This window comes from Dromiciops gliroides, chromosome 2 (genome assembly GCF_019393635.1).
Source record: "Dromiciops gliroides isolate mDroGli1 chromosome 2, mDroGli1.pri, whole genome shotgun sequence".
Classification (NCBI taxonomy): Eukaryota; Metazoa; Chordata; class Mammalia; order Microbiotheria; family Microbiotheriidae; genus Dromiciops; species Dromiciops gliroides.
The window spans coordinates 515,925,378-515,997,466 of record NC_057862.1 but is presented as its reverse complement, the minus strand read 5'-3'; positions in this window follow the sequence as shown (position 1 = coordinate 515,997,466).

Genomic DNA, 72,089 nt, shown 5'->3' with positions numbered 1-72,089 from the left:
GTCAAAGACATGATGTGATAAGGGGATAGATGGAGTACACAGAGAAAATCAGAATTAATAGAATGAAAACCCAAGCTCTGTATTGATATCCATGAAACATTAAAAAGATCCATGGAAAGAATCTTCCTTCTTTATGTGGCATTTATGGGGAATACATGGACATATATTGCGCAGTGTCAGAAAGTGTGGATGGTTGGTGAATTGTATCAGAGAAGGGAATATCTATTCTGATGAGATCACAGAACTATCAGATTTCAAAGGTGAAGGAATGTGTAGATAGCTACAAATGAAGGTGAGAAAGGGAATGAAGTAGGTGACAACTAAAGAAGTTTGGTGGGGGAGAGTAAGCAATTCAAACCTTGGCTCTCCATGAAGGACCAAGAAGCTTGGCCTCTTTAATGAGTGACATTTGGGAGGATAGATAGATAGACAGATAAATAGATAGAAAGAATAAGTGGGTGAATGACTGAGTGAGCAAGCATTTATTAAGTCTTTACCATTTGCTAGGCAGTTAGCTAAATGCTAGGGATGCAAATACAAGCAAGGAAAAGAGTACATGCTCTCGAGGACCTTACATTTGAATGAGGAAGTACAACACATAAAGATAAGTTAGAAATCTAGAGGTTGTGTGTATGTGTGGGGAAGAGTGGGAACATGTTTCTCTCATAGGAACAAGGCAATTGGTGGAGAGGCAGAGGTAAAAAACGTCTAGAGATTCATGTCATGTGTGAAATGTTCCATGGCTGGGGCCCCTTCTAAATAATAGTGTAGGCAGGCAGTTTACCAGTAAGGCAAGGCTTCAGGACAGGGGGTTTTTCAAGCTGTTAAGAGGCAGCATTGATAGAGTGAGCTCTGGGTCTGAAGTCAGGAAGACTCAAGTTCAAATTCTGCTTCAGATGCTTATTAGTTGTGTGATCCCCAGATGTCACTTAACCTCTGCCTGTTTCAGGTTCTTCAACTGAAAAATGGGGCTAGGATAATAATAACACCTACCTCACATGGTTGTTTTAAAGATCAAATGCGATAACATTTATAAAGAGCTTAACAAGGTGTTTGGTACAAAGCAGATGCTTTATAAATGCTCATTCCTGCTATAAGAAATGGTGAAGGGGATGGTTTTAGAAAAACCTGGGAAGTCTTATATGAACTGATGCAATGTAAGTTGAACAAAACCAGAACAATGCTCATATTAAGAGCAATATTGTAATAATCATCAATTGTAAAAGACAGCAACAATGACCATTACAGTAATCCATGACAATTCCAAAGGATTCATGATGAAAAGTGCTATCTACCTCCACAAAGAAACTGATAGACTCTAAGAGCAGATTGAAGTGTGTGTTTTTTTCCTTGTTGCCCACCTACCTTCCCCTGGTAACATGGCTAATGTGGAAATACATTTTGCATGACTTCATAGGAATAATGGCTATCATATTTTTTGCCTTCTCAATGGGTAGGGGAAGGGTGGAGGGAAATAGTTAATTTGGAACTGAAAATAAAATTAAAAAAATTTAAATGTAAAAAGAAGCAAAAATAAAAAATAAATTCATATTCCTTGTCTTCCCCCAAGGCAAGTCTGTGGGTTGGGAAAGTGGATGTGATATCAAATAAATGAAGCTTAATCAAATAGTTTAATCTCTTTAAAATAATGGAAGGGATGGGAGTTAATGAAAATAGGTGATAAATATTCCAAATGCAATTTTCATTTATCTTTCAGTATTTCTTGTTAATGAAAACTGACAAACTAGTAGTTAATGCATTCTCTCTCCTGCACTTTGAGCTTCCCTGTCCAAACTCTCATGACTTCCATTTAGCAAAGTTAAAAAAAATCATTCACGTATTCACTTCCTTTGAAAAGGCTGTATCAATAATATTTAAGTACCCAATTTCTTCATAATTTTGCTTTGAGGCATTAGAGAAGGACTTTAAGGAGCATATATACCTATGATGACTGTATACTGGCACTATTTATGACTCAGAGAAAAGTATTTTAATGATGAATTCCTTATCTAGCAATGTCAACTGTCTGAAACAGCTGAAAACCAGGAGGAATCATTCTATAGTTGAAAGAATGCTTAACTTAGAGGTCCGAAGGCATAGATTTGAATCCTGGCTCTGCCACTTACTAGCTCTGTGACTTTGGTTAAGTCATGCCTCTGAACCTCATTTCCCTCATTTATTAATGTGTGTGTGTGTGTGTGTGTGTGTGTGTGTGTGATGGGGTTAGAGTGGAGAGAATATTTTTCTAAATGGCATAATTTCAGAGTTGGAACCAACCACAGAAGCTATCTAGCCCAATATTACCTGAAAATATTCATTCCTTTCTGGACATCCAGCTTTTGCTAGGAGAACTCCAATGAAAAGGAACCCATTAGCTTCGGAGGCAACTTATTCCAATTTGGAGAGTTCTAATTATGGGAAGTTCCACCCCCCCACGCCCCCCCTTGTCAATTTGCTTCTACTCACTATTCTTCCATAAGACAGTCTTTTAAGTACTTAGAGACACTATCATCTCTCATGCCCTCAGCAGTAAGATTTCTAAGTCCACTTCAACCTCTATCATTCTGTGTTGATGACTCATGTGTAATACTCTTGGTAGGTCAGGTTAGTTAGTGCCATTGCTGAATTGAAAGAGGTCAACAGGTGGTTCCTAGTGGCACGTAAGTTCAGCAGCTGGCCTTTCTGCATCACATTCAGTTTGGTCTCAGAAGAGGAGGCAGTAGATTTTGTGAGTAATAACATATGATTGGGATTTACCAGGTCTCATTTAGAGGGCTGAGAACAGAAAAACAGGAAGCCCCATTGAAGGTGCTGAAAGTATACAAATAAATGGTTGGTTTTTTAATTTAATTTTATTTTACTGTAATTGTGTTAGATGTCAGAGTCAAGTAACAGTTGTAAAATGAAGTGGATTAGTCATTGAGAACAACAGGGAATACAGCCTAGACATTAAGAGAAGATTGTGGAGATATAAACTGTGGTAGATGGAAGGAAAAAACGTAGGAGAGAATAATGGTAACATCTAGCATTTACAGTGCTTTAGGGTTTACAAGGTGCTTTACAAATATTATCTCATTTTATCTTCACAATGATTCTGTAAGGTAAATGCTATTATTATCTACTTTCTACAGATGAGGAAAATGAGACACAGAGGTTAAGTGACTTGCTCAGTAGCACACAACTAGTATGTGGATGAGCTCAGATTTAAACTCATATCTCCTTTTTGGGGGGGGGGCAGGGCAATGAGGGTTAAGTGACTTTCGCAGGGTCACACAGCTAGTAAGTGTCAAGTTTCTGAGGTTGGATTTGAACTCAGGTCCTCCTGTATCCAGGGCTGGTGCTTTATCCACTGTGCCACCTAGCTGCCCCCAAACTCATATATTCTTTGATTCCAGTTTTCTAAACACTGTTCCATTGACCTGTCTATGTAATGATACAATCCGGGCTAGAGTGTAATGGAAAAGTATAATGTCAAGGGCATATTCATCCAAGTGGATGGTAGAAGGGACAAGTTGAAGCCTTCTTAAGGCTAAGAAATTATACAAGGTAGTTGTCCACACTGATGTGGACTCCTGCAGTAAGGGCAAGGAGCCAGGAGTGAGAAGCCAGGAAAATTCTAAGTAGTGATCAAATAATAGGTAAAACTGGGATTGAAGATTCCTAGGGTAGTGGTTTACATACTATTTGATCTTAGGACCCATTTACACTCTTAAAAATTATTGAGGACCCCAAAGAACCCTTATTTCTATGGCTTATTCCTGTCTATATCATATTAAAAATTAAAATATAAAATTTAATGATATTTAATTTATTTTAAAAGAACAATAGGAAATTGATCACATGCTAACAAAATACCTATGAGAACTAACTATATTTTCCAAAATAAAAAAGTAGTGAGAAAAGTGGTACTATTTTATAAATTTTTGTAAATTTCTTTATTATATTATAATATATGATAGCAGGGTTCTCATATCTACTCCTGAATTTAACCTGTTGTAATATATTTCCTTATTTGAAGTATTTGAAGAAAATGTGGCCTTGTGGAGATATTGTAGTTGAAACAAAAAGTAGTGCTGTAAAAGGCAAATAATGTCTTAGTATTTTTATTTTTATTTTTAAATTTTTTTTGCCAGGCAATGAGGGTTAAGTGACTTGGCCAAGGTCACACAGCTAGTAAGTGTCAAGTGTCTGAGGCCAGATTTGAACTCAGGTCTTCCTGAATCCAGGACTGGTGCTTTATCCACTATGCCACCTAGCTGCCCCCAGTATTTTTATTAAAATAGTTTTGACCTTGTGGACAAAAGCAGAGGCAATTAAGTGGTGTAGGCCCTGGAATCAGGAAGACCTGATTTCATATTCCTGAGTTCATATTTTGCCTCAGACACTTACTAGCTTTGTAGCCCTGGGCAAGTCCCTTAACCTGGCTTCCTCAGTTTCTTCACCTCTAAGATGGGGATAATAATAACACGTACATCCCAGGATTATTATGAAGATCAAATGAGATCTTTTGTAAATCTGTTAAACACTTAGCACAGTGTCTGGCACATAATAGGTAGTTGATAAATGCTTGCTCCCTCTCCCCTAAAGGGTCTTGGGGATCCCTTATGACCTTGGACCACACTTCAAGAACTTCTGCTTTGGGGAATTGGGCTCATGTTCAGTCATGGCATAGTTCTGAAGCTTAACCAGCCTGTTTACATTTTCACAGCAGACAAAATGAGGAACTGGAAGACTGATAGACAAAAACAAGAAATTCTGCCTGAAACAGCGGAATCTCCTTCCCCGTAGTGATTTGAAAATATTTACTTGTCTATTTCCTTGCTCCTTTTTCTAATTTGAGGGAAAAGATTAATATAAATATGTGCTTTGCATAATTTTCCACCTTTCACCAAAGATATATATATATACACACACACAGAAACACATGTGTGTACACACACACACACACACACACACACACACACACACACACACCCTCTCCAGTGAATTTTTTTTTCTGCCTTGAAAGAGCAATCACAACTTCTCCAGGTTTTAAGAACATCAATCAGTTTCACAGCTGGAGGCAGAGGACTTTCTTTAGGGAACACTTTTGGAATATAGTAGAATGTGTTTTGTCCTTGCCAGGCAGACAAAAAGTTTAATTAAATGAACACCTGGTTTCCTGCCTCTGGCTGGGGTAAGGAAGGGAGAAAAATTCAACAGCCATTCCTTTACCCTAGCCCAGCTACCTCTCTCTCCACTTCCTTCTTACCTGGCTACCTATTAGCTAGCTACCTGGGCTTTTGCAAAGATATTGGCTGGCAGTGACCTGAAGGTACTGACACAGGTTTGGCAAAGATGCAGAGTTTAGTCCATTCTGGAAGTGATTGAAGTTGGAGTTGCTTGCAGCAGCTGCCTGGCTGTTCTTCCCCTATTACTCCTGGCCTGAAATGACATTGTAGTGGTAAACATTATCCTCCAAATACTTTGTACCATTTCTTCTTTTCCCTACATAGTGTTTCACAAGCATCCTGGCACAGAGGAACTTTGGAACTTCAAACTTTCTTTTTCCTAAATGGGGAATTGAGTCAGGAAGCTGATAGTTACATCATCTTTCACTAGCCTCAATTTCTTGTTTTTATGGTGAAAAAAGGAGAGATGGAGATGAAATGGGCAGATCGATTCTTCTAGAATGATGACAACATCCCTGTGTAGAGAGAGAAGAATGAATATAGTGACCTCCGGAAGGTTGTCAGTACCATAATGCTTTGAACTCACATTTTTTCCCCCCAGTCTGTTTGTTTTGCTAGACTGATATGAATTACTTTATTTTTCTTAGTTTTATGTAAGTAATTTCAATTTCTACGAGTCTAATCTCTGGTTTTTCCTTTTCCGTCATCACTTCTCCAAAAACTATATTTCTCATTTATTACGACTGGCTCAATAAATATTTTGTGAAAACTCTGTAGACTTTTTTTTTTTTAAGTGAGGCAATTGGGGTTAAGTGACTTGCCCAGGGTCACACAGCTAGTATGTGTTAAGTGTCTGAAGCCGGATTTGGACTCAGGTACTCCTGACTCCAGGGCCGGTGCTCTATCCACTGCGCCACCTAGCTGCCCGGTAACTCTGTAGACTTTCGATGGACTTTGAAACTTTTCTGTGAACACAAACTCCATTCCATTAAGTAAGTCCAGCTTGGGTTGCTGCCACTGCTTCTTCCAATAAGTAGTGCTGTGGTCTCTTTCTTCATCATTCCCAGCATCTGAGAATTATTTTTCCCCACAATTCTGAATGAGAGGGAAAACAGTAATGGATGAACCCATGAATTAAGTGAAGTTGTTTACTTCAAATGTAGGCAATGAGAGATATTATGTGCAAAATTATACTATTTTATATTTATGCTTGAGAGGATGCTAGACTTTTTTTTTTGCTGCCAAAACATTATTATTAGATTTTTGTTGAATGTTGGAAATAATTTGGATATTAGGTGATGTTCTTTTCTTAACTACATTTAGTCATTTCCCTCACTTTTAGTGTCTTGTCAATAGAAATTTAAGGGTCTGTTCTATTTTGAAAGATCTAATGCCTCTGACAATACTATCTCAGTCACATTTTCTCAATCAAGGCATGGATCTTCCTTTCTTAGATAAAATGAAAGCTTAAGCCTTATTAACCACTAATCTTAGTCTTATTTATTACTAAGTCTTCAATATTAGCAAAATATTTAAATGAGTTGAATGAAGAGATTAAGGATATAAATCCAGTTTGAAGCTAGAGAGGCCTTTAGGAATTCTTATTTGTAGACATTCAAAGGTCTAAAAGTATTTTGAATAAGAACAAGACAGTGAAAGAAGGAATTCAGAAAAAAGCCAGTATCCTGTGAAATATATTGGAAATCAATATTTCATTGCCTTGTATTTTTATTGGAATAATAATTGATATTTATATAACTGTTCAAAATATGTGAAGAATTTGACACGTATAATCTCATTTAAAGTTCACAATAGTTTGAATTATTATCCCTATTTTATGGATGAGGAAACTGAGGCTTAGAGAGGTGAAATCTTAGAGCTAGTAGCAGAGGTTGGATCTGAACTTAGACTCCTTGCTCCAAATCTAACATTCTGTCCCATGTGCCAACACGTACTATTAACCATACTTACATATGAATGATATTATTTGATCCTAACAATAAACTTGGGGAGTTGGTTGGGTAGGTATTGGTATTACTATGCCCATCTTACAGAAAATGAAACTGAAACAACATGACATCATAGAAAGAGAAACAGGTTTGCCTGTCAAGACACCTGAGTTCTCATTCACTGTGATACAGTGAAATTAAGAAAACTTATTGTAAATAGTAGGAAGTAATTGGTTTAGTCTCATACCTCTGAGATTAAACAAGCATTTGTTAAGTGCCTATTATATGCCTAGAACTTTGCTAAGTGCTTGGGATGCAAGGATGGAGAATGAAAAAAAATAATTTTTTCCAAGCATCTGACATTTTAACAGAGGAGACGGTTAGGTACAGCGATACAGATTATCCCAAAAGACTCAGTGCACTTTTATAGTTTAATAACTCCAAAAGTATGAATGATACAAAGTTATAAAAATATTTGAAAGGTTATTTATTTACAATTTTAAAATATTGATATGGTTTTTATTAAAATTCAACATAACCATTGTTGTGCTTTATAACACTCTAATTGATTATTGAACTTTGTAAAAACTGTTCATCAGCTGATAGTCATTGAAAGAATTGCATTTGGAATGCTAGGCTTTAGACAATCCAAAGAATGTAGTTTTGAGGCATACATGACAATTTTGATTTGATGTCATAATGGAGATAGATTAGATGACTGACCAAGCAAGAGGAACTCCTCTACCAGTCCTCCAGTCTAAGAAAGTGTCATCCAGAAACTGTTGCAAACATGATGCATAATGATAGGGTGCCTTGCATTGTTAAAATTAAAATGTGATTATTCAAAATTCAGAAAACTAAATAAATATAAAAGGAATTTATATGATTAAACTTTCAAATGATTTTTATAAGACTATAGCATTTATACTTCTTAAGTGTTTAAATCTTAAAATTGCAGATTTTTAGGACATTCTATATAATTGTGTACAACTTAAATATAAAGTGAATAGATACTTATGCATGTGATGGAGCAAGCTCTTGTGACAGCTAATTATTAAATTTTCAGTGTGAACATTTATACCTTGGAAATTGACAAATACTACAAATTAAGGCTTAATTTATTATTCTGCTGATTGCCTAGACTTAAGAGAATGATAGAAAAAATGTTATTAATGCAGATCAAACTCAAAGTGTGTTGTTTATATACATATATATAAATATATATACACATACATATATATATATACATATATATACATATATATATATATACACACATATATATTTATTTTTCCTTTGCCAGTGGTTAACCATTTGTCAGCATACCACTTGCATATAATTCCTGGGGTGAGGGGTCCTTTTCACAGATCTCACTTTCATTGATGAACTCAGTTCTCCCCAGACCATCTATGAAATCTCTGTTTTGACCAGAAAGTTTCTACTTGAAAAAGGAAAATTGAGCTCTTTTGGAGAACAACCCCTGGGGCTTTGAGCTACTATACCTAGCTAAAGCAAGCCAACAAAAGCAGGCCAGAGTATCCCCAAAGAATATAGTAAGTCTATTCTTTTGACCTTCTGTATCTGCTGCTGATTTGCAGCCTATGATCTCAGAAAACTATCTGACTTATGGTTAGACAAATTCTTCATAACTCCCTTTCAACCCCTTATGGGGCATGTCTTTACCAAAAGACATTTCAGGGATCCTGCCAAAAATAAATTCACAGAAGCTATCGGGCAGCTGGGGCAACAAAGCCCACCTTGTTTCCATAATCTTTTTATGATTGGCATGCAAATGACTTTGAGCAAGAAAAAGAGCTAATGGAAGAAGGCAAGGGCATTCTTTTCTACCCTCCTGGACCACATTCCTGCCTTTTTTGTATACTTCTGCCAGCAACAGAATACAGTGAGTTAGAGAGCTAGTCTAGTAGCCAGGAAGACAATGTAATCAAATCCTGATTGAGGCATATTGACTATGTGACTTTGAGAGAGTTATTTAACCTGTTAGTTCCACCAAAACACACATACACACAGAGAAATAAAACAACAACACAACCCCCCCCAAAAAAAAAAAACAAAAAAAAATACAACTCTCTGAATTTATAAGTTGAGAAGATATGGTAGAAGAAGTTAGTCATTAAGAATTCTCTAACTCTGATGAAATCATGGGGCCAGGTCCTGAACTAGAAGAACAAACAACAAACTGTCAGCAACACAAAAGCATTGGCTTTTATCTTATATTCACATAAGTATGAAACCTTGTTCTGCTTCCTTAAAAACAAAAACAAAACACAAAAGTACATAATTTCAAGACGGAGAAAGATAACATAATATGACACTTTAAGGTTTGCAAGGCAATTTACATATATTATTTCATTTGATCCTCACAATGCTGTGAGGTAGGTACTATTTTCGAGTGACTTGCCCAGGGTCAAACAGCAGTGAGTGGCATGGAGCAGAGCTGTCTAACATACAGTCCATGCTCTGGAGGCTCACAACACTTTGAGGGCAGCCAGATCGGATTAAAATGTAATTGGGAAATATTTTTAAAAAATAAATGAAAATTTATTTAATTTTTCTAAGTTAATAAGGATCTACAGGGATCCTTATATATGGTTTAGTAGCCCCCACTTCTATTTGAATTTGATACCAATAGTGTAGAGGATACACTGGAAGGGGGAAAGAGACCAATTTGGAGAATATAGCCAGGTAAGTGGAGATAAGAGCTTGTGGTAGAGGATGAGTGCATGGAGAGAAAGGTACAGATTCAAGAGATGATGTGCAAGTAAAAGGTAACAAGGCTTAGAAACTTCCTGGATATGGGAACTAAAGCTCACTCAGTTTGGCTCCTATAATGTGATTCATTCTACCTGAGTCCCTTATGGTTGCCAGATTCCATCTCCTATTTTAAGAAAAGTTACTTTTTCAAGAGAGATTGTTCCCGAATCTATAGCTTTACTATTCAGTTCTTATCTATACTTTCCATCTGGTTTCCTTTGACAGGAGAATAAATTCCTGGACTTTGAACCCTATTTTTTCCCCTCTTTGGTTCTCTTTTAAAAGAGACGATGCTAGCAGCATTTTCATTATGTGCTTATTGGGGACAGTGGGGCTTTATATTGGATAGTGAGCCCACTTTGGTGTCAGGAAAACTTAGGTTCAAGTACTGCCTTTTACATATACACATACTTTATGACCCTGGGAAAGTCAATTAATCTCTCATTGGCCCTGGGGAATTCGCTTAAGTTTCAAAGTATTTATTGATTTCTGTTGCTAGAGAGAGCTCTTTAAAAGGAGTTGCCAATGAATCACAGGTCCAAAACCTCCTCTTCCCCAAATTCTAATAATTCCAAAGAGACTCTTTACATTATGATGCTCAAATACCTCCCTCTTCCTACCTGCTCCAACTGAGTTCATTACAGACAGATCATCTACATTGCTCCAGGCAAAACCCTCTGAACATGGAATCATAATTCTGATCAGTGGTCTCCCATGTCTGGAAGACTGTCCATTTTCACATTAACTTCTAGAATACCTAGCTCTCTCTGTATCTTAGTTTTGACTCTGTACCTCCATGAAAATACCCAGGTAACAATGACATATGTACCTAATGAACTCCAGTCTCTCCTGGAAGATCTCAGAGTGCCACACACAACACTGCTAATGGAATCAAGATGGAACACCAGACCTACAAATTAGCCACCATAACCTTTCTCCCCTAAGCCTACCTGTACTCTCTGACACATTACATTATTTTTTTCATTTGCATAAAAGATATAAGGGCAACATGGTATAGTGGAAAAAGTCTTGGCCCTGGAATCCCTGGGTCTAGAAACTCTTCATTTGTAAAATGAGGGGGTTGAATCAGATGGCCTTTGAAGTCCTTCCTAACTCCAAATCTATGATCCTGTAGTGTAAATTTTGCTTCAAAGATTTCTCTTCTCTAACACAGATATGGGTGAAGCCAGTGTACAGGCCTCACTGTATTCTTCCAGCCCCACTGCTAATGGTTCTCCCACACTTTGTCACTTAGGGAAAAACTGCTTAAACTGTAGGTAACTGAATTTGGGGGATGCGAAAAATTTGGCAACTGTAAAAGATTATGTATACTTATTTTATATGTCTATATACCTGGAGTATCAAAGATTTCTTGAGTGAAAAGGGGTTGAAAGTGGGAAAAGTTTAAGAAACTCTGTCCTAGGGGGCAGCTAGGCAGAGCAGTAGGTAAAGCACTGGCCCTGGATTCAGGAGGATCTGAATTAAAATCTGGCCTTAGACACTTGACATTTACTAGCTGTGTGACCCTGGGCAAGTCACTTAACCCTATTTGCCCCACCAAAAAAAAAAAAAAGCCCTGTCCTAGGGGACCCTGGCTTTCCTGCTCTGGTTGAATTGTTGAGGCACCTAGTCAATATGTAAGGTTCCTGGAGATGGTAAAGGCCTTCTTACCATATATATATATATATATATATATACACACACACACACTTTAAATTGTGGACCTTACACAGATTCTAGACAATAAATTGCATATGTCCATAATATGCATTGCTTAATACATGTCTGTTATTAAAAGTTAATGACATTTTGTAACAAGTCCACTGCACTGCTTAATAACATTTCTTTTCCTGAATCATCAGGAACATAGAGCTATCTATATCGATTTTTACAACTAGTGTCTCAGAACCAGCCATTCTTTCTTCATTATTTTGATCAATTAAATTATACTCAATTCAATTTTTGACATTGGGAATTTTGACATTTATTAAACAGTATAGTGTAGTGGATAAAGCGCTGAGTAGAAGTCAGAAAGATTTGTGTTCAAATTCCATCTCTGGTTCTTACTAGGTCTATGACCTGGGGTAAATCATTTAATGTCTGAGCTTTAGTGTCATAATGTTTAAAAAGAAAACAAAAGGAGGTAGTAATTCAGTTAATTCCTGTAGTACCTGCCTAAACCGGCCATTTTAAGGGTCACCTGAAATCATAGGATTTCTTCTAGATTTAGAAGTGGAAGTCATTAAGTCTAACCCCCTCATTTTACAGATAGAGAAACTGATAATGAGAAAGATTAAGTGACTTGCTCATGTAACTAAACTGCTCATGCAGTTAGTGTCTGATGCAGGATTTAAACGTAGTCTTCCTAATTCCAATTCTAGTTCAAGTGCCTCATAGACCTTAAAGTAATTTATAAATATCAGCTGCTATTATAATGTCTGACGGTCTTATGCCAGGCACTAATACAAAGATGAATAAGATTCACACCTTGCCCTCATGAATCTGATAGGAGGATATAACATATACACATATAATTAAAGAGGCAATGAAAAATAGTGGATAGAGTGCTAGATGTACAGTCAGGAAAACCTGGGTTAAAATCCCTCCTCAGAGACTTACTACATCTGTAATCTTTCAATATGCTCATCTCCATTCAGTTCCCTCAATGGTAAAGTTGTTGTTTGTCCTTAGTTCTTTATTTTTTGATCTTTTTTTTTGTCCTTAGTTCTTGAAGAGAACCATGAGATCAGGGCACTGAATTGGATTTAAGTGAGGGACAGCTGTGCAAGGTCACCAACTTCACTTTCTCCTCCAGAGCCATCTGGTCCAGTGGCAAGATTATATATATATATATATACACACACACACACACACACACATACATACACACATGTGTATACACACACACACACACACACACACACACACACACACATATATATGGCTCTAGATGTTTGAGGAAATTGGGATTAAGTGACTTGCCCAGGGCCACACAGTTAGCAAGTGTCTGAAGTGAGATTTGAACTCATATCCTCCCAACTTAGGGCTAGTGCTCTATCTACTGCACCACCTAACTGCTCCGTTTGTAAAGTGGGGATAATAGAATCTACCTCACAGGGCTTTTTGACAATCAAATGTGATAATATGTGTAAAACCCTTTTAAAATCTTAACTTACTCAACAAATGTGAGATCTTACTAATTATAATACCCAGTAGAGCATCATGAGTACATAAGACATCTACTAAAAAAATGCTGAAAGTCACAGGTGGAAAGATCATTTCTGACAGGGGGATAACGAAGGGCTTTATGGAGGACATTTAAGTTACATTTTGAAAGATAATCAAGATTTCAGCTGGTGAAAGCAGGGAAGAGTAGGAGGTCATTAGAGATAGGACAAGAACTGGAGCTATGATTACAATAGTATAGCGATCACCTAGGTGAGAAAACTCCCCTACAAATGTTGGTCAGTACCTTCTCTGCTACTTGCAGTCTTGGAGAATTGCACCTGGGCACTTGTTCAGGGTCCCACAGGCAACATGTGTTGGAGGCAAGTCTTTTTTTTTTTTTTTTAGTGAGGCAGTTGGGGTTAAGTGACTTGCCCAGGGTCACACAGCTAGTGTTAAGTGTCTGAAGCCAGATTTGAACTCAGGTCCTCCTGACTCCAGGGCCGGTGCTCTATCGGAGGCAAGTCTTGAATTCAATTATTTCAGACTTCAGTTCTCTATCAACTATATGTAAAAGGTTGTGAGAATCAGAGCACCACCACCATGTTGAGAAAGACATTGTGATAACCAGGCCAGCTCCACTGTGAGGAGAAAGCATATGACTAGCATCCAAACTGTTACATCTATCCATAGATGTAAGTCAAGTCAATCACTGATACCAGCCAATTAGCTTGGAGCTGTGTGTGTAGGGACCACGAGTAGGACCACAGGGAGCTTCCACTCCAGAGAAAAGGGGATCGCTCCTTTCCATTGGAGGTCGCAAGAGGAGCAGCTACACGTGCAGGGAGCTAGGGTCTTTTCTTTCTTTCTCTACATGTTCTCTTTACTAACCCCTAATATACTTTAATAAATACTTAATGCCCAAAGATTGGTGCTATATGTTTCTAATTTAAGGTGACCACACATTAGATTTTTAGACATCACAGATTTTTAAGCTTCACAAGGTATAACATCATGTCAATGTTGATTGTTGCCTTGCCTACCTATGTATAAGCCTTCCTTCTCCTTTTCCCTTGGTTCCCAGTAACCAGCTTCCTGGCATTCAGATATACTCCTGACGAATCCACCTCCCCTTTTTGTTCTTTTTCTTTTTTTAACTGGATGTGTGATTTCATAGATGCAGAGAGTTCTCAGGGAAGGGCTTTTTCTACTAATCAGCTCCTTTTCTGTAAGTTATCCTCTTAAGGAGTTTCCTGGGGGCACTGATAGTTTAAATAATTTCCTCAGGGTCACATAACCAGGATAGGTCATAGCAAGAACTTGAACAAGGACCTCCTGACTAGCTCTCTTTCCATACAAATGTCATTTTTGTAATAACATGGTTCATACATTATAAACAAACTCCACTGTCTCATTAAGCTGTTTGGCCATGATACATATTGGATGGCTCACTTTTGTAAAGTACTGTTACATTTCTCCCAGACATAACCTGTCATGAAGTTGAGTGATATGACTGGATACCCTCATGCCTAGTTTGGTAGAATCTTTTCATATTCTCCATGACTTTCTCATCCTCTCTAGGTTTGTGTGACAGAACAAAGTGGTAATTACTCCACAACCAAAGTTCTTGTTTGCTAATGCAATCTCTTCTTCCTTTCACTTTTTTTTTTTGATTCTGGGAGAATCTGGCCCTTCTTTAAAGATGGTAGAAACAGCTTCTGTTCTCTCTAGCCCTGTCCTTTGTATTGTCCTGTTCAGTCCTACTCAGCTGAGCCCAGCAATTTGGTTCTCTATTACAGGATCAGGTGTCTGTAAAGACCAATTTTGAAGCTTTTATAGGTACTGCAAATTTGATGGTCCAGGGAGGTATTTCCCATTTATCACATTTTCCCTCTATGGAACTAACTGCCCTCTACAATGTTGTTTCACCTAATATCCTGTTTCATCAGGGCCTATCAATGACATTAAGCCTGGTCTCTCTGTAATTTGGGCTTGGATTTTGTTTTGACCCCAGTGGAGAGGGGAGAATAGTCAGCCCCGTGGTCATTATAATTACCATTCTTATATTTCAGAGATTTAGAAAAATGATTTACAACATCATAACCATACTTTTCCCACTCAATTAACAAAGCCTTCCTCTGCCACTGTTCACAGGCACTTTACTGTTATCCCTCCCTATGCCCTGTTTTTATCTTCTGTGTGTAGAAAGACTACTCACTGCAAGAGAAATTCCTTTCATGGCAAAGATAATTGGGGTGTTAGAAAGAATTAGACTCTGGAAGGCTTCATCAAAGCTTATGGTTCCCTTCTCAGGTTATTACTGCTTGTGCCTTTGTTAAACCTTGGCTTTTGCTATACTTGAGGCAAACCACCTAAGATTCAGTGCTGTGGTAGGTCAGAGGTTAACTCTGCTGGGGGATTTAATTCTCAGCTAATGCTAACAGAAACCACTATGGGAACAAAGAAATAATATTTTTGTTTATTTTGATTAGAAGGAGCTCTTAGAAGGGCAGGTGACTCCCCCCTCCCCCATTTCTTTCCCCTTCCCATCCCTCCATTTGTCATTCTATGTGGTTTAACTTTGCTGTTTTAAATATTTATTATTTAATCCAAAAAAGTAATAATAGTAATGGACTCACTTTCCTAGGCTGTGTTCCCTCCCTCTCCAGGGTAATTACTTGTGATGAGTGCTAGAGGCTATAATGTTCCCAGGAAGAACTTCACTTGGGGAGAGGGGGAAAAAAGAGACTGAAAGAGAATGATCAAACTGGTTCTTAGTTTTTAGCTTTGCCATCTCAGAGCAATTGTGGAAATAGTATATTGTAGGCAGAGGCAAAATGACATTTTAAATCACAAATCCTTTCATTAGGAGATTAGCCTATATATAGCCACCAAACGGGCAGAAGACTGAGCCAGGTTGTCACCCTCTGTGGCTGCACAATACAGAGCTTATTCATTTAACTAGCTCAACTTAACCACATGCTGGACAAAATTTCCCATCAGCTGGAGTACTGGGCCTGATTCTCCCTGATCATAATTACACATGGTACCTCTGAGGCCAGGGGCTTCACATTTAAAGGACAGAAAGCACCAAGGAGCTCAATGTGTGCCAATCTATGCTTGCTCTTTGGGAAAGATAAGGATACTCTCAGAATTTTAAGAGGGAAGGATTAGACAATTAAGGAACAGGCTGGGATGGGTAAGATATATAAATCTCCATTTCTTTGGATCATTCCTTAAGGTATTTCACAAAATATTTGTGTGACGCTTTACCATTTTCAAAAGGCTTTTCCTGTATATCACTTTATTTCATGATCACAAAAGGCCTGTGAAGTAGACAAGGCCACCATTATTACCCTTTTTGATGGAATAGGAAATGGAGGTCTTGAGAAACTAAATGACTTATGCTCCACTGCTATTTAGTATTCTCTACTTCACCTGAAACATGTTTTTTTTGTTACCATAATGAAAACCAAACAAAAATGAAATAAAAACAAACCTCAGCAGTTTTGAACATTTTGAAATAATTACCTTAGTAGCTGAGAAAGACAAGGAAAAATGTGTTTTTTAATGGTGCATAATGGTTAACCAAGCCATGCTGGGTAAAATGAAAAAACCTAAACTTCAACTGTGTAACTCTGGGAGCATATTGCCACACCATAGAACTTATAATGACCATTGAAATGCCTTGGTACATAGCTGTTTGGAATTGGTGATGGGGGAGTGGGCAATCATGAGAAATGTATTTTATAATAAAGTCAAGCCAAGGAAGTTCATTCCACATCAAAATGTACCCATTTATAGTCTTAGGTTGGAACATCATAAAGCACCAACTGAGAGGGAATTTAAAAAAAGTGTTTTATTGAATTTTTCATATCACTGCCATTTCCCTCAAATCATTGCCCTTGCTCATTGATATAGCCCTTCTTCATAACAAAGACAGCTGTTACAATGAATTAACCATGCTTGACAGCATTCTTCTTATTCTGATCTTGCTGTCCCAGGTCCCAAGTTTGACTGCTAGCTCTGTTACTCACAACTTTTTGACCTTGGGAAATCACTGACTCTGGGCCTTAGGTTCTTTATCTTTAAAATGAAGGGGGTGAATCACATGACTTCGAAGTTCCCTTCCTGATCTAGAGCTATAATCCTAGTCTACTACCTTTATAGAACTAGCATAGATGCAGGAAAGCGTCTTAAAGGAAGATGAATGAAATATGTCTCATCATTAGTTTTCTGGTGTCATGGATGCTCATTGACTTGATCTGGGTTTACACACACACACACACACACACACACATATACATATATAAACAAATATATACACTGTACATATATATGTGTATATATATGGCACTTAATAAATACTTGATTGATTCATTGGCTGATAAATATGAGACCACAAAATGCTTAACACCCTTTGAAGTGAAAGTACACAATTTTATGGTTCCTTGATTTCACTAGATAGACGCTATGGCATCATGGATAGAGAATAGGTTTTGGAGCCAGGAAGATGTGGATTTATGTCCTGCTGTTTGTTATCAAATGTTGAATGTATCACCTTGGGTAGGTCACTTAACCTCTTTCTCCATTCAGCTCTTGAATACTGTAAGTTATAGAGAAAGTGCTGACTTCCCTTGGAAGAGGGATTTCCTCACCTGAGTATTCCTGATGGAAATGAAATCCCAGGTCCAGTTGCTATGTCTAGCAATTCTTTCACTAGCTTTTCTGATGCCAAGTCCAGGTCTCTATTGTACAATGATTCCTCTGATATAGTACTGAATGATGGTGTACTGAAAGTCCAACTCAAAGTAAAGGGAAAAATATAGAATACTTTATGAAAGGTCAGGAGAACACTAATTGAGTTGATTTGGAAGATGGTATAATCACAATAACAGCTATCACATATATGTATATATGCACAAATATATTAATTTAGAGTTTTGCAAAAGTTTACTTGTTATATCATTTGATTCTCACAATATCTCTGTAAGGTTGATGCTATTATTATCCTCATTTTACAGATGAGGAAATTGAGACTGAGAGAGAAAAATAACTTATCTAGGGTCACACAGGTAGTAAGTATATAAGGCAAGATTTGAATTCAGTTTTTCCTAACTCAAAGTCCAGATCTCTATTGACTATGTCACCTAGGTGCCTCATTAATGGATGAAATTAGCTTATTTATTTATTTATTTATTTACTTATTTATTTACTTATTCATTCATTCATCTATTTATTTATTTATTTATTTATCTATCTATCTATCTATCTATCTATCTATTTATTTATTTAATTATTTATTTATTTATTTATTACCAGAAGCCAGAAAGTAAAAGGAGTTAGTTTGTTCAGAAAGCAAAAGACTGAGGACTAAAAATGAGACAGTTTCAGATCTACGATCTTATAGGCCAGAAGCAAATGGAAAGGCTTGCCTTATACTAAAGTGGTAGGAGAACATGCCAGGAATAGGGCACAGTGTGTAAAATTGTTCAACATGAACCAAGTAAGTGAATTCTCCTTGTGATATAGTTTATCACCTGGCACTTTTTTCTTTCTCTTTCTCTCTCTCTCTCTCTCTCTCTCTCTCTCTCTCTCTCTCTCTCTCTCTCTCTCTCTCTCTCCCCTGTCCCTTCCTCCCTGCCCCAATCTTTTCCTTCCTTCCTTCCCTTCTTTCTTTCTTCTTTTTTTTTTTTTTTGGTAGGACAAAGAGTATTAAGTGACTTGCCCAGGGTCAGACAGCTATTGTCAAGTGTCTGAGGTCATATTTGAACTCAGGTCCTCCTGAATCCAGGGCCAGTGCTTTATCCACTACACCACCTAGCTGCCCCATCTGGCATTTCTTTACACTGTAAACCTGATATGTGTGCATGTGTATGAATAAAGTAGAGGAGAAAATGAAAACCAGTAGAAAAGAGAATGGTAATCAGAATAAGCAATGGGGTATCATGGGAAAAATCTCCCAATTTTCATCCTTGGATTAAACTTCAGATACCCTAAAACACCCAGAGGATGGGGCACCATGATTATAAGGGAACTCAAAACATGCCAACAGAGAATTGGTGGGAAGAATGAAGATGTTTCTCCTAGAATAGAGAAGACATCAAAAGGAGATAATTGTGGTGCTTAAGTATATAAAAGTCTGTCGTATGGAGAGAGATTAGATCTGTTCTACTTATTCTCTGTGGATGAACTAGAAGCAATGGGCAGAAGTTACATAGTTTCTTATTTTGGTTCACTATAAACAGAGTTTATTAGCAATTAGAGCTATTCAAAAGTGGAATGAGTTCTCTCAGACTTTTTCCCCTTTATTGTTTCAAAAGACTCCAGTGTTTTTCAACTTGCACAGATCATAGAATCATAGTTCATGAAATCTGAGATGGAAGGGACCTCAAGAGGTCAGTGGGTTAAGTGAATTCCCTTTCACTAACAGGTTTTGAAAGTGAGGCTGGATGACTACTTGTTGGGATATTGTATAAGACATCCTCATGCAAGTAAATGTTGGATGAGACCAACTTTTGGTCCAATTCTGAGACTTTGTTATTTGATGATTCTATCATCTACTAATAAAAAAGGAAATCTGGTTGGGCAAAGTGTTATGTTCTATTTTTCCCCCAACTCTTCAGATGGTAGGGCTGAAAGGGAGAAAGGACTTTGGAGGCATTGTGATTCTGATAATTCTCACTACATAAGAGGCTTCCTATTCTGTTCACTCAAGAGATCACCTCTAAATTTATTCTGATATATCCTTTTCTTTCAGCTCTGATTTCTTTCCATATCTAAAAAAAACTTTCTCTTTCTCTGGATAACATAACATAGTTTCCCCCAATACTCTGGCTTCAAATCTGGAGATCATTTTTGATTCATTCCTGAATTTCAACTTTAGTATATACACAGACATCAAGTCCTATTGATTCTTCATTTGCGAGGTCCTTTCCTTTCCATATCCACTGTGATAACCTAGTCTGAATCTTCATCACCTCTCTGAAGGACATTTATAATCTAGCACCCGTATAGATGAGAGAAGACAGGATAGAAAAGGTGATGAGAGATGATTCTGTGTTAGAATTGACTGAAAGGGGGACAGCTAGGAGGTGCAGTAGATAGAGCACTGGCACTGGAGTCAGGAGGAACTGAGTTCAAATCCTGCCTCAGACACTTGACACTTACTAGCTGTGTGACCCTGGGCAAGTCACTTAACCCTCATTGCCCTACCAAAAAAAAATGACTGAAAAATTGAGATGTTTAATTGGGGAAGAGGAGAAGGGATATAATATTTGTTTTGAAAGCCTGTAGCATTGAAGAATTTGATTTCTTCTCCTTGGACATAAAGAGAAGAACTAGGAACAATAAGTGGAAGTTTTAGAGGAATATATTTAGGTTTACTATAAGGAAAAACTTGCTAACAATTAGAAGTATCCCAAAGTGGAATGGGCTATCTCCAGAGGTAGCATATTCCCATCAATAGAAGTCTTCAAAACTGGAAACCATTAGTTTAGAGGGGATTTACGTTTAGGTAGGGCTTATATAGTCTCTTAGGTCTCTTGAAACTTCAAAGTTCTATAACCCCTGCTAAGTAACAAGGCCATGAGAAATGGGATATGTGAGGTATGAATTTGGATGGTGGAGGGTACATTGTGTGGAGGGATAATGTCCAGAGCAGGAGTCTCTGGCTCACAAAGCAATATGAGAAAAGTCTGGAAAGCAGGGACAGGGCTAACAGAAGGAAAGAGGAGAGAACAACAGCTGGGTCTTGTATCTTTGGGATTGATGCTAAATAGTGAATAAAAGGCTTCCTAAACAGATTTTGCCTACTTAGTTTTATGATTGATGATATCACCATTATAAAGACTAAAGTGATGAGGAATAGCATATGACTAATGTCAAAGCAAATATGAAATGGTCTTGTAAAATGTAATGTAAAAAAATACCAAATAACACACATGACAAAGAATATGACTTAGGAGCCAAGCACAATAGAACATTAGATATTTGAAAAAAATAAAACTTAGAAAATACCTGTTTAGAAGACTTAATCTCAGGCCATTGACTAGCACTTCCTAACCCTTTTTTTTTCATTCTTTAGCTTTTTGAGAGGAGGGATTGTTTCATTCTCTGTAATCATGTCTCCATTGCTTTATACAGTTCAGGGACATAGTAGGCCCTTAAAAAGTGTGTTGATTGAATGATTCAAAAAATTATAGCTTACAGGTTTAATCAATCAATAAACATTTACTGAGTGCCTGTTATATGTCAGGCTCTGTGCAAGGTATTGGGGATACAGGGACAAAGGTACCATAGTTATTTCCCTCAAAGAATTTATGTTGAATAAGAGGAATTAGAATATACATGTATAAGTATATGCAAAATAGGCACGAACCAAATTTTGTGGGAGAGTGCACTAGCAGCTGAGGGGTATTCCAGGGGAGTCAGGGAAGGCCTCACTCATATGGCATTTGAGTTTAGACTTGAAGTCAGTTTAGGATTCTAAGAAGTGGAGGCAAGGAAGGAAAACAATCTAAGTATGGCGGCCAGCCAGTGTAAAGGCATGGAGATGGAAAATAGGGTTCCTTGAATGATGATTAGTAAGAAAGCCATTTTGAAGAGACCATAAGGTATGTAAAAGGGAGTAATATGTAATTAGGCTGCAAATGTAAATTGAGGCCAAGCTGTAATTGGGCTTTAATGCCAAATAAAGTTAATATTTAATCTCAGAGGTAATAAGGATACACTGGAGATTTTTGAGGACGGTGGCATGGTGGAACCTCAACTTTAGGAAAATCATTAGAGCAACTTTGTAGAAGATGGATTGGGGGTGTGGCAAGACCTACATCAGGGATTTCAACTAGAAGACTATTGCAATAATCCTAGGGAGAAATGCTGAGTCTTACCTGGGCCACTGATTATGTGATTGGAGAGAAGGAGAGGTCAAGAGACATTGTGGCAAAATAAATGACAGGATTTGGCTACTAATTGGATATCTGAGGTGAGAGCTGTAAGGAATCAAGATAATGTTGGGATTCTGAAACTGGATGACAAGAAGAATGGTGGGGCCCTTGAAAGAAATAGGGGAATTCATATTATGGGTGGATTTTCATGGAAAGAGAATGAGTTTTGTGAAAGATATACTGAGTTTGAAATGCCTATAGGACATCTGTGCTAGAGCAGTAGTTTCCTAACATAGCTTTCCTACCCTGACATTTTCCTTTCCTCATACAAGCTGATTAGTCTCAGCTTCCCTGATGTAGTTTTCTAGTCAGGGGACATACAACAATCCAATCTATACAGTCACTGCTTTTTAGACTTGGGGTGGGGTGGGGGTGGAGTGCCCAAGACTATATAAATAGCTATACCCTGATGACTGACTGAGCAGATGTTTTTTCCAGATGGAGTGGGGGGTGGGGGGTGGGGGGAGAGGGTAGATATCAAGATAAGCAAAGTGTTACTATATCATTGTTGTGTAACTTTTCTGTGCTAGGACAAAATAAAGCTCTTCCTTTGGTGAAATTTCAGTGCCTTGAGAATGTCTCATTTTGTCCCAATATCAAACCTGAACTAAGTGGGTGTGACTTTAGAGCCATCTATACAATGATGCTGTTGAGTAGGTTCAGTCACGTTTGACTCTTCATGACCCTATTAAGGGTTTTCTTGGCAAAGATATTGGAGTGGTTTGCCATTTCCTTTTCCAGCTCATTTTGCACATATGAAAACTGAGTCAAACAGTGACTTGCCCAGGGCTGCACAGTTAGTAAGTGTCTGAGTCTGGATTTGAACTCAGTTTTCCTAGCTCCAAGCCTGGTGCTCTATCCCCTGTGCCACCTAGCTGTCATGTATAGCAATATCCATTTCAAAATGTGTAGTTGGAAGTTGATGATTGCAGTAGTATAGCTCCTGAGAGAGATTAGGGCTGCATACATAAATCTGAGAATCATTTGCACAGGTGTCAGTCAGCCAGCCAACTGGAATTTATTAAGCATCTACTCTGTCAGCCAGTGTTCTAAACATTAGATATAAAGAAAGGCAAAAACTACTCCTTACTCTCAAGGAACTTAAAGTCTAATTGGAGAAATATCATACAAATAACTATTTACAAATAAGCTACATGCAGGTTAAATCAGAGATAATCAATCGAGGGAAGTTATTTGTTGTTTGTCTTTTATTCTCAAAGAGGACCTTGACATCAGAGTGATGTCATGACTTGCATTGAATTGTATTTATGTAAGGGAAGGCTGTGAAAGTTCACCAATCTCACTCTTTCATCAAGAGCCATTTGGGTCCAGTGATAAAGTATACATCAGGACAACTGGAGATGGCCCTGGATGTTTTAAAACAGTTGGAGTTAAGTGACTTGCCCAGGGTCATACAGCTAGTAAGTATCTGAAGTGAGATTTGAACTTAGGTTGTCCCAACTTCAGGACCAGTCCTCTATCCACCTTACCACCTAGCTGCCTCTTGTATTACAGGGGATCAGGAAAGAATTATTGTAGAAGGTAGGACTTTAGCTGAGCCTTGAAAGAAGCCAGGGAAGGCCAGGGATAGTTCTGAGGAAGAAGAGAATTCCAGACATCAGGTACGATCAGTGAAAACCTGAGAGTCAGAAGATGGAGTATTGTAGTTGAGGGACAGCCCAGAGGCCAGTATCACTGAAATATAGAAAATGTGTGTGGGGGAGTGTAAGGTACAAAAAGACTGGAAAGATGGGGAAGGGCAAGGTTATGGTGGGCAAGCAGAGGATTTTATGCTTGATAATTGAGGCAATAGGGAGTAGCTAGAGTTGAATGAATAGGGGTGTGTATGGAGTGACATATTCAGTCTTGTACTCTAAGAAAATAAATTTCCCAGTTGAGTGGAGGATGGACTGAAACAGGGAGAGACTTGATACAGGGAGCCAACTAGCAGACTATTCAATAGTCTAGGAGTGAGGTGATAAGAGACTGCACAAGGATGGTAGCAATGTCAGAAATGTTATAAAGGTAGAAATGATACATCTTGATAAATTATTTTATATGAGGGAGTGAAATAGAGTGAGGATGACACCTAAGTTGGGAGCTTTGGTAACTGGGAATGTAATGGTGCCCTGGACATTAATAGGAAAGTTAGGATTAGAAGATTTTTTGGGAAAAGATAATGACTTCAGTTTTGGATCTATGACTGAAAACCAACTGAACAACAAATCAAGGAATTCAGGGTGATAGTATAAAAAGTAGAAGAGAAGTCAAGAGGGATGTGGTTCAAGAATAGGCCATTAGATTTGGCAATTAAGAGATCATTGGAAATGAAAGAGAGCAGTTTTATTTGAATGATGAGATCAGAAATCAGACTGCAGGGAGTTAAGAACAGAGTGAGAGGCAATGAGATAGAAGCATCAACTGTCAAGAGCCTTTTCAAGGAGTTTAGGCAGAAAAAGAGAGAATAGATATATGACAATAACTTGCAGGTAGGGATGGATCCAGTGAGGGTTTTTTGAAGATGGGGGAGGCAGCTGTGTTTGTAGGCTGAGATGATAATTATATCCAAGGGAGTTGATGAATTTATAAAGTGAGAGTGTAGACAGAGAAGAGAAGGGTCCAAATATTTGGGAAACACCACAGTGAGAATATGTGATAGGTAGGATGAATAAACTGACAAGAGAGACTAAGAAAGATCAAATACATAGGAAGAGAACAGCGAGGGGAGAAAAATTCAGGAGCTTGGCAGTGGCACATATTAGAAAGTAGTCAAGAAGTGTAAGGATTGAGAAAGACCATCCAATTTGGAGATCAAGAAATCATTGGTAATGTTGGACAGAGCAGTATCCCTTTGGTCTATGTTCCTTTACTCTGCTCTGTCAGGGCTATCACATTCCTGTAGTCTTATCACCTCGTACCTGGACTTTTATAATAGCCTGCTGGTTGATCTTTTTGCATCAGAGCTCCCCCTGCTCCAGTCCCTTCTCCACTCTGAGGGCAAATAGATCTTCCTAAAGAACATTACTGAATATGTCACTCCCTCCAGCCTGCCCATGCCACCATTCAGTCAACTCCACTCACTCTATTTCCTCCATTATCAAGTATAAAATATACTGTCTACCATAACCTGCCCCCTTCCTAACTTTCCAGTCTTCCTTCATCTTACATCCTCCTGAGGGATGAGCTTGGAAACTAGATTTCAAAAGTTTAAGAAGTGTCAAGAGAGAACGTAGAAACAAAGAATATAGACAGAATGTTTTTTTCTAGGAGTTTGACTGAGGAAGGCAGAAAAGGTATAGGACAATAGCTCAGAGGAATGGTAAGGGTCTAGTGAAGGTTACAAGGGACCTTACAAGGTTATTGAAGCCTTTGGGAAGACAAGTTTCTACTATCCTCATTTCTAAGCATACTTAGGAAATTAAATATGTCAGACCACATTGGATATGAGGTGAGTACGGAGGAGAGAGATCAGGGGAAAAATCCCCAAACTTAAACATTATCTTATCTTATCTTATCTTATCTTATCTTATCTTATCTTATCTTATCTTATCTATCTATCTATCTATCTATTCATTTATTTATTTGTTTATTTGTTCATTCATTTATCTATTCATATATCTATCTATTTATCTATCAATTTATCTTTGCTGAGCAATGAGGGTTAAGTGACTTGCCCGAGGTCACACAGTTAGTTGTGTCAAGTGTCTGAGGCCACATTTGAACTCAGGTGCTCCTGAATCCAGGGCCAGTGCTTTATCCATTGTGTCACCTAGCTGACTCCTTATTTTTTTAAAGTCCACATTTCCTCCTCTTTAAAACATGGGGTACTAACCAGGCTTGAACTTCCAGTTCTCTACCTACTCTGAAAGTCTACAAACAACTAGGTCACATGCAGTATGGCTCTCAGGCTGAAAGATGTTTGGCTTCATAACGAGTCACCCTGAGTTTCACACTATGCTATTTGCTTCAAGTGTTAGAAGCTCTGGCATCTGTTGTGTGTCAGCAAGGTCCCATGGCCAGCCTGCAGTTATTCCACGATCAGTTTCTGGAGGTATACCGAAGGTGGGGCAGTGATAGGCTGACTGTCCTCCAGCACTTCACTACTTCATTGTGGCTGAATTTGACCTGCCACTGGATAAAATGGTCCCCAAATGGAATTAGAGAGTAAAATCTAGTCCAAATCTTGTATATGACCAGGATCTGTGCTTGATCTGGAGATTGATGATGAGTTGGCCGCGATGTTATTTTTATCTTCTTGAAAGATGTTATTTTTCTTGAGGAAAAGTAATAGATAATATGGCCCTAAAGTCAGGGGGACCTGAGTTCAAATTCTGCCTCAGACAATAGCTAGCTGTGTGATCCTGGGCAAGTCACTTAAACCTGATTGCCTCAAAAAAGTTGCAGACACCTAATTGAAAACAGAGTACAATCTACTCTCTGCTGCTGGTGAATGTAACTTCACAGATGAGATTTGATCATGTGAATTGTTATGATATGGCAAGTTACTGACTACTCATTGAAATTGTCTGGTTACTTTCCAAATAACCAGTGGGAAGAGATTAATTAAATTGAAGGTGAACTTTATATCCACTTTAAAGATAATTTCTACCAAGAAGTTTAGTAAAAACTTACTAATCCTTTCCAATTTAAAAATGAAAGAACATTCTTTACTTAACTTCCTAAATTGAAATCCCCTAGTCAGATTAATCCAAGTAGAGAAGTTACAACAAAAGACTGTATTTATGAAAACTTGGAAGAGCTGGATGGTCATTTAACACAAACTTTGTACAAAGAGAAATGGTAATGATGAATGCTGACCATTTGAACTGTAGAAGTATCTGGAAGATGAGGTCTTTGCATTCCCTTTTTTTTTTTTTTTTTGGCGGGACAATGAGGGTTAATATGAATGTATGGATCACCTGGATTTGATGGAGGTGTCTTATTATCCAAAAGCATTTTGTTTGTTTTTTTGTTTTTGTTTTTGTGGGGCAATGAGGGTTAAGTGACTTGCTCAGGGTCACACAGCTAGTGTGTGTCAAATGTCTGAGGCTGGATTTGAACTCAGGACCTTCTGAATCCAGGGCTGGTGCTTTATCCACCATGCCACCTAGCTGCTCCCTGCATTCACTTATTACAAGCTTTGCTTGACAAGGGCTCAGAGCATGAGGCTATGTCACCTACAGAGACTTAATCATCTTTTAAAATTTTTTTAAAGATGATTTTCTATAATGAAGAATCTATTCCTTTTCTAGGTAAAATAATAAACCTTCAGTTACCATTGCAAAATAAGCAAGTTCAGCAACTAATTCTGTGCTACAAATATTGACTAGCATCAGAGGCTTTGGGTTCAAAGTCTGATGCTACCTTGTACTTAACCTACCTGAGGCTTCAGTTTCTTTATCTGTAAAATGAAGAGGGTGGGCTTAATGGACTCTTGGGTCCCATAGAGCTCTACAGAGATGATTTTAATCCTTATCTTCCTTCAAGAGTGTTAATATGAATGTATGGATCACCTGGATTTGATGGAGGTGCCTTATTATCCAAAAGCATTTTGTTTGTTTTTTTGTTTTTGTTTTTGTGGGGCAATGAGGGTTAAGTGACTTGCCCAGGGTCACACAGCTGGTAAGTGTCAAGTATCTTAGGCCAGATTTGAACTCAGGTCCTCATGAATCCAGGACTGGCGCTGTATCCACTGCACCACCTAACTGTCCCCAAAAGTATTGTTTATGAAACCCTGGGTTAATAGGAGCAAAAAGTCCTTCAACTGAACTCAGAAAGCTAGCAGATAAAAGTCCCCACCTGGTGACTTCTTTCCTCAGGGTAGTAGGTCCCTATCTTATGGGGACATCTGGGCATCCTCATATTTGCCAAATTCCTTTTTGGAATCCTGTAATCTTATCATGGTGCTTCTACACTTCCTCCATGATTTTTATAACTGAAATTGTTAAAACTGCTTTGCATTACATCCATTCTTGTTATAGTATTTGCTTTTGGGTTGATTTGTATCAAACTAATGAAACTGACAATACCCTGTAACCAGTGAACAACAACAACAACAAAAACATATACTCTCAGAAAGAGGGAATCCCTCTTTTGGAAGGGGTCTCCACATGATCATGTTTCTTTCTTTTGGGGACAAATAAACTGGAACTATGTTTTTTGGTAGGAGGACAGGTATGTCAACAAATTGTAGGAGATATTAAAAATTACTTTCTCTGAATTGTTTATTATTTTTTGTAGGAGACAGGCAAATAAAAACTATGTTTAATTTTTGACAAGAGTCAACTAAGTTATCCCTTCCTAAAGGATATTTTTCCTGATCCACTTGGTAATTAGTGTTCTTCCTCCTTGATTTATCTTGTATTTATTTATTTTTGACATGTTCTGTCATATCCCAGTAGAATGTAACTTCCTTGAAATCAGGATTTTTTCTTTCTATCCCTAGAATCCAGCACAGTGCCTGCCATGCAGTATGTAATTAATAAGTGAATGAAAAAATGAAGCATTTGCTATATGTAAAACAGTGTGTTAGCACAGGAGATAAAAATGGCAGGGGGTGATAACCAAGAGAGTCCTTATACTTAAGGATCTTACATCCTAATAAGGGAAGAAAACATAAATAGGGTGTATAGCCTCAAGTCAGAGGGTAAGGCTCAATGACCCTTAGCAGCAAACCAGATATTAATACATCTGTAGTGTTATTTCTATTGATACAATCCATGTCCAGTTCTTCTGTTGTAGGGTTTGACGTTGTCAAATTTTTGTTGAATTGAATTGATTTAATTTCCTCTGTCATTGTCCAGTAGCTAATGTTTCAAGAGGAAGAGTTATTCAAGGAATCACAAAATCAATGAATCTGAGCTTGTAGGAATGTGAGAAGCCATTTAGTTCAAGCCTGACCTGGAATCCTCTTTTCAATAGCTCCGACAAATAGTCATCCAACTTGAAGACTTCCAAAGAACAGGGTGGAGACCTGCTATAATCTAAGGTATTTCATTGCAATTTTGAACATTGGTAATTGTTGGGAATTTTCTGTTTAAATAGAGCAACTAATCTATCTCCCTATAGCTTTTGCCCATTTGTCCTAGCTCTGGCCTATGAAGACAAGCATAAGTCTAATATCCTTTTTCTCATGTACACGACAACCCTCCAAAGAATTAAAGATATCTGTCCTATCCTTCCTAAATCATGTCTTCTTTAGGAGGGAAAATTGACTATTCCTTTAACTAAACCATAAGCCATGGTTTCCAGTCCCCTCAATTATTTTGGTCATCCTCTTCTTGACATATTTCAGCTTGTCAATATTTTCCCTAAAATATGACACCTAGAAGTATACATAACACTCCAGGTGTAGTCTGAACAGGGCAGCTATGGTAGAATTATCTCCTCCTTAGTTGTGGACAAATGTCTCTCTTTACATTGGTTCTTTTGGTGTCCATGTCACACTGTCCAGTCAATAACTTCCCTTAACCCCTGTATTTTCGACACTGTTGTCCCCTAGTAGGGGACAGATATTTCAAAAACCAAGAAATGATTGCATCAAATTGCACTCAATTTGCAGAGGTTAGGTTTTTAAGTTAAAGAACCTTTACTGCTAAAGGCAATAGGGAAGTGAAAACTAGTTCCAATGACTATTTCTTCATATATATATATATATATATATATATATATATATATATATATATATATATGTACAGTCTTATACTCAGATGTATCATATATCACTTATGGAGATGACAAAGGAAGGAAATAAGCATTTATATAACACTATTTTCTAGGCACTGTGCTAAGTGATCCTTTACAAATGATATCTCATTTGATCCTCACAACAATCCTGTCAGGTAGGTGCTATTATTATCCTGATTTCATCGTTGATGAAACTGAAGCAAACAGAAGTTAAGTGCCTCCCTCACACAGCTAGTGTCTCAGGTTTGATTTGAACTCAGGTCTTCTTGAATTCAGGCTTGGTGCTCTGTCCACTATGCTACCAGCTGTCTTTCTCTTAAGAACGGAGATAAGATAAAACCTTAGCCAGAGTCTCAAATTCTTTGGTTGAATAGATAGTTCTTAATCTAGGTTGTAAATAAGATATCTCTAATGATGCAGCTAGATCATCTTGCCAGGCAGTCAATTAACATTTATTAAGTACCATCATTTTTTGCCAGGCAAAGTGCTAAATAAAGGCAAAAATTAAACAATCCCTAGGAGTTTTAAAATCGATGGCCATACACTTCTATCCTATTTCTTAAATTATCATTGCTTTGTGAAAAGGGTCTATATATACTCTATTGTAAAGGTTTTTTAGTCCATGTATCCTTATGTAAGTACGTATCTCGAAGTCTCCTTTTTATTGATCTGGTTGTGTTATGTTTATTTCTCAATGTCTCTCAGCTTTGCTTTGGGACTCTCCAGCTTACCTTGGGATATTGGTACAGGCATTCCTCAGAGGCATTATGGGTTTGGTTCCAGACTATTGCAATAAAGTGAATATCTCAATAAAGCAAGTCACACAAATTTTTGCGTTTCCCAGTGCATATAAAATTATATTTATACTATACTGTAGTCTATTAAGTGTGCAATATCAGGTATATATACATAATACATATATACACTTACATACATATATATATATATATTAATTAAAATAATTTATTGCTAAAATGCTAACCATTATCTAAGCCTTCAATGAGTTGTAATCCTTTTGCTGGTGGAGGGTCTTGCTTCGATGTTAATTGTGGCTGACTGATCAAAGTGGTGGTTGCTGAAGGTTGGAGTAGCTGTGGTACTTTCTTAATATAAGACAACAATGAAGTTTGCTGCATAGATTGAATCTTCCTTTCTTTTTAAAAATCTTAATAGTATTTTTTCTCGTTACATGTCAAGATAGTTTTCAACATTTGTTTTTTTAAAGATTTTGATTTCCAAATGTTTCTCCTTCCCTTTCTTCCCTTCCCCTTTCACAATGTGGCAACCAATCTGATATAGGTTATATATGTACAATCATGTTAAACATATTTCCATATTAGTTATGTTGTGAAAGAAGAATCAGAAAGAAAGGTAAAAACCTCAAGAAAAAAAAAACCCAAAGTGAAAATAGTGTGGTTTAATCTGCATTCAGATTCCACAGTTCTTTTTCTGGCTGTGGAGAGCATTTTCCATCATGAGTCCTTTGGAATTGATTAACTCTTCCTGTCACTTGGACACTTGGAGGCCATTGTAGGGTTACTAATTGGCCTAATTTCAATATTGTTGTGTCTCAAGGAATAGGCAGGCTCAAGAAGAGGCAGAAAGATGGAGGAAGGCCTATCTGTGAAGCAGTCGGAACACATACAACATTTAACAATTGTTTGCCATCTTATATGGGCATGGTTTGTGGTACCCCAAAATAATTACAATAGTAACACCAAAGATGATTTATCATAGATCATCATAATGGATGTGATAACAATGAAAAAGTTTGAAATATTGGAAGGAATACCAAAATGTGCCATAGAGACACAATGTGAGCTTATGCTGTTGAAAAAATGGTGCTGAAAGACTTGCTCAACACAGGATTGCCACAAACCTTCAGTTTGTAAAATACAAAATATCTGCAAAGTACAATTAAGTGAAGCACAACATGCCTGTACATTTTGAGTTCTCAGCTCTATTTTCGTGTAAAACATCAGCCAGTGGTCTTAGCCACGCACAGTAAAAATAATATCCCTCATTTCAATGTCGCTTTAGGGTTAATTTACCCTACACCACCCGTATGAAGTAGATAGTGCAAATATTTGCCTTATTTTATCAGTAAGAAAACTGATGTTCAGAAGTTGTCACTTGTCCAAGGTCATACACACACACACACACACACACACACACACACACATACACATCTGAAAGGAGAGACTAAAATCCAAGTCTTTTGACTTTAAATCAAATGCACTTGTCTTTAAGACACAGGTTTCTGTAACATACAGAAAATGTCCCACAATTTTCTCTAATATAGATGAAATCTTTGGTGTAGATCTTATTTCTTATCCTTTAATCCAAATGGTACTCTATGCCATTACTCACATAGGAGGGTACAGTGATTCAGATATTTTACTAAACCAGCGATAGGAATGTCTCAGACCTCTAAGGAGTCACAGGCCATTTGTAAGTCCTAAAGCCTGTCATCTGCCAGCTTTGAATATGATATTGAACAGGAGAAAGGCACAGGCTACTTATGATAATTGTCGGTGGTGGAACAATAGAAGTCCATGTAAGGAGTTGATTTGAATGCATGTTAGTAATGCATTAAGATTTGTAATCCTTTATTGAAGGATATATTATTATCTGTTAAGTGGTTAAAATAAAATATTTAAAAAAAATTCAAACTAGATCAAAACATTATACATGGGGGACTCTTCTTGAAGAATTCTAGGAGAAAGAGACATGGTAAAACACTGCAATTGATAGATACTGTGAGCTACAGTTTGCTCTCACCTCAAGGGCACAGTGCGGTTTTTTTCTGGTGAATAGTGCAGAGCCTTCCCACCACCTGCCTCATTTACTCTCATTCCCAGTCTTTTTTTTTTTTTTGCGGGGCAATGGGGGTTAAGTGACTTGCCCAGGGTCACACAGCTAGTAAGTGTCAAGTGTCTGAGGCCGGATTTGAACTCAGGAACTCCTGAATCCAGGGCCAATGCTTTATCCACTGCGCCACCTAGCTGCCCCTCATTCCCAGTCTTTTAGAGCAAGAAGAGTTCCTTGTCATTTCCATGAAGCCTGGAGATCAAGGGTAAATTTTGATGTGGGAGTCTGTAAAGAGGTAGAGAAAGAATATGATTGGATGTTGTCATTATAGTTCCTTCTTATGAGAATCATAAGATTTTGAACTAGAAAAAAAATTAGAGATTATCTGGGCAAACCCACTCATTTAACAGATTTGGGGTCCAAAGATATTTTGACTTGCCCAGTGTCAGATAGTAGTAGGTAAAAGAGCTGAGATTTGAACCTGGATCTTTTTATCCTAAAGCATGTTCTTTTTACAAATGTTAAAGCACAATTTATACATATATTTATAATTACTAGCAGAGCTAGCAAGAATATACACACATATACACATGTATATAATATATAATGCATGTATATAAATATGTATATATAACTATGAATGTGCATTATAAATATGTATACATACATTATATATATATGTATATATATATATATATATAATGCTCTTGCCCAAAGGGGACTTGGGGTGGGGGTGGGGGTTCTTGAAGAATAGCCTCATTACACTGAACTTCCTGATTGGCAAAGAGATTTCTCTGCAAGCTTGCAAGGCTGAATTTTAGGAAACACTGATCAGGGTGTTACATATATACAAACATATGAGATACACATAAATGTGCATATATACTTCCATATATGCATATGGTCAATTTATATACTTATATACACATACATATATAATATATACATATATTATATTATTTTCTGTGTATCTTGCTTCTCTAGTAGAATGTCAGCTTCTTGAAGGAGGATTTGCTTTATTTTTTGTCTTCATATCCCTATAAATATCTATATGCATATCCCAATATTCCTGGAATATCATAAAACCTTAATAAATGTTTATTGAATTAAATTATTAATATTATCTCATGCTTCCTCAAACAGATCATGGGAATTTAAAAAGGAGAAGAGACTACAGAGAAAGAGGCAAAGTTGTTTAGTTATAGTGCTAGATTTGGAGTTAGCAAGATTTTGGATCCAATCTCATTTCAGTTTCGATACTTACTACTTATGTGAACCTGGACAAGTCATTGAATCTCTCAGCTCCAGTTTTCTAATCTGTAAAGTGGAGATGATAATACCTACCTCACAGGGTTTTTCTACAGTTCAAATGAGGTAGCATATATGTAACTGCTTTGCAAACTTGAAAGTGCTATCTAGTGGTAGTTATTATTTGGGCTTCCTTCTGTAAACACAGTCAAACCCCAGAAAGAAGATACTCCAGCCTCCAACAACACTTTCTGTCCTGACTAGAAATACCAACTTGATGTTTGTTAGCCTGTCATCCATAGATAAACCAAGTTACATTCCTTAATCAACCACATGATTGTGATTGGTTAATTGGGGACAACTGGCAAAAGAGAGACTGTGTTATGTTTGAGGATGGGAAATGAGGGAGTGATGGGGGAGATGAATATGTAGCAGAAAGTTACTCTCCATTTAGCTTCAGAAGATATAAAGCAGATTTTCCTTAAGAGGCAGGCAAAAGATAGAGTAGAAGAAGTTTAATTGATAAAAGGCAGGAAACCAGTATGTTAATCCTCTTTTACCATTTGGAGGTTCCTTGCAAAAGAAAACTATGGACTCTATCATAGGTTGTCATAGTTAAAAAGTGCCATATGCTACCTTAGGCAAGATCAATCAGTACCAGTATTATGTGAATTCTCCAAGGAAAAACAAAACCCAATCCTTGCTGAAGGTCTTCTCTTGGTGGTAGCGGGATGGCATAACCCAGAATCCAAGGTCATTTGAAAAATAGATCCATGAGATTGTGATAAATGGGTGGGGAATTCGGGACATTAGGGAGTCCACATGTAAGGGGATTTGTAGATGGCAAGGTGTAGTGAAAAAAGCACTCAGATCTCTTCCCAAGAACCTGGGTTTTAATCTTCTCTGAACCCTGGGCCTAGTCACTTCTCTTTGGGATTTATTTTCCTCATCTGTAAAATGAGATAATGGACTAGATAGTTTCTGTGTTCCCTTCCAGGGCTAGACTCTTTATGCTCTATTTTCTCCCTGCAAACTTAGGCCTTTTTATCGAAGATGCTTGACCATTTTTAAAAATTGAAATTGACCTAGTCAATACCTTTGACCAAGGACAGGCGCTATTCTTCTTCAGCTACCCCTATGGTGAATTTCATTCCCACAGAAGAAAACTTAAGACTGGCCTGGTCTAACATCATTCCTCACACTCTCTATATTTCACTTTCTGTTCCCCATGCATGGCATTTCATCTCCATGACTTTGAGCAAGTTGCTCCTATTTCTGGAATGCAATCCTTCCTCACCACTTCCTCATAGAAAACGCACCTTCCTTCAAGCACAGTTCTAGTGCCATACATTGATAGCAATGGAGTACATGGTTGAGGACTCAGTGGCTATATCATATAAAGAATATTAATAGGCAGATATCCTTGCTATTTTAATCTAATCTAGTTGATGACTGATCCTAAATCAGGAAAGGAAATGTTACATTAAATCTTCTTTTTTTTTGAGAGGGAGATCTAAATCACTTCATTCCCTTACAAACTGTATGCTACATTTTCTTTTTTTCAGTTCTCTAAGAACAAACACAATTTATTTAGAATGGTAAAGTAACTACAGTACTAATATTGAGTGTCATTTAGTTGACATATCACTGCCTGAGTAAGAAATTTTGCATTAGGGACTGGAATTTAAGAGTACATTAAAGAACCAATTAGAGCCAACTCTTTATTATACATGGTAATTGTTGAAAGCAGTGGTGTGGATAATCCAAAATGACACATAGTCCTCAAATCATTAATATTTGGCTTTCCTGATTCTTCTGAAAAAGTCCATATTTAAATAAGGGTGTGGCTGGCATTCTGGAAAACCTTCCACTTCAAAGGAAATCATAAATCTACATTGTAAAAACCTGGCTTAAAAGGAAAAGTAAAATTTTATTTTTGTTCATCACCTCGTCCTTTAACTGAAAAATAATTTCTCTGCTTTTCAACTGATGCTTAAGATAAATCACATAAGCCTGAAGACTGATATCATGTAGCACCTGAAAAAATCCTCCTTTTAGCTAGATTTCCCTGTATTTGGGAAATAATTATATGTTTTTACTTGAAAGATCACTTGTTGGAGAGCAAGCTACAGGAAGTGACGAAAAATAAATTGATAAAAAGATGGTAGAGAGTAGCAACAAAAAGACCTCCCTACTTTATTTCCATAAGAACTTGAAAGCACAATTTCCATAGGTAGACTATTATGTAATGACATCATCTTTGTCTCTTTCCTCTTCTTGATACCCCCTCCCAACCCACCCAAAAGTAAAAAGTGATCATGTTGGCTAATTCTACATCCACGATATCTCTCAATCTCTTTCTTTATCTCTACTTATAAAACTTCAGTCCTAATTCATACTCTCATTACCTCTTGCCTATACTGCTGTTATAGCCTTGTAATTGGTCTTCCTGCTTCTAGCCTCTCCCCTCCCCAGTCCATAATTATGCTAAATCTTCCTGAGGTTCGGGTCTGAATATGCCACTCCAATGTTCTGTGAGAAAATAATGGGATTTGGCAGATACTCAAAGGCTCACCTGGAGATTAATCTAAACTGATTGAATTAAGTGAGAGTGATTGACTTTGCTGATTAGCCTACTTCAAGTTAATTAGATTGTAACCACACCTGGCTGGCCCCTAAGGAGGTATTGTTCTCAGAAGCTAAGGACTTTCAACTTAACTAGAGACTACCTTCAAGTCCAGTGAACCAATGGATTTGGATGACCCCTACCAATTAGCTTGAAGCAGTGTGTAAGGACAGCCTTTGCTCCAGACCTATAAAAAGCTTTCACACTCAGTTTGAGGGGAGTTTGTGGTTGAAGCAGGCTTGTGGCGGAGGACTTGAGGAAGAACCAGACCAGGCTGGAACTCTAGGCTAGATAGGCCTTTTCTTAACTCCACGTGTTTTTTTTCTAATACCTAGTATACTTTAATAAATGCTTAATGCCTGAAGACTGGTGCTAAAGCGTTTAATTTAAGGTGACCACTCATTAGATTTTAGACATCATAGCTAGAATTTTAGGCCCTTACAGTTCAAAAGTCTTGAGAAGATCCTCATTTTTCTCTATGTTAAAATATAAACTCCTTTTTGTAGGAATTTATTAAACTCTCCCACAATCTGTCTCTATTCTTCTTTCTCAGCTTCATACGACATTGTTGTTGTTCAGTTGTTTCAGTTTCATCCAACTGTTTGTGATCACATTTAGGATTTTCTGGGCAAACATACTGGAATGGTCTGCCATTTCCTACTCCAGCTCATTTTACAGATGAGGAAACTGATTCAAACCAGTTTAAGGGACTTGCTCAGGGACACATAGCTAATAAGTGTCTGAGGCTGGATTTGAACTCAGGTCCTCCTGAATCCAGGGCATGTGCTTCATCCACTGTGCCACCTAGCTGCCCCCAGATTAGTCCTCTTGATTTGAGGCCCAGCATGCTATCCACTGCACCACCTATCTGCATATCTAATATTATTCCCCTTCATATATTCTATATTTAAGTCAAATGTCACTACTATCTATTTCTAAAACATGACATTTCATCTTCTACTTCCATATATAAATAAATGTAAGAAACATTTGTTAAGTATTTAGTATGTGCAAAGCACTGCACTAAGCAGGGAGGATGCAAATAAAAACAGAGATCACATTTAAGAGGATAGACAACTCATATAATGAGTTTTTGCTGCATGTCAAATGGAAATTCCTATAGTCCAGTCTGGCACACAGTAAATAATTAATAAATGTTTATCAATCACTGGCCCTAGAGTCAGGAGGACTCGAATTAAAATCCGGCCTCAGGCTTAGTGGCTGTGTGACCCTGGGCAAATTACTTAACCCCAATACCCCCCCACCCCATATGTTGGGAATAATCTTTAGGGTATAATACCAAAGCAAAGCATAATGTATCTTCTTTAGTGTTTTCCCATCCATTATGATGCCAAGAAATTTTGTTTTGGCAGCTTTTTTTGCTGGGTCTTTATTCAGAAATTGTGGCTACTAAGGCAGTGGCACTTGACCACTTGCAGAGACAGTTGCTAGTCACATTTCCAAAAGCTAACCCTCTTCCCTGGAATTTTGTTCAGTCATTCAGTTGTGCCCAACACTTCATTACCTCATGAATTTGTCCCCATGAAAACATGGAGTTCCCTTGGCAAAGGTACCAAAATCGTTTACCATTTCCTTCTCCATTTTGTCCCTATTCTACAGATCAGGAACTAAAGCAAATAGGAGTTAAGTGATTTGTCTAGGGTCACATAGCTAGTAAGTGCCTAAAGCTCAATTTGAACTCTGGTCTTTCTGATTTAAGTCATAATACTCTAAGCACAGCAACACCTTCTCCTTATTTTCATTAAAAAAACAAAAACCAATATCTTCCCTCTTATTTGTGTACATGATGAATCCCCTCAGAATGGAAGACATTGTTGGTAAGTTCCACCTGTTATTAGATCTATTTCATGACTAAAATAATAACATATAGCATGTTATATAAGTATTATATGTTATTAATAACATACATAACAACAATAATAATCATCTGAAAGCCAGTTCAGTAACTGCACCTGTCCAAACTTTGCTAAATTGCTCCTTAGTGAGTTTATTTGTTAGTTGTTGAGCTCATACTTGAAGCCTTTTTAGGTTGGTAGAACCTGAGAGAATTTGCTCTCTATTTTAAGTCTAGGACTATATAACAATGATGAGGGAATCATAGGAGCATTTCTGTCTGGTAGGGGGAGTATATAATTGTGCAAAATAATGAAAAAAGATTCTGTCTGGTGTAATTCATGAAGAACTGGCTTCAGTGTTAGGTGCTCAGTTTAAGTCCTACTTCTACATGTGCATGTATATAAATACAAATATTAATTCTGGGTATGAAATGCTATTCTTGCTATACATTTTACTCGCATGACTCATTTGAGATTTCATTGGCATTCTCTGAAAAAAAAGAGGGATCAGATGATGAATAAAGTCTTTGCTCTCACTCTGTCCACAAGTCAACAAGTTGAAAAGCATGTAAGTGCTTACTACATGACAGGTACTGCGCTAAACCCTGGGGATATGAAGGAAAGCCAAAAATAAAAATAAAAACAAACTCCAAAATAGTCCTGCTCTCAAGGATCTCATAGTGTAATGGGGAAGACAACAAACCAATAACTATGTACAAATTATATATGGGTATATATCTTATATATGCATGCGTGCATACATGTATGTATGTACACATATATACACATACCCACACATATGTATGTGTGCATATATATGTGTGTGTGTATGTGTGGGGGGGTAGTAGTATGTATGCACCTGCCAAATTCCATTATTTTGCCACAACATGTATACATACACATATGTGCACATATATACACATCATGCATGTATATATACAAATACACATGTGTGTATATATACATATACATGCATACATATAGATACACACATATATAAACACTGGAGATAGGTGTCAAAGTGGATAATGTTCTAGGCCTTAGGAAGATATGAGTTCGGGACAGCTAGATGGCGCAGTGGATAGAGCACTGGCCCTGGAGTCAGGAGTACCTGAGTTCAAATCTGGCCTCAGACACTTAACATTTACTAGCTGTGTGACCCTGGGCAAGTCACTTGACCCCAACTGCCTCGCAAAAAAAAAAAGAAAAAAGGAAGATATGAGTTCAAATCTAGATTCAGACACTTACTAGGTGTGTGATCTTGGGAAAGTTATTTAACCTCTGTTTCCCTCAGTTTCTTCAACTATAAAATGGGGATAATAATAAAATTGTTGTGAAGATCAAATGAGATAATATTTGTAAAGCATTCAGCATAGTACCTGACACAGTAGGTACTATATAGGACAGCTAGGAGGTACAGTGGATAGAGTGCAGGCCTGGAATCAAGAAGACTCTTTGTGAGTTCAACTCAGAAATACATGAATGCAAGCATGCATGCATGCATGCATGCATCTATACATCCATACATAGATACACACATATGAGATGATTGATGGTAATGGTGGTGGTGATGCTGTTTATGATTACTGATGTTCCAGAGGAAAGGCACTCATTTCAAAGAGGACTGGGAAAGGCTTCTGGTAGAAGGTATGACTAATAACTGAGACTTGAAGGAAGCTTGAGAAACCAGGAAGTGAAGATGAGGAGAGAGAGAGAGGCATGGTGGACAGCCAGTGAATAATACCTAGAGGTCAGAGATGGAGTGGTTTGTGTGAAGAATTGTAAAGAAGCCATTGTCACCATATCACAGAGCATGTGGTGATTAGGGGATAGATGGCATAAAGCCTAAAAGGCTGGAAAAATAGGAAATGGAAAGGTTTTGAAGGGCTTTAAAAACTAAACAGAGTATTTTATATTTGATCTTGGAGGTAATAGGGAGCCATTGGGGTTGATTGGCTTGGGGTGACATGGTTAGGCCTGAATTTTTAGGAATATTAATTTGATAGCTGAATGAAGGATGAACTGGAGAGGGGAGACATTTAAATGGGAGGGAGGTAGGGAGACCAAGAAGTGTGTCAGTAGACATGACAAGATATGGTAACTAATTAGATATATGAGGTGAGAGAGTGAGGAGTAAAGCTTGGCACTGAGATTATGAAACTGAGTGACTGGAAGAATAAAGGTACTCTTGATAGCAATAGGAGAATTTATAATATGGGTAGCTTTGGGGAGAAATCTGAGGTCAGTGGTAGACACGTCAAGTTTGAAAGGCCTATAGTACATCCATTTCAAAATATCTAATATTGAATTAGAGATGTACTGTTGAGAGAGAGAGAGAGAGAGAGAGAGAGAGAGAGAGAGAGAGAATAGGGCTAAATATATAGATCTGGGAGTCATCTACTAACATTTATTAAGTACCTGTTACTTTCAAGTCAGTGGTCTAAATATTGGGGTACAAAAAGGCAAAAAATCCCTATTCTCAATGATCTCACAGTTTAATGCTATAGACAACATGCAAAGAACTATTCACAGATAAGCTAAATACAGGAAAATTTGGAGACAATCAACAGAGGAACATCACTAGCAATAAAGAGGACCAGAAAAAACTTTTTGTAGAAGGCAAAACTTTACCTGAGTCTTAAACCAATCCAGGGTAAGTATGAGGAGGGAGAGAATTCCAGGCATGGAGGACAGCTGGTGCAAACCTTCAGAGTGAGATGGAGTGCTGTGTGAGAGGAACAGCAAAGAGGCCAGTGTCACTGACTAACAGAGAACATAGAGAGAGGGCATAAGATCTAAGAAGGCTGAAAAAGTAAAGAAGGGCCAGGTTATGGTGGACTTCATAAGGATAGAGGGTTTTATATTTAATAATGGAGGCAATAGGAAGTTGCCGGTGTTGATCAAATAATAGGAGAGTGGGGAGTGACATAGTCAGTTTCAGTTTAGAATGATAAATTTTCTAACTGAGTGAAGGATGGGGAAGCTAGAGAGACTTGAGGCAAGAACAACCAGCAAGTTATTGCAATGATCCATGTGTAAGGTGATGAGTATCTGCACCAGAGTGGTGACAATATCAGAGGAGAGAAAGGGCATATGCATGAGATGTTGTGAAGGTAATATCAACAGAACCTGATGAGAGTTTAGATAGAAGGGGTGAGAGAGTAAGGAGTGACACCTAATCTAGCAGTTTGGGTCACTGGGACGATGGTGGTTCCATGGACAGTAATAGAGATGTTAGGAAGAGGGGAGTGTTTGGAATTCTAGATAATTTCCATTTAATAGTTACTGTTTCAGGTTTTTAAAAGCACTGTGTTGAATTAGCATACTAACCATCCATATTTCCTCTAGAAGTCACATATGACTGAAGACATAATTGATTCACCACATTTTATAAAACATTTGATAGGTTACATCAGTCCACATTTTTATCAAATGTAAGTTCTGAGGTATGCTTGATAGTACTTCATTTAGGTTCCATGTCTTCTTTTATCAACAGTCAAGCAATATATCAGTTTATCAATAAACTGTCATCCTAAGATCTGGGGATGCAAATATATCTCAACACTGATGTAACCTAGTAGATAGCTTTAAGAGTTAGCATGGCTGAAGAATTAATTGCCCTAAAACCAATCTGGTGAAGACCCTTTGAACTTAGCTAGGCTACTCCTACAAAAGACATAGTCCATCTCTTGGCCCCTTATTTGAATTTTAACAGGAAAGAAATTTAGACAGTATTGTAAACATTTTTAAGGTTTTATAAATGTTCTAAATATTTATTTCTGCATTGTTTCCTAACCTTGAAATTGTACACAATTTTATTTGAAATCGTTCTCAAGTACCTATAACTTTTTTGCATCTACTGTAAAAAGAGTGGTGGGTAGTGCTAGAGTTAAACCATATGGCTTCTAAAGGCCCTTCTACCTTCAGGATTAGATGTTTCTATGGTAGGATGAGTACCTTTACTTTTATTTATAGGTCAATGGATTCTTGTTCTCATCAGTTTAGAGATGCTATGTAGCACAGATCAGAGCCCATCCACTCCTCATGCTAGGTGATTCTTGTCTATATCTTTCCATAAATGTTCCATAGAGGAGCTCCCCAAAATGATGCATACCTTCCTATGTCTTAATGTTTTGTGCACTGTAGTGTAACATTCAGATTGTCCCTCTCTTCCTTGTTCTTGCCACACAATCAACCCAATGTCTTGAATTAAATTCATCATTTTGTAATAGGTTATAGCCATTATCTTATTTCTATTTCTTTTTATTGAGCCTTGTTTCAAACTTTTCCTTTTCCCTTTAATCAAGATGTTTTATTTTTTGTTTTTTGTTTTTTTTTGCATACAGTGAGTTATTTTACTTTGGTCCTATCTGAATCCACAGTTATTTTCCAAAAGTTAAACCCTTCTTTAAACGGCTGTATTCTTTGAAGGTGATTAAATTTTGATTTTTTCTTCAAATAGAGTAGTTGTTAACATTGGTTGCATTTTGGAGTGAATGTAAAGAATGGTAGTGATAAGATCTCCATCAGGATAAATATAGTTCACCATTGTTCTAGGAGTCAAAGAAAATAAATAGGAATATTTTTTAAATTCTTAGACCCTACCCTCCAAAAAACCCAAACCAAATCAAACCAAAAATCAGATGTTGTTTGATGGCTAGTATTTGATAGGATAAATACTAGACATAAGTTCCTTGAAAACTGGGACCATATCTTCCTTTAACACCTTGCATATGGTAGACTGTTTCATGGTCTTTGATTTACCTACATTTTGTCATTTTTTGCCTACTGATACCCACCAGTTCTTCAAGACTCAGCTTAAAAATTACTCTCATAATGAAACCCCCTAGATGAAAATTATTTTTTACTCATCTGATTGGTTGAAGAAATTGGAAATTAGAATGGAGATTAGAAGATACAGGGTGGTGGGTTGGGGGGGGGGCATGCTAGGTGTCTTCAAATATTTGAATGGTAGTCATGAAGATGGATTATATTTCTTTTGTTTAGCCCCAGATAACAGAACCAGGAGCAATGGGTGGAAGTTAGAAAGTGAAGTGGCCAATTTAAGCTTGAGATCAAGAAAAAATTTCCTAAAATTTACAGCTGTTCAAAAGTTGAATGGGCTGCTTTGGAAGGTGGGATACTCTCTCTTACACGTCTTCAGATAGAGTCTCAGTGGCCACTTGTCAGATATATTAATTGTGACATTCTTTTTATGTGTAGGTTGGACTCAGTGACTGTCCAGAATCCCAGCCTCACAACTCTCAGGTAGATTGATATGAAAGATTTCTGAGGTCTTTTAAATTCTTCTGTTTTGCAGGGTTAAAAAATGACCACTAGATGACACTGTGCTAACTGCACTGAGCTGGAATTAGGCTCTACAGCTATGCCAACAGCTGTCAACATGCTACTTTCTGGATGACCTTTAATAGAAACAGTATTTGCCAAAGTAGCTTGACAGCAAATTTTATTAGTAACAGAAAATCCATCATAAGACTCACTATTGGATGGGGTGACACTGATTAGTTTCTCTTATCTGAGATGGTCACAGTAAAGCAGCCAAAGAAAAGAATCAAAAACTTGCCCCCCCTGACTGAGCTCATATGAATCTCTTGGAAAGGGTAATTTAAACTGGTTTCAAGGCTCACAGTCCATGAGTGTTTCAGGGGCTTACTTAACTGCAGGTTAATAAAGCTTTTCTTTTAGAAATGGGAAGGAGATGGATCCTAATATTCCAGTTTGTAGGTTGTGCACAGGAAATCTGAAGGCTTCCTCTGGAGTATTAAATTCTAATTCACCTCTGGGCCTCCATGGGCCACTAGAACAATTACATCATCCCCTCCTGTGTAACTAGCATATTTAATAAGCCTTAAATATGCATTCTCATGCCAACAAAATTCTTATGCCTTCAACAAAAGCAATCTGCACATTTAAAAAATCAAAAGCAATTTGGCTGAATGACCTGTAGCATAACATGGCGCATGCCTGTGGAAATCACTATTGTCTAGACTGTGGATACATTACAAAGGCAGAGCTAAATCTTTTCCAAGCAGGTTTTTAATTTTTTTTTTTATAGAAGTGACTTTAGTAGGCAGAAGATTTTGTGTGTGACTTATCTACTGAATATTTTGATCTGCTTATTCCAAAGAACTGGCACAACTTTAGTCCCTGCCAGATGGGCTGCTTTATAGGAAGCTTCATGTTCCTTGTTTGACATACCTCCCAGAAGTAGCATGCTCTAGGTTTGTTAATAATCAGTACATACATTTGTTATCTTTGGTGGGGAGATTATAGAAGAAAATGAGTCCATCTGAGACTAGCCAGCATGTAGAGTTTTGGCAAAGGAATGGAGGCTATATTATTTCTCCCAGTTTCCATTCTTAAAGGGCACAGTCACACTGCAGCTACTGATTGCTCCTATAATTGCCTTTGAGGCCACTAATTTTCTTTGTTGCCACCAATGAACTCTGCTGCCATTAGCTCTGCAGATTAGAAACTCTGTTCTTCACTACTGGATAACTTTGTGGCCACAGCTCTGTGGATCCTAATATTACTGTCAGTAAGTAAATAAACATTGTTGGGTGCCTTAATTAGCACATTATTAAGTACCATACTATGGTATTTAAAGCATCTACTATGTACCAGGTACTGTGCTAAGCTCTAGGGTTACCAAGAAAGGCAAGAGATAGTCTGGCATTCAAGGAGCTCAGTGTACCTGGAAAGATAACACATAAAAAGCTGCAAAGGGGTGAGAGAGGTTGGAGGAGATAAAGGGTCCATGGTATAGGGGCATGATGAAGTCCTACAGCTATGTGGTAAATTATGAAGTGTCTGCCCATGGCCTTCTTCTTAAAGAAAATATCCGGGCAGAGCTCTTTGATGTCTACCTGCCACCCTTTTTAAACAGAGGGAAGGAGGGGTCAAAGGGATAAAGGGTGCTGAGAAGGCCTGAATTTCAGAGGTGATTTGATTTTGCAGGAAAATGAGTTTCTGAAAGCAATGCTGAAGTCCACTGTCATTCACTTTGTGGCTGTAGCTTACTATGTATGAAGTCACTAACTTTGCTGATAGCAGCTCTGTGGAGACTGATTAGCTCTAGTACTAACCAGCTCTGCTGCTAACTCTGTTTCTACTGTTTCTGTTCATGAATGAAGCTACTAATTGCTGATACCTAACAGCTGTAGCTATGCTAATACCTCCATTATTAACTATCTAGGTAGTTAACTCACTCTGCTGCTACCCGTTTCTGAGTAATTCTGATGCTGACAAACTCAGCAGCTAACTTAGCTAACTAATTTTGCTCTGGTTCTATAGAGTCATAATTACAAGAGAGATGGACACTGACCTAAATCTTTCATTAGGGAGCTTCCATGGAGGTTATTTTATGACTTGATAAAGACTCACCAGTCTCACCTGAGAGACTGGTGAATTATGAGGCAAGGTGATTGGTAGGTTTTGGAGGGTAGCTGTCAGATATAGAGGTACAAACAGACACTAAGAGAGCTAGAGAGAGAGAGAGAGAGAGAGAGAGAGAGAGAGAGAGAGAGAGAGAGAGAGATACATACACATATACAAATTGACACTCAAGAAGTGAGAGAAAGATGAATACCCTGACCAAAGGACTTTACATCTGCCATCCTTTTTTACTGCAGTTAGAAGCCATAGGTCTAGGCAGAACTTGTGGAGAGTTCTTCATACTAATGACTATAAGTGATCCTGGGTATTTATATACATCTTCAGGACTAATGGCCTGTTAATTCCATGCTTTACATTTAGTCTCTTTTAAATAAAACTAGCTTTTATAATATTATCAACTCTCTTGTTGGAAATGGGGAGTTTTTGGTTGTCAGGATACAGAAAATGTTAGTGCCAGTTGGTTCCCCTACTCTTGCTCCAAAATATTGGTAACAATCCCTTGGGTTCATGGGGTAGTAAGGCAACCTCACATAAAGCATCACCTATTTAGAGTCCAAGTCCCTCTTTTTTTTCAGAAGGGGAAACTGAGGCCAAGGAAGTTAAAGACTTGTCCAAGGTTATATAGCTAATAAGTTTCTTAGGTGGAATTTGAACCCAGATCTTCCCGATTCTAAGTTCTGCGCTGTATTCACATCACATTGTTTTTACCATTCCTATAGCTAAGCTTATTCTCCTGTAGTTGCCTTGCCTGGAATGTTCTTTCCCAATGTATTTTTTTATCCTTTAGGACTCATCTAGAATCTAACCTCCTTCATGAAGCAATTGTTATTCTAGCCCATATTTGTAGCAGTAGAGGAATTGGATTCTTCAAGACCATCTAGTCCTAATTTTATTCTTTGAACAGAAGAGAAATACCTGGAGTGGTTAGGCATCTTGCCTAAGGTAAACATAGGTAGGAAGGAATAGAGCTTGCGATTCCACATGGGTCCATTCTTTTTCCTGTTCCTCTTAGCTACATTGATCCTCAGAGTATGAATGTTCTGTGCTATTCATTTTACTGTTCCATTCCATATCATTATGCAATTATTTGGCATCTTCATGTGTTTATACCCTTGCTTTGCAAATTTCCTATTAGCTTCTTGTAAGCAGAGATTGTGACTGCCTAGTATGTGCAATGTATAAAATCAATAATAAGTAAGACGAGTAGCAACATCGTATAGTGGAAAGAGTTTTGAGCTTGGAGTCCATAAGTCCTGGGCTTCAGACATTTACTAACCTTGTGACTATAATCAAGGTGCTTAAACTCTCTGTACTTCAATTTCCTCATCTGTTAAAAGTGGGGGGGTAATAATACCCATGGAACCTACTTCACAGGGTTGTTGAGGGGCGCCAATGACATAGTACACATAAATTGCTTTGCAAACTCTAAATCACTGTTGTTGTTCAATCATTTAAGTCATATCTGACTTTTTGTGAACCTATTTGGGATTTTCTTGGCAAAGGTACTGGAGTCGTTTGCCATTTCCTTCTCCAGCTCATTTTATAGATGAGGAACTGAGGCAAACTAGGTTTAAGTGACTTGCCCAGGATCACACAGCTAGTAGTATCTAAGGCCAGATTTGAACTCAGAAAAATGAATCTTCCTGACTTGAGGCTCAACATTTTCTATTGTGTCACCTAGCTCCCCAAATAATTATATACATATCACTTATTATTAATAATGCTCATTCAACTTGTGATGTTTACAATCTAAATGTTATGACTAAAATCTAATATGTAGTCACCTTAAATTAGAAGCTTATAGTACTACTGTTTGGGTATTAAGCATTTATTAAAGCATATTAGAAGTTAGTAAAAGAGAGAGGAAGAACACATGGAGTTCAAAAAGAAAAAGCCTAGCTACCCTAGAGAAGAGATGAATTCAGCCTGGCCTCCTTCTTCTCCCAAGTTTTTCTGCCATTGCCAGCAGTTCCAGCAATCAAAAAAGCCATATCCCCAGTCTTCCCAAGCAGAAGCTCCCTGCGGGACAGGAAGAAGGGCAGTCCCCACACACAGCTCCAAGCTAATTGGCTGGTAGCACTGATTGACATGACTTACAGGCAGTTCTATGAATAATGATGACTTCCAGACACCAAGATAAACAACATGTTTGCTAGGGGGTGGGGCCTTGGTTCTCACACTCCCCCCTGTGCTTCATGAAGAAACATCATTTCCTTATATGAAGCAATAACATTACAGATACTTATGACTAACAAAGTAAAGGGAATGAAAAGAGAGAAAAGAAATTGAGTGATACATTAACAAAGGCTAAAGAGGGCACTCCCCTTTTAGCAAGTGGACATTACAAACTGAGAAAAACTAAAGGGGGCACTCCCCTTTAGTAAGTGGACATTATAAACAGTGTATACAATGGGGAAAAGGAAAACAGGAAAATGTCCATTTAAGGTTTTGGAAGTCTTTCCTCAGATGATTCTTGGGATGTCCTCTGGGTGTAGTTGTGGAATGAAAGTCTTTCAGGTGTGGATGCTGATGTTCAAGACTAGAAAGTCTCAGCTGTAAAGTTTCAGCTGTGATTTAAAGTCTCTCAGGTGTATCAGATACTGCTAATCAGCTGGAAATTTTCCTATAAAATTGAGCTTAACACAACTTTAAATAGCTTTTCCAATAACCAAATCACACAATGAGAGTTATCAAAAACGTGCCTAAGGAAATTAATAATCTTTTAGAGATTTTACAATTATTGTCCAGTTGTTATGCATGAAACATATAATAAAAACAAAGATTGAAACATTCTCTAAAACTTAATATTGCTACAAACTGAATATAATTTTTCTTTGCCAATGAATTCTCATTCAAAATTTTAGGTTCAATTCTCAAAAAGGATAGGGACACTGACTTAACCTGCAATTTCCTTGGAATAGGGAATTCCCAGGTAATGAAATGGCCCTGACCATCCATGTCAGCATCTTCTCTATGACTTATTTGTTCTTAAGAGTTTCCTAGAGTATGGAGAGATTATGTGACTTGCCCAGGGTGACACAGCCCTTATGTCAGAGGCGGGTATTAAAATCAGAGACTTCCAGACTGGCTTTCTATCCACTATCCACAGTGGCATTCAAAATCAGAATGTGTGTGTGTGTGTGTGTGTGTGTGTGTGTGTGTGTGTGTGTGTATGTGTGTGTGTGTATGTGTATAGGAACAGGAAATGTGATTTCATTAATGTAAGAAGCTCCAAGTGAAGGATGTCTTTTACCAGTTCAGATTAGGAACTCTGAAGTCGCCATGATAGTGAAAGTTCAAGTGATTCTGCCAGGATCACTTCCCAGGGGTGGGTAGGACTTGAATCCATGTCTGCCCTGACTTGCAGTCCAGCTCTCTATGAACTACATGGCTTCTTTCATGATCAAAATATTATTTGTTAAATATCCAAATGTCCGTGGCTTTGGACAAAATGTAAACTAAGGATCTTGTCCACCATCTGGAAACAATTAGATTACAAGCTCTTTGAGGACAAGGATTGCCTTTTGTCTCCTTTTGTATCACTATCATAACACAGTACCTGGAACATAGTAGGAACTTAGTAAATACTGACTGATTGGTTGAGACAACATAGATCTATAAACCAATGTCAAAAAAATTTTTTTTGGGAGGGGAGGCTGACCTGTGATTTCATTGGTATGAGGAAATTCCTTAAGAGTTAGTCAATCTGGGCAGCTAGGTTGCTCAGTGGATAAAGCACTGGCCCTGGATTCAGGAGAACCCAAGATCAAAGCCGGCCTCAGACACTTAATACTTACTAGCTGTGTGACCCTGGGCAAGTCACTTAACCCCCATTGCCTCTCAAAAAAAAAAAAGAGTTAGTCATTCATTCAACAAACATTTTGTAAGTACTTACTATTTGCCAATCAATTATACAGACCCTGTCTTCAAAGGAGCTCACATTCCAATGGATAGCCTAACAATAGGCTTTTAAGGGTTGCAAAGCTCTTTACATAGTTATCACTTCTTGAAGAAGAAACTCTCTACTCTAATACAGATCAGTAGCTCTTCTGGGAGGGTAAGCAAACAGTCATATAAGCACTATGTGTCAGAGGCAGGAAATTAACTCAGGCCTTCTTGCATCTCAGCCTCATTCTCTAACCATTATGGCCCACTACCACGCATAGCAAAGGAGAGTATGGCTGGTATAGCACTTTAACATTTGCAACATGATTTTCTTTCATTGCTTCACAGTAGCTTTGTGAAGTTGATACAGCAGGTATTGTTAGTCCCTTTTGCAGATGAGACATTTGAAGATCAGAGAGGCTAAATGACTTGGCCATGGCTACATAGTCATGAGGTATCAGAAGCAGGATTTGAACCCACATCATCCTGATTTCATGTCTAATGCTCTTACAGGATACTTATATCCTATGGCACATTTCGTCTTCATTTCCCTACATATGACAAGACTCCTCACCATTGGTGGCTTTTAACTGATCAGTTCTTTGGTCATAAAAATCCATGAAATAATGAAAAATTGATAAATTTCTAATACTATCTCTGTCTCTGTCTCTCTCTATGTTCCCCCATTTATACACACACACACATATATACATATATACACACATATACATATATATATACACATATATAAATATATACATATACACACACGTATCTTAAAGTTTATATTTTGTCCAATTGCCTCATGGTCATGTATGTGTTGCTTTTCCTGTGCATTTGAATATGTTCATGTGCTTATGGTCTTCATTGAAGGATCAGGCACTTGTCATTTGTGTCTGGTGAGACATGATTCTCACAAAGGAATAGGGCGACGGAGATGAGAATTTGGAGGACACATCAACATTTTAACAAGGGACAATAAAGTGGAATGAAGTCAAGGACAAAAAGAAGGGGACTATGATGGACACTAATCTGTAACCCATCCCCAGATTTTGTTAAAAGTAATATATAAAACCTACACTATATTCAATATGATGATCTGCAGTGAGGAAGGTAGAAAGTTGTGCAATTCATCATTTCATGATTAAATCATCTGCTGATTTGCTTAGAATTTGAAATGAAGAGCAGCTTAATCATAGTTTGACAATTTTTCCCTTTTTTAGAATCACATTCCCTTTGTATGGTGTCCATTGGTATACACAAAACAGGACTAATGCAGGCATCTGCTCCCTTGTTAACCTGTGTGCCTAACATTCGACAGCACATTTATCAACAGAGTAGCTCCAAGGGTGAGGACAAATCAGATTCATCACCAGATCTCTGTGAGTCTGCATGTGTGTGAAGCCAGTGGGAAGCTCTCTAGATACAAATGTATTTTCCAAGTCTTTTGACCCTCACATTTTCAGAGTGTAATGTGAAATAACTGAAGCTTGCCACCAACTTTTCTCATCTCTCTGTGACACTGCTGGAAAAACACAGTAGATAATGACTCATTTCTCTGCCTAAGCCCAGATAATAACTCTCACTTCTTAATAACTTCCCTCTGGCCATCAATATCTCAAATTCAATCAAATGTTGTAAGTGTGAAGATTATGTTTTAGTTAGATGTGAAGTACAAGTTCCAATATTTTGCCAAATCAATGTATGGATGACGTTGGGCAGGTTGCAAGTATGTAAACAGATGCCAAAGTGTAGCATATATGTGAGTCCAAGTTAATTAAACTAAATGGAAAGATACTGTAGGCTGTAGGAGGCAGGGTGTCAGTGACTGAATCAAATTCACATAGCATTTATTAATCAGCTACTATCTTCAAGGCATGGTGCTAGGCACTAGGGATGAAAGAAAACAATACTTGCCCTCAAAGAGCTTACATTCTAGTGTGGAGAAGAGAAAGGGATAAATAATTGCAAAGTACATACAAAGTAATATCACAAAGGAAATAGTGTTGGTCTATGGGGAGGGGGATCAGAAAAATTTTCTTGTTAATGTGTGGCTCCAAAGCTCTGTTTTGAAGGAAGCTAAAGATTTTTTGAGGAAGATATGAGGAGAGAGTACATTTTAGGTTTGGGGGATGGAGAATAGAGATGGAATGTCCAAAAAGCAGAATGGCTAGCAGGCAGATTTGGAGAGTGTGTGAAAGGGAGTAACATGTAATACTACCTACCTCAGCCTACTTTCTGCTGGGATCTCAGTGGGTACTGGAAAGCAAAACAGGAACACATGTGGCAGGCAGCCCTTCCCTTCTTCCACCCCAGTTTTTACAAGGCCAAGGATATCTTTTTCTTGGTTAGATGCTTCCCTGTATTCCCCTCCAGAAAACACTGCTGGGAAGGGAATCCAGAACCCTTGCTCTGTTCTTAGAATAGGGCCCACCCATTTTCCCCTTCCTATTAGTCATAGTCTGGGCCCCTATAGTCTTACCTTTGGTGAATATAGCTACTTACACTACTAGGGTACAGTCATTAACTACAATCCTTCTGATAGGATGGTAAACTACTGGGATTTGCCATCTGTCCTGCAATGAATCCCTAAGGTCCATTAGGCTTTACCATCTTCCCTCCACATCTTTAAGATTCCAAGGCATTGCCATTTGTGACTTGATGATGCACTCTAAGGACTACAGGGCTTCGCTATCTTCCCTGCTGCTGCCCCCAGTTGTTTCTCCCCCCCCCCCAATTAGAATTCCTTTAGAGCAGGGATTATCTTGCCTTTCCTATTTGTGTCCCTATTATGAGCACAATACTTGTCACATAGTAAATTCTTAAGAAATGCTTTTTAATTCATCCAATAAGACTAAAAAGGTGGTGATAAGAACTTGAAATATCAAGTGGATGAGTTTATATTTTATATCAGAAGCAACAAGGTTCATCAATGAATTTTGAAATCTGTGGATTTCCAGGTTAGACTTGGTCAGAGCATATGTTGAGTTGCTGTAATATTTAAAAAAGACACAGATTCAATTCAGTTCAGTGAGAATTTATTGAACATCTACTAAGTACAATGTATATCGTAGGTACTAAATATGTCATAGGTCTTGACCTCAAGAAGCTCATAGTGTTTGTAGGAAAGAGAATCTGACAATGGAATTCCAAGAGAGAATGAGATAACATTGAGTGCCAAAGATTTGTGGTATAGGCATTTATTTCTAGAACGGGTCAGGGGAGGGAGGGAAAGGAAAGAAGAATACTTTATTAATTACCTACTAGGTGCCAAGCACTGTACTAAAAGATTTACATATTTCATTTAATCCTCATAATAATCCTAGGAGGTAAGTGCTATTTTGATCCTCATTTTAAAATTGAGGAAGCTGAGGAAGAGATTAAGATTTTCACAGTGTCAAGTAGCTAGTAGGTGTCTGAGTCCATATTTGAACTCAGGTTTTACTTAAGTCAGGCCCTGTGCTCTCCAACAGGAAGGCACCATATAATAATACTGATACTGATGATAATGATAATAAAAATAACAACATTTATATAACATTTATTATGTGCCTGGCACTATGCTTAGCATGTTACAATTATCTCATTTTATCCTCACAACAACCCTGGGAGGTAGGTGCTATTATTCTGCCCATTTTACAGATGGGAAAACTGAGGCAAACAGAGGTTAAGTGGCTTGGCTAGAGTCACAGAGCTCAAAAGTTTTTAAGACTAAATTTGAACTCAGGTCTTCTTGACCCTAGGCCTAGCACTCTATCCATTATACCACCTAGCTAAGCACAGATATCATTGCACCTTTTCTTGGAGAAGGTTGCTTGAACTGCAATCTGAAGCAAATGGTGGGAGTAAGATAACACAATAGGAAGATTTTGGAAAAAGGCTGATATTCATTGTCAGGGAAATAGTATGAACAAAGACCTGAAGGCAAAACTGAGCAGGTTTCAGTGGGCTGAACTAGGTGGCCAGAGTGAGAGTTTCATTTCATGTCTAAGTGTTCATAAGACTAATTGTCCTCTGGTGTAAAATGAGAAGGTTGGACTCTAAGTGTCTTTCTAGATTTAGTGCCTAGGAAATATTATCTTTTGCTGTGTGCAGTACATAATTCCATGGGAATGCTTTCAGCTACAAATAATTGTTGTTTGTCCTTCATTCTCCAAGGGGACCAATGACATAACGATATTAGGATCACAACACAGTGTATTTGGCTGTGGCTGATTAGTCTAATACAAATTTGGAAGGCTCTACCACAGATAGTCCACTAGAACATTCGTAAAGGGTATGTCTCTGGATTTGCATAGCTCTCATTTCCTTTGTGCTAATGAGATTCTATTTTGCTCATGGAATACAATGCCTTCTTTGATGTGGGCATAGTTTGCTGGGCAATTCTATGTTAGCATCTCCCAAGTCTCACAAGTGATACCAAACTTCTTCAGAGACATCTTGAGAGTATCCTTGTATCACTTCTGATCATGTGAGCACTTGCCTTATGCAAATTTACCATAAAAAGTCTTTTACGTAAGCATGGGTTTGGCATTCTGGTCCTACGGGCTAGCTCATTGGAGTTGCACTCTCTGCAAGAGAGGTAGAATACTTAACAGTTCAGCTCAAGAGAGGACCTTGGTGTCTGGTACCTTATCTTGCCAGATCATCTTCAGGATCTTCCTAAGAAAATTCAAGTGGAAATGGTTCAGTTTTCTGGCATGGTGCTGCTAGACTGTCAAGGTTTCACAGGCATACGACAATGAGGTCAGCACAACAATGGCTTTGTTGATCTTCAGTTTAGTATGCAGCCTAATATTTCTCTTCTCCCACACCTTCTTTTGGATCCTCTCAAATGCTGAGCTAGCTCTAGAAACAACACAATTGTTTTGAAAGAGCCATCAATTTTTGAACAATATTACAGAGAAAATAAAAGAAGACAATCAAAATATCACCTTGGTGGAAAAACATGGGGCATGAGTTATGTCTCAGTATTTTCTCCCTAGACAATGTATACATAATGTATAATAATGTAATGTACATTTGCATACATATTCAATCTCCTCCACTGGCATACACAAAGACTTCCAGGTTCACCTAATGATTAGTTAAGTTTCTCTGCCTCCAGTCACTAGAACATTATAAAATGTGCTACTAAGTCTATATTTTTTATGGCCATTTGATTGCTTTTATGAAGCATTTGGGTTGTTCACTTGAAACCTCCAAATTGATGAGCCTCTTTTCACTTTTATGTTATTTTTTTATGACAGCATGAAGAAAATCTCAAAATCATGTCTGTAGCTATAGAATACATCTGTCATCATCAACCACTCCCCTATATATAAAGGAGCATTTTCTCCAACACATGTTCTATTCCCATGCCTTTAAAGATGCACCTGCTAGCACTCATTCTTCGTCCAATTTACCATCCTAGGAAACAAGAGCAGAAGAACAGGAAAGCTAGAGTTTGGTTAATTACATGAAAATGGGACATAATGCAGAACAAAGGAATGTAATGGGCAAATATACATAGGAAAAGATGAAGAAAGTGGATTTCTTTAAAGTGGATGTGAAAAGGCTGGGGTGGGGGGGAAACAATTTAGGCAAAGCTCATAGCACTTCCAAATAGGCAGTATAATGCCTTCCATAATAAATGAAGCTTTCAAAGCTATATATGCAAGGTAGAGTGAGCTTTGGATTTGGAGTGAGAAGACTGTGTCAAATATCAGAACCAGCTTCTAACACTTACTACCTGTACGACTTGTTAGCAATTCACTCAACTTCTCTGAGACTCAGTATCCTTAGGTATAAAATGAAGGAGATCAATCAATTTATAATTTTAAGCATTAACCAGCTGTCAGGTACTGAGATAATCTCTCTCTCTCTCTCTCTCTCTCTCTCTCTCTCTCTCTCTCTCTCACACACACACACACACACACAAATTCTCTGCCCTTAAGGAACTTACAATGTTCTTTGAGAGAGAAGCACTTACTGGAGGGATCAAGAAAGCCCTCCTGTGGGAGTTGGCTTTTGAGTTGAGCTTTGAAGGAAACTAGGGACTTTCAAAGGAGGGAGTGAGGAGGGAGTACATTCTGGACATGTGGAACCCTTCAAGTTTTAAATCTGTGATACTATGAATTTTTTTTATCATATTTTAAAACTTTGTCAGTGATGGTTTGCAATCAAGAAACACAAATGGTAAATATTCTGTTGCATTAACCAAACATACATATCAGACATAAGGCAAGACTGAGTTTCAGGTCAATATCAAATTCTTGCCTTCAGGGACTGATGGTCAGGAGAGGTTCTTGAATGGTCCTGAAAACATAGCAACCCATTTCAGTGGATAAACTGTTTGAAGCTTCTGCTCTCATTAGAAGAAGTCCAATTTTTAAAAGACTCAATTTTCCTCTTTTGAAGTTAGTAGCCAGAGGAAAATTGGGGGTGCTGGGAGTCTGCTTTCCTCAGTAACACATTTTCTTTTTGCTTCTAATCTGAACTGAATAGTTGGTCTTTACCTTAAGTCTGACAAAAGTCACTGCAAATGTTTCCTCTATCTTACTTGTAGCAGAGACCCAGAGGGCAAAGAATGTATGTCTTCTTTTGCTCCACACAAAAACCTTTCAGAATGCTTGTGGTCAGATATTGTTCAGTTCCTCCAATTGCTGGCAGCACCAATAGCAATTTGTATTGTGGAGGACTTTTCAACTTGCCTATAGGCTTAGTTAAATGATTATAACCTCAGCAGTACAGTGGGTAGAAAACAACCTCAAAAACAACAACCCTGAAACAAAGCACCCCATCCCCATAAAAACCCTCATACTTCCTCCCAACCTGACCAAAAAGAAAACACACACAGCAGCAGCAATATTTATAAGAAGTTTAAATCTATGTCTCCTTAAATGCCTTAGAGTGACTTGTTATGGTGAACCTGAGGCTCATAGGTCAAAAGAACAGTAATAACTAATCAGGGACTAAGAAAATAATAAAATATTGATTCCATAGCTAAAATACTGAGAAATAGTCTAACCTCCAATCTAAGGTACCATCTCTGACTCAGTGTTCTTTACTATTTAAATACTTAAAAATTAAAAAAAAAATTTCATAATGTGTATTTTCTTCAGCCCCCCGACCTTTCCCCAGCCAATCCAAGTAAACTTTGTCTTTGCCTCAGCATATAAACTCCATGTCTATTTTAATTCTTCAGTGGATATATGATTGTATTCATGCAGACCCTACCTCTACTGGGAGAAAATTATAACCTATCTAGACCTTCCCATCTTTTACCATATTTGTTCTGTGAATATTCCAGAGAAGAGCTACTTAATATGGTGAAAGTAATATATGGGGCTGGACATATTCATATGGTTCTTGATAGGCTAAAAGCAAAGCAACATCAGCAACCACAACAATTATAACAGGAACATTGTTCTAACCCTTTAATCACTTATCTATTATGGAAAAAAATTTTAATTATATGCATATTGTGTATCAACTTTCAGATGTCAGACTTTTATGAGAGAAACAGGCCTCTAGGGACTCACAGGACAAATCTTTACCACCTACCATGAGGATGGACTTCAAGACAAGAGCTTGAATAGTCTAAATGACCTACAGCCTTTAGGGGACTTTTATATAACCACTTATGCTCTGTCTAGACTCATTCCTTATTAGTGAGTACACCTTTTATACTCTCCCCATCCCAGTCATTCTGAGCTGCTGACTGCATTTGTATGAACTTGGTCCCCTATTCCCATAAGTCCTCTCCATTATTCTCTATGCCCATATTGTCCTACTTCAAATCTGCTTTTGCTTTCCTCCAGGCCTTCTGAAACAACTGTTCCCCAATTAGCAAACTTCCTTTCACCTTAAATATCTTCCTTTATCACTTGTGCCTCACTGAGACCTGCTTCCCTATTGATATCATTGCTTTTCTTAGCACCCTTTATGATACTAATGATTTTTTCTCATACTCCTAACTCATTGTTACTGGAGAAAACAGAATATTCCTTGCTTTCCATGGATACTTTCAGACTCTCCCTCTACCACTATCACTTAGTAATCTTTTCTCCTTGGAGGTTCACACTATCAAAATTTATCATCCAATTCATATCCTTGCGGTCATTTTCTATGGATTCCTATGACCTTTTTTTTGGTCTTTAATAAATTCAGTGTCTGGATTAAAATTTTTCTCTGCACCCCAAAGCTTGCCCTCCTACAGGTTGAAACTTCTGTGGTGATCAGCAGTTGAATTGTGCATGTGAAGTGTCTCTTGTACTTCCATCTTGGGAGAGATAGGAAGAGAGAGAGAGAGAGAGAGAGAGAGAGAGAGAGAGAGAGAGAGAGAGAGAGAGAGAGAGAGAGAGAGAGAGAGAGAAGGAGGGAGAGAAAGAAATGAAACAAAGAAAAAAGAAAGAAAAGAAAGCTAAGGTATTTGAATCTTAGAACTACTATCTAAAACTATAAATTATTGATGAATTGCCAGTTTTCAGGGATAGATGGAATTTTAACATTTTCTCTACAGCCCCAGAATTAAAAAGAAAATCAGAATTGAGTAATTTTTTAGTGTTCTTTATCTCTTATTTTTTATCAATGTTATCTCCTTAATCATAACTCTAAAAGGGACCTTGTTCTATTTTCTAATATTTGAATGATATGATTTAAAAAATATTTACTCATCTATTTAAAACTTCTTATGGATTTGCTGTGATCTTGCATTCTCTCAAACTGATTTGCAGTTTTACTAGCAGTTCTTTTGAAATAGGGAGTCTTTCCCTTGGTAATTTGTACCCTTTGGGTTACTTAACACTGGGCTGCTATGTTCATAAAAAATTATTTTGCATCTGCTATATACAAATCTCTGTACTACTTGTGAGTGAAACATGAGAATAAATGCTATAAGTTTTGTTTTCATACCATCTTTATCTCCAAATATATCACTTTCTTCCTTCACCCAGAAAACTATCCCTTATGACAAAGAATATAAAAGAAAGAGAAACAAAAGCAATTCTTCAAACTCACTTAGCACCTATCAATTCTGGTGGTATCTAAAGTATTCCAAACCTATAATTCTTTACTTCTGAGAAGAAGAAAGAGAGGTACTCTCTGAAACCTGTTTTTCAGGGCCAAGACTGCCCATTATAAATACAGTGTTCAGTTTTCATTCTTATTGTCGTTTTTGTTCTGTCCAATTACATTGTAATAATCATAATATGTTATATTCTCCTGTTTTTGCTTATCTCACTTTGCACTAATTCATTAAACTCAGTGCATTACTTTATATATTCCCTGTATTCTTCATATTCATTGTTTCTTATCATGCAGTAATATTCAATCACATTTATGTACCACAATTTGTGTAGTTATTCCTTAGTTCACTGACATTTATTTTGTTTACAATTCTTTGCTACTATAAAAAGTGCTGCTATAAATATTTTGATGTACATTAGGCCCTTCTCTCTTTGACCTTCTTGGGGTGTGTGTATAAAGATGGGAGTACTGGGTTAAAGAGTATGGATATTTTAGTCACTTTCTTAGAATAATTCCAAATTTTCCCCCATAATGGTAGGAAAAATCCACAGCTTCATCAGTATTATATTAGTGTGTCTGTCTTCTTATAGCCTCTCTAAAATCAACTGTTCTCATCTTTTATAATTTTTGTCAATTTACTCAATTTCATTTGAGATCTCAAGATTTTTCAATTTGCTTTTCTCTTATTGTGATTTGAAACAATCTTTCATAGGACTGGTAATATTTAAAATTATTTTTAGAACTGTTTGTTCATATATTTTGACAATTTATCTATGCAGTGTGATTTTTGGTCTTTTTTATATTTGTATTATTTCCCTAGATATGGATATTATATTCTTTAGAAAAAATTGATGCAAAGATTTCCCCCCCACAATCAACCACTACCATTATTATTTAAATACTGACATTGGTTTTATTAGTCCAAAAGCTTTACAATTTCATGTAATTGAAATCATATCTATTATATTTTATGATTATCTCTATTCTTTGGTTAAAATTTTCCCCCCTTTCCTCAGTTATGCTTCTCTTCTCATTTGTTTTATGTCATGAATTTTAAAATTCAAGTCATATATCCATTTTGAGTTTAATATGGTGTGTGTTTGCATGTGTATATAGTGTTAGACTTGGTTTCAACTTAATTTCAGCCAAACTGCTTGCCAGTTGTCCCATCAATTCTTGTCAAATAGGGAGTTTTTCTCTCAAGTTCTTTATGATATTTAATTTATTAAAATATCTATGCTAAGTTCAATTATTTCTGTTTTATTGATGTCTACTCTTATTCCATTGGTAGGTGTACTTTACTGTTTTTTAACTAGTAACAAATAGTTTTTATGATTGTTGTAATATAATTTGAATTTTAGGAGTACTATTCTCCCTTCTTTCCTACTTCTGTCATTATTTCCCCTGAGCTTCTAGATCCCTTGGTTTTCCAAATGAGTTTTGAAATTATTTTGTCTGTCTCATAAAGTATCCTCTTGGTAACTTGATTGGTATAGCACTTAAACTTTAAATTAATTTTAGGCAGTATTGTTATTTTTGTGTTTTAGACTTATTTTTTTTTTTTTTTTTTTTTTTTTTGCTGGGCAATGAGGGTTAAGTGACTTGCCCAGGGTCACACAGGTAGTAAGTGTTAAGTGTCTGAGGCTGGATTTGAACCCAGGTACTCTTGAATTCAGGGCCAGCGCTTTACCACTGCACCATCTAGCTGCCCTCATGAGTGAGACTTCTAATGAATTCTTTATATTCCTTTTTGTCTCTTGAGTTTGGCCTTGCTGAAATCCATCTCATTTAGATAGTTATTTTTATACTACTTATATACATATTATGAAGTTTCTTGCCTATATGCTTAGTCTAGGACATACAATCAGATGGGCAGCTCATTGAGTAAGTCTACTAGTACATGTATTGGGGATAGGTTCTAAAGATAGACAGTTAAGAAAGCTAAAACCTGAATAGAAGGCAGAGATCATAACAGACTGAATGTGAGAAATTGAGCAGTACTTCCAGCCACCCTATTTTGTCTCCTATTGCAAAATCAATTTAGGTCCAATATTATCCTGCTGGTGCTATCAGACTGTAAAACATTGAGAACATCATGAAAGGATCAAAATCACAGGTCACCCAAAGGACAATGGAAAGACACATGGTGGTTGTATATAGGATGTAGTATATTACTAATGATTTAACACATGAGAAGGGGAATTATAGGATTTATAGATGCAGGTACCTTAGGAATCATTTATTCCAACTTTCTCTGTTTACAGATGAGGATGCTGAAACATTCCTAAGGACATGTACAGCTGGAGAGTGAGGTATGCCTAGCATGCATTAAGAGTAATGAATGACAAATAAGATTTGTGTTTATTAACAGGGAGTATTAGAAGAACTAGAGGAAGACTTTGGGCACATTTATTAAATTTTAGTAGGGGATTTGTGGAAAGAAACAGAAAAGAGGCACATAGAATGAGAAAGCATGAAAGGGTTGTATTGTATTCAAATGTGGGGCCTAGCTCATGGTGAGAAGGTCACAGATTCTTTGAAGTTATGATTTATAGTACTGTCCATTGACTTTATTCATTCACAGATTCAGTTTCTTAAAAATATGATGCAAAACTTTCCTTTAAGACAAAGTCATTTGGAAGTTTTTCTTCTCTGAAGGTCTTTAAAATGTTATATGATGATTCAGCAAACTAATCTAATTAAGCAAATATTTATGTATTTCCTGTTTGCAGTGTACTTGATATGGGAAATACAAAATTTTGACAAAACATAATTGCTATCCTTATGTGGCTAAGTGGCAAAGGAGATAGAGCACTGGACATGGAGTCAGGAAGACCTGATTTAAAATCTAGCCTCACACTAGCAGGGTAGACTAAGGATCCTGGGCAAATCAATTAACTTCCGTCTGCCTTAGTTTACTTATCTGTAAAATGGGGATAATAAAAATGCCTCCATTCCAGGGTTGTTGTGAGGACAAAATGAGATATTTGTAGTTTTTTTAACCTTAAAATGCTATGTGAATGTGAGCTACGATAACATCAATTATTATGATTATAATAATATAATATAATAACTTTTTATTATTGTTGTTATGCTTAAATTCTAATACCTCAAGGCAAACTCAAAAATATAGGCCAAATTTGACTCAGTCTGCTTTCATAGTTCAACTTTAGAGATTGTAATGAAATGAAGCATTTGTGGATCATTTGAAAAACAAAAAGAGGTTTATTTAAACATAGAAAAAAGATATTGAGAGAAGGGAAGAGATATTTAATAAAGATATAACATTGTTATTTCTCATAAATATCTGTGGCTAACCCAGATATATGTATTTTCTTATGTTCATTTGTTTGCAGAGTGTGCAAGAGGTATGGATGGAGGTGGACTTGAGGAATTATTTATATTTTACAGAGCATATAAGGCAGAACCCTCCTGTTCTGATTTTTATAAGGGGGAGGGTTAAAGAGCTCCCTGAGAACTCTCAAACTATAGTTTAGTTTTTAATGAATGTTTGTTCCATAATTTTCTCAAACAGATTTTGAAATCTAGATTTAGACCAAAAGCCTAAATAAAATAGGGCATTCATTTGGTTTCCCCTTAGAAAAAATGTGATCGTTGGAGTCACAGTGCTACTGAGCTTTCTCAGGGGTTACACTCTACTCCCTTTATCCAAAAAGAATGAGGAGGGGTAAGAGGGACTAGAAGAGCAAGTCTTGTCACCTAGCTGTCTCAAAAGGTAGAGTTAGAGAAAGTTCTTGACTCTTCTCCTTTCTGGTTGGGAAGAGGACTCAAGTTAGAAGGCAATATGCCATGGTGAAAAGTATTACTAGATTTGAACAGAGTCTTTCTTTTTGATTGCTTAGTACTTGTGTGACCTTAGCAAGGCATTTCACATTTCTTAGACTTAATTTCCACTTTTGTTAATTGAGATAGTTGGATTTTATGACATTTAAGGTGAATTCCAGATCTAAATCTATAACCATAAGATACAGTGAATCAAAGACAATTTCTATTTAATCCTTTTTGGCAGCCAGGTGGCACAGTGGACAGTGTCAGGCCTGGAATCAGGAAGACCCATCTTTCTGAGTCCAAATCTGGCCTTAGACACTTATTAACTGTGTAACCCTGGGCAAATTACTCAACCATATTTGCCCCAGTTTCCTCATCTTAAAATGAGCTGGAGAAGGAAATGGAAAACCACTTCAATATCTTTGCCAAGAGAACCCCAGATCAAGTCGTGAAGAGTCTGACAAAACTGAAAAATAACTGAACAACATTATATTTCTTTTATGCTGGTCTGTTAAAAAGGGTAAAACTGGGGCAGCTAGGTGGCCCAGTGGATAGAGTACCAGCCCTGGAGTCAGGAGGACCTGAGTTCAAATCTGGCCTCAGACACTTAACACTTACTAGCTGTGTGACCCTGGGCAAGTCACTTAACCCCAATTGCCTCACCAAAAAAAAAAAAAAAAAGAAAAGAAAAGAAAAGGGTAAAACTGCCCCAGACTCAGGGCTGTGCTGATTAGCTCTAATGGGCTTGGGAGAGCCAAATGTCAAATATTCAGTGTGAGCATTCAGACTTTAAAAATCATCAATCATTGAGAAACAGGGCTTGCTTTATTATTTTGTTGGTTGATTGGATTTAAGAAAGCGTTAATAATGAAAATTAAATGTAAAAATCTTTAAAAGTACTTTCCCCTCTGGGGCAGCTAGGTGGCATAGTGGATAAAGCACCAGCCCTGGATTCAGGAGGACCTTAGTTCAAATTTGACCTCAGACACTTGACACTTACTAGCTGTGTGACCCTGGGCAAGTCACTTAACCCCCATTGCCTCACCCCCCCCCAAAAAATAAAAAGGTACATTCCCCTCCCCTACCCCAAAACAGTTGCTATATATTTGCCAGCAACTTCCTCTCTTGGTTTATCTACATTGTATGAATTCACCAGGAATGCAGTAGAAATCTCAGAGAATAAATTTGTCCCCCTACCAGACTGAATTTTTGGTGACTGGAGGCTAACAACAAGAACAATAACAACAGACATTTATATAGTGCTTTAAGGTTTGCAAAGCACTTTACATCCAATATCTCATTTGATACTCATGATACCCCCTCCCAGACTCCTGGAGCAGCAGCCCTAGTATAGATGTGAGGCTGACAATTAGGACAAGGTTAGACCTCTCAGGTTTTCACAGAAGAGTCAAAATCATGCATCCTGGGGATCAGAGCAGGTGTTTAAGGTGCCTACTTGTTCTGACTTGCTCCTGAAGTCTAGCACTTGCATGATTAAATTCGAGATCAGGCTGCAAAAGAAAAAAAAAAAAAAACAACTTGTGAATAGTTCCAAACCTTTTTTCACCAGAGAGCTAAAAAGTTAAAAAGGCAGTGCCTAAAAAATCACCATCCCGAGAGACACAAAAGCCTGTTGGGTATAAAAATAAAAACAAATAAAAAAAGAAAGCTGAATAAAAAAAGTGAACCATGTCTTTGGGCAAACAAGCTTTAGAAAGGAATGAAAATTAAGGCAATCTTTAATTTACTGCCGGTAACAGCTTCTACTTTACTAGCATTTAAAGCCAATTAAAGAGTACGGATAAAAACTCTAAACACCCGGGAACTTCCATATAAACAAAAAACTCACTAATCCAGGAAACAGCATGGCTCACTGCCCAATTACACTTAGCAAGGGTACAAATGGCTTTCCCTGAACAGCAGCCAACAATTCTCTACAATGAAGCAGGATGGGGTAGAAATATCTCTACTGCATAATAATACAGTACTGTGTATTTGCATAGCATTTTCAAATTCAAAATGCTCTTCTGAACTTCTGGACAACCTTGTGAGAAAGTTAAAAAAAAATGTATTTTCCCCATTTAATAGGAGAGAGAACTTTGACTCAGGGAGGTAGTGACCTGCCCACAGTCACAAAGAGATTTGATATCATTTTTGTGACTGTACCCAGAATTCTTCAGCTTCAAGTTCAGTTCCCTTTCTGTTCCCTTGTTCTCTTCTGAGATTACAATAGGAAATCGGTTACTTGATGATTCTATCATCCATCCATCATCTATCTATCTATCTATCTATCTATCTATCTATCTATCTATCTATCTATCTATCTATCTATCTATTTTACATACATATATAATATACAAATGTTCCAAAGTTCCTCGTGCAGTTTTAAGCTGTTAAACCTTTATATACACATGTATAAACACATTTAATTACTATTTTTACTGTAAACTTTATCAAGAAACACATTTCAATAAGAAGATTGTATAAGAAACTATGACCTTTTGTTATATACATCTAAGAAAAGAAATATATGCCTATACCCATGTCTCTCTGTGTGTATATATACACATATATGCATATATGTATATATGTACATATAATTTAATGAAATGGCTACTAAAATTGCTCCATTTGCTTATGATTGCTTCTGTAATTTTATTTTCTTTTGTACAATTAAGAAAAAATATTTTGCTGATGGTCTCTTCCTCCTTTTTTCCTTCCTTCATTCCTCCCTTCATTCCTTCCTTTGTTCCTTCCTTCATTCTTGCTCTTTCTTTCTCTTTTTTTTGCAAATTTATTGCTATATACTAACCTTTTTGCCCCAACCCTCTCTGACAAGTAGTATAAATACATAGTTCAGTAAAATAAAATCAACACATTGTTAGCATCTGAGACTTTATTTTCTTATTCTGCAATTCTGGCTTTTCTACTCCCTTCCAAGAAGTAGGAAGTCTCCTAGTATAATTTTCAATCCACATATTACATCCCTCCTATTAAACTGTAAGTTCTTGGGGGATACTCACTATATCTGACATTATTGCCCCTGCAGCATGTAGTGTAATGTCTAGCTTAGCTCAAATGAACATTATCTTCAAAATATTTTCTGAATTAAATTGAGTATTTTAACACATATCATGTTACAAGAAGATGCACTTAGATTCCTGAAGCTCCATTAGGAACTTGGTACCATTTAACTTGCCACAGAAACAATTTCTTGGTGGCAGCTTTCTTAATAATGTGCATCAACATGAGTCAACAATGTGTGATGGTAGGCCAACTTATTTTATTAATTTATATGGGATCAATAACAGTGCAACTGAGGTTTATGCTAAAATTTAAGAAACTAATTGAAGTGGAACTGGTTCTTAGATAATGAGTAAATAGATAAACAATTCACAAAAGATGAACCACTGAAAAGTAGAGGGACAAAGCAAAAAGGGGGAGGGATTGCTATAGCAACCAGTACTCACCTCTTTCCTGTGGTGAAAGTTAAGCTTGAAAGGGATGTTTGGCAAACAGGTTCCATATTGGAAGCATATTGTTGCTGGAGAAATATGGTGTACTGTGGAAAATCTTGCCCAGAAGGATGGTCTGGCCTTTAGAGCACAATTCAAGGCAAATATTCCTGGATTTATTTAATGTTCTTTCTCTCTATTGGGACTCTTTTTTTTTTTCTATTTTCCTAATCTTGATGGAAAATTGTATTCTCTTACCACTCAGTGTAATTGGTTTCATATTTCTATATGTGCTCAGGGGTCTGAAGGTAATAGGGAAATTTTTCTAATGATAATAAAAAGCTAGTAGACCCAAAGGGATGCTATGTTGTATTTACTTAAGGAAGGCCCCAGAGACAGCCTCAGATGCTGTAAGGCCACACTAGTCTATAACTACAAATGTACCCTCACATGAGCAAAAATGTGAAATAGATTGGCTCTCCAGGGCTCTTGAAGTCAGTAGGAAAAAAGATTGTAGCTCACTTCAAGTCTCAATTATTAAGAGCTTTATTTATCATCAGCAAAGGCTTTATTTATGATCAGCAAGAACTTGACTTGAAGAATAACACCTTATGTAATTGAAACTGTAGTGGGAACTTAGGGAGGTAGAATATAATTACCTTGCTTGGTAATTATCTCAGTTGGCATAAAGGGAGCATGGATCATAGAATGAAACATCCAAATGGAAGTTAGGAACCGTAAGTTCTTTTTTTGGTCTTGCCACTAGCTCTCTGCATCACCTTGAGGAAAATTACTTACAATTACTTTTTCTCAGATGTAGAGAAGACACATAGAATCAGGGTAGGTATGAAAGTAATACTTTCCCTCCCTAATCTCCCCTTTGATGTCTTGGAATCATAGATTTAGAACTAGAAGGGACCTTATAGGCTATCTAGTTCAATTTTTAAATTCTATAGAAAATGGATTGGCACCCAAATATGTTAAGTGACTTTTCTAAGGTCACAAAGATACAAGATAGCAAAGCTAGAGTCTGAACCCAGGACCATTCCCCTTGAACCACAGGGTAGAAGATTGAGCCCAATATGGATTAAGTAAGGTCTGAGGTCACATTGGTCATGAATGGCAGAGATAGAATTCAACCCAGGTCCTCTAACTGTAGTTTCGTGTATAGAATGCTGCACTTGTGCTCAAGAAGACCAAAGTACAAATCTCACCTTAGTTATGAGCTGTGAGACTAGAAAAATCATTACTCTCTCTAGGATTCAGTTTCCTCTTCTGTAAAATTATCTGTTTTGGACTTGATGGCCACTAAAAACTTTTCTTGCTCTAAATCTGTGACCCCATGACTCCAAATCCAGAACTCTTCTGCCTGCATGGAAATCTCTTAGATCTGATGTTTCTACTTCTCTGTATCCACCGATACCTTCATGCCTCTGTTCTAATTGTCTTTTTTCTAAGTCATCCTCTATTTGTTCTTTCAGTGTTAAACTCAGAACTATTCTAATGTTCCTGACCCCTGGTTAAGTTTTGCAGAATGACAATGATAGATTCAGAGCTAGATGGGAACTGACATCATTTAGTCCAATTCCTTTATTTTCCAGAAGCCTATAGAGTTGAAGTCATTTGTACAAGGTCAGGTGGCAAAAATGAGATTTCCTCAAACTCTCTTTTCTTTTCCAACCTTCTTTATTGATGAATTTGTCCCACATGAACTGTTTTGTTCCTAGTTCTGTATTGTGAAGTTTCAAAAGAAAATATTTTGCCTCTCTAAGGGAGTGATCCTTGAAACTACTGTAGTAATCCTAGGAACTAATCATAGAAAAAGAGTCAACAAAGAAATGTTTAATGTTAAATAGATGTAGCCAGAGATGATCTCTTTATGAAGTTTAATTTAGTCCCTTAAATGAATTCAAAAGGATACAATTGAAAATATAAAGAATGATTGGCTCTGCCTTAGGGTAACTTTTAAATTTTAGTTCTTTGAATTCCAAGGATAGACAGGAAGAGAAACCAAACTCTTGATGGGATGTGTAGAAAATACATGGAACTAAATGATGTGAAGCTGTAAGAAGTCACATGTAGTTGGGATAGCAATGTCCAACAAAAGAGGCTTGGCTGGTAAGTCATGATTTATGTCAGGGCAAAAATTATATTGCTAATTTCCCATTCCATACTTTCCTCACCCTTGGAAGTAATCTTGTATCTCTTTTCTTCTCTTGAGTTCTTTCATGGGAACCTAAACATTTTTCTAGTTTTGTTCTGGGCACAGGAGAATCTATTTCTTTTTAATTTTTTTTCTTTTTAAACAATGTTAACCAATGGCATTTGATAGTTCAATGTACTATTGGGAATAGAGTGGAGAAGAGGCAGCTGAGGAAGGAACATCCACAAAGAGACAGAGATAGCACTAACATCCAGTGGTCTTGCTAGACATGATTTCTGTGGTTTGGAGCTTAGAGCTAACTAAAAAGAGAAAGAATTATAGACCCATTTATGCTACTTTCTCTGTCTGGACAATGAGTCAGAAGTAAATTGAAGGGGCAAGTAGGAGTGGTTGAGGAATCCTCTTCACTATGCTCTTCCTTTAACACTTAATATATGAAAAAGATCAGTGATTTTTCAGTCTGTAGAATTATTGATGTGGGAATTTCTTGCATGAAGACACATCGCAATGCACTGATGACTCTTAAGTTAAATTAGTTCTGGGGTATATGGAATGTTCAGAAAGGACTAGCACATCTAGTGTGAGTCTTTGCTGAGCCCTTTTCAGGGCTGTTCATCTATCTTTGGTGTCTACCTTTCACCCAACTCTCATCTGTGGTTCCAAGAAGCTGTAGCATGTTCAGTGACAACATCCTGGTAAAAATACCTTGGCATTCAGGCTAAACCAGGCTGAGGATAGCCGATAGGCCTCAAACCCATGGGTGAGTTAGGGGGATGTCTCCCCCAGGCATGTGAAAAATCTCCCTGTTAAAATGGGTGGATGAGAACAGTATTTTCCAGGGGCCATGAAGGCCACTGTGGAGTGCTTAGAGTTTGGTCAGACTTTGAAGATGTCTAGGCCATCCACTGCATTCTGGATCATCTCAGGCCATCTTTACTTTTGTCTGGCCACTTGACTTTGATGACTCTGGAAGCAAGAGTGAGACCGATGACTGCAATTCTCCCTCACTTAAATCTAATTTATACTTAAGTGAAGACATCATCCTGTAATGTGTCCTCTTCTAAAATAAAGCACAAACAACAAATTAGTCCTAGAGAGTTACTGGAAGCATGGAGAGGTTAAGTGATTTGCTAAATGTCATACATAGTGTCACAGAAGAGATTTAAACTCAAGTCTTCTTGACTTTAAATCCAGCATACTATACACTACATCATACTGCAGCCTGGCATATAAAAAACTAACAGCTAACATTTATATAATGGTTTAAAGTTTGTAAAGTGCTTTACAAATGTCATTTTATTTGTTATGTATATAAATCTGGAAAATTGGTGCTGTTATTTCCCCATTTTGCAGATAAAGAATCTGAAGCACACAGAGTTAATTGACTCGCTCAACTTCTGAAGGCAGAACTGAATTCAGGTTTTCCTTACACTGTACCATCTAGCTTCTCTATATAGGCATATCTAAATAGCATATCTGTGGCTATACATATGCGTACATGTATATTTTATGTATAGAGATAGATATATTTAGTATGTGTATTTGTACTAAAAGATAGGGTAAAAAGGATCTTTTACTTTCCTAAAAGAGATGGTGATCTTTAGTAAGTGTGAATACTCAGCACTCTACTCATATACAAAAAGTGACTACAACATAAATTGATGCCTTTTATAGAATCAGTTTATTTTTTAAAAAATAATAATAAACATTTGAATTTAAAGTTTTGAGTTTCCAGTTCTATCCCTCCTTTTGTCTTTCCTCTTCCTCCTCTCTGAGACAGTAAGCAATCAGATATAAGTTATACGTGTGCAATTATGTAAAAGAATTAATTGAAATATGGGGATTTTCGAGGCAGCTAGATGGTGCAGTGGTTAAAGCGCTGGCCCTGGGTTCAGGAGTACCTGAGTTCAAATCCGGCCTCAGACACTTGACACTAGCCGTGTGACTCTGGGCAAGTCACTTAACCCCCATTGCCCCGCAAAAACACCAACAACAGAAAAAAAAAAAAAAAGAAATATGGGGATTTTCATTCAGTGTTGACCCTGAGGTAGATGTCTTCAAGATCATTAGAACATCTCAATATTGCATTTGCAAAATTTCTCTTGCTCTCTTAAAGCCCTCTTGTACAGGCCCTCTGTAGCTTAAGAATTCTAATGTAAGTTCACAGTGAAAATAGTCAATTTCTTACAAAATATTTTCTCATGTTTTATTTTCTTTCATCAAACGATCAGCAACAGAAGATAAGTTGGTTAATCATTTGCCAAGAAAAACGATGAGTTGTAACTGAAACCTTCAATCTTCAAATTCTTATATATATACTAGTGTCATGGAAAAACATATCAAACTTGTATGTTGGCTGAAATATGGCTGAACCCTTGGTTCCTATGATGGTGTTTCTATTTTTCTTAAAGCCATTTTGTACTCTTATTTGCCTAAATTCTTTGGCTATATCTCTGAGATCAGGTCTGTCTGTCTGTCGGCCTGTCTTCATCTCTGTCTGTCTTTGTCTCTATCCCTCTCGCTCTCTTTTACCACTATCTTTCCAATCACCCAAGTTGACAATAATGTTACCCCTGATACCCCATTCTTACTCATGCCATCTATCCTGTCAGGTAACAAATCTTGTTCTTTTTCATTACACTTCACTTGTATTCATGCCCTTCTTTCTTCTCACCCAGTCAACACTATTTCAAACCTTCCTCATCTCATGCCTAGAGTAGTATTACATCATCCTAAATAGTTTTCTTCTCTCAAGTCTTTCCCCCTTCCAGTCTATGTTACATGCTGCTACCAAAATGATTTTCCTTAAGTGCAGAGCTGACCATGATATTCCTCTAATCATTCTATTCCAGTGGTTTTCTATTGTCTCCAGAAAAAAACATCTCCATTTAGCTTTTAAATTTAATACCAGAGCCCAGCCCATCTTTCTAGTCTCATTAGACTTTATTCCCTCTCCTTATTCTCTCTAATCAAGCTGAACTGGTGTTCCCTCTATTCCTCATACATCTCATACTATTGTCCTTCTCCATATCTCAATACTGGTTGTCCCCTACTGCAAATCACTTGTTACTCACCTATACCTCAAAGAAGTCTTTTCTGGAACCACCTTCAACATTCAGTTTTTCCTTGATCCCTCCACAAATTCTTTCAGCTCCTAGAGTTCTCTCCCTCAATCTATCTTGCACAAAAGATAGAGTGATAGACCTTGAATCAGGAAGTCCTTTTTATTATTGATAGATACTATATTAATGTGCATCCTATTTTACTTTTTATGTGAATCAAGACAAACAAAATTGAATCAAATTATGGACATCCAGATGGTACAGTGGATAGATGTCAATCCTGGAGTCAGGATTGTGGGGACCAATTTTTAATTGGGGAGTGCTGGCTAAGTGGCTCGCTGCAATATTGGGGCAAGGAAGGAGACCAGCAGCCTCACTCAAAACAGAACAAGATTTATTTTAACAAGAACGAACTTAAAAACAAACAAACACAAAAAGGATCAGTAGGATCAAGGGAAAGGAAATAAAATGGGGAAAGGGAAATTATAATACCTGAAAAAACACCACCGCCCAGGAATCAGCTGAAAATATGCAACAGAAAGCCTGTCACTTTCCAGTTTCCACCTAGAATGCCCAATTCTCCTCCTCCAAACCTAGAAACACCCCACACAGCCCCAGTCAATGGGATGGCCACTCTGACAGTCACATGACTGCCCTCACTAGGCTTCCAATCATTATAATTTTGCCAGGCCCATGTAGGCATCTGCGAGTGGTGATGACGTGAGGTGCCAGAGCCCTGGCAACGGCTACAACCAGTGGGTGGAGCACCGTGCGGTTTGCAGTGCCTCAGGCCAGTGTGCCCCGAGGCATAAAAACCTCAAATAACAATTCTTTACATGGGCTCAAATCTGGCCTCAAACACTTACTAACTGTGTGACACTCAAGTTAGTTTGTTTCAGTTTCCTCATCAGAAAAATAGTAATGATAACATCTATCTCTCAGGATTGTGAAGATCATATTTGTAAAATCTTTTACATATCCTAAGGCAATTTATAAATGCTATATTATTATTACATTTAACCTGTAAGTACTTTTATATGTGTTTATTTTCTTTCCCATTAGCATGTAAGCTTC